This window comes from Podarcis raffonei, chromosome 4, assembly GCF_027172205.1.
Source record: "Podarcis raffonei isolate rPodRaf1 chromosome 4, rPodRaf1.pri, whole genome shotgun sequence".
Lineage (NCBI taxonomy): Eukaryota > Metazoa > Chordata > Lepidosauria > Squamata > Lacertidae > Podarcis > Podarcis raffonei.
This window is the reverse complement of record NC_070605.1, coordinates 39,799,466-39,871,266: the sequence shown is the minus strand read 5'-3', so window position 1 is coordinate 39,871,266 and position 71,801 is coordinate 39,799,466. Positions and strand designations below refer to the sequence as shown.

At 41.7% G+C, this 71,801-nt stretch overlaps 3 protein-coding genes across 10 annotated transcripts; 1 reads left to right on the top strand and 2 right to left on the bottom strand.

Annotated features, from left to right (window-relative positions):
- Nucleotides 1-30,282: 30,282 nt before the first annotated feature.
- On the bottom strand, nucleotides 30,283-36,625 carry C4H3orf38 (chromosome 4 C3orf38 homolog). Its single transcript, XM_053386341.1, has 3 exons — nucleotides 36,415-36,625; nucleotides 32,067-32,287; nucleotides 30,283-30,953 (listed from the first exon to the last, which is right to left on the bottom strand). Exons 1-3 carry the CDS (start codon nucleotides 36,551-36,553, stop codon nucleotides 30,360-30,362), a joined length of 954 nt encoding a protein of 317 aa, XP_053242316.1. The 5' UTR covers nucleotides 36,554-36,625; the 3' UTR covers nucleotides 30,283-30,359.
- Nucleotides 36,626-42,724: 6,099 nt separating this feature from the next.
- ZNF654 (zinc finger protein 654) lies at nucleotides 42,725-60,172 on the bottom strand. 3 transcript variants are annotated; one of them, XM_053386330.1, is made up of 9 exons: nucleotides 59,964-60,172; nucleotides 53,437-53,582; nucleotides 51,187-51,268; nucleotides 50,180-50,315; nucleotides 49,001-49,203; nucleotides 47,336-47,475; nucleotides 46,862-47,003; nucleotides 43,474-45,770; nucleotides 42,725-43,147 (listed from the first exon to the last, which is right to left on the bottom strand). In XM_053386330.1, exons 1-8 carry the CDS (start codon nucleotides 60,093-60,095, stop codon nucleotides 43,482-43,484), a joined length of 3,270 nt encoding a protein of 1,089 aa, XP_053242305.1. In that variant the 5' UTR covers nucleotides 60,096-60,172; the 3' UTR covers nucleotides 42,725-43,147; nucleotides 43,474-43,481. The 3 variants fall into 3 exon arrangements, with proteins under 3 accessions (XP_053242305.1, XP_053242308.1, XP_053242309.1); XM_053386333.1 differs by having other exon boundaries at nucleotides 42,725-43,169; nucleotides 43,493-45,770; XM_053386334.1 differs by lacking the exon at nucleotides 59,964-60,172 and adding an exon at nucleotides 59,650-59,705.
- Nucleotides 60,173-60,729: 557 nt separating this feature from the next.
- Nucleotides 60,730-70,613, top strand: CGGBP1 (CGG triplet repeat binding protein 1). Of its 6 annotated transcripts, none has more exons than XM_053386335.1 (4): nucleotides 60,731-60,892; nucleotides 65,576-65,635; nucleotides 67,838-67,978; nucleotides 68,745-70,613. In XM_053386335.1, exons 3-4 carry the CDS (start codon nucleotides 67,973-67,975, stop codon nucleotides 69,261-69,263), a joined length of 525 nt encoding a protein of 174 aa, XP_053242310.1. In that variant the 5' UTR covers nucleotides 60,731-60,892; nucleotides 65,576-65,635; nucleotides 67,838-67,972; the 3' UTR covers nucleotides 69,264-70,613. The 6 variants fall into 6 exon arrangements, with proteins under 6 accessions (XP_053242313.1, XP_053242314.1, XP_053242310.1 ...); XM_053386336.1 differs by having other exon boundaries at nucleotides 60,801-60,819; XM_053386338.1 differs by lacking the exon at nucleotides 67,838-67,978 and having other exon boundaries at nucleotides 60,730-60,892.
- The last annotated feature ends 1,188 nt before the right edge of the window (nucleotides 70,614-71,801 follow it).

Below are 71,801 nucleotides of genomic sequence, written 5' to 3'. Positions count from 1 at the left end.
GAGGAGGAGTTTGGATTTGATATCCTGCTTTATCACTACCCGAAGGAGTCTCAAAGCGGCTAACATTCTCCTTTCCCTTCCTCCCCCACAACAAACACTCTGTGAGGTGAGTGAGGCTGAGAGACTTCAGAGAAGTGTGACTAGCCCAAGGTCACCCAGCAGCTGCATGTGGAGGAGCAGGGAAGCGAACCCAGTTCACCAGATTACGAGTCCACCGTTCTTAACCACTGCACCAAATTTAAATGGAGGCCAAGGGAGAGCATCTGCAGTGGACCCTGCTTGGGGTATTTGATCCCCAGCAGCTGGCTGCGGAAACTGCCTGGTAGTACTGGGCCTGCTGCCCAGCAGCAGACATTTCAGAAGAAGGTCCATATAGAAGGAAATCTTGTTGGGCCAGGCTGCTTGTTGACGAAGAAGAAAAAACTGACCCCGGAACCAAGCTAGGAACTGCTGATGTAGGGCGCAATTTACTTCCCATTAATCAGATCAAATGCATCAATATTGACTTAGGTTTGCTACTTTTATTACTCTAAAATGCCCTGGAGGCGAAAGGTATTGCATGAGTATAACCCGCTGGTCTTCCAATATCCATCCACATATTAAAGAGCACAATAAACTCAAACAAAAGCCTGATTCCTCGTCACCATTCCAAATCAATTCTATGTAAAGCCAATAAACCTTATCAAGAAAAGCTAATCATTAAATACTTTATAGGGGCTTTCCAGCTAGCTCCCATAGATCATAAAATACTGGAAGCTTTTAATCCAAGTGCTTCATTATCATATTACCATGTATCACTTTTTTTCCTCGAGAATGACATTTATATAGCTGTAACCTTAAACTTTTCAGTCACATATCTTACAGTGTTAAAATAATATTACAGCAACAGATATTGCAGGGGGGTAAGTTAGCCTTTCAGGAAAGGTACCTAACCATCTTAAATCATAATAATGGCTGGCAGGGGGACTTTACTTGGGTACTCCCAGAGATTTTGTGCAGGGTTACTTATTTTAACCTTCCCTTTCCCTTTATTTTTGTCATATTACTTGAGTAACTCAGTTGCTCCCTCAGTAAAACCACATGCTGCTGTCTATTAGAGGCTTTCTATGGCATGTTTACGATATCATATTCTTTTATTACATACTGAAAATTTTGGGATTTTCTGGATGCATATATTTATTTATTACATTTATACCTCACCTTTCCTCTAGGAAGCTCAAAGTGGCATATATGGTTCTCCCCTTCCTAATTTTATCCTCACAGCAATCCTGTGAGGTCAGTCAGGTGGAGACACCTAGTGACCTTCATGGCTACATGAGGATGTAAAAAGGTAAAGGATCCCTGGACAGTTAAGTCCAGTCAAAGGTGACTATGGGGTTGCGACACTCATCTCGCTTTCAGGCCGAGGGAGCCGGCATTTGTCCACAGACAGCTTTCTAGGTCATGTGGCCAGCATGACTAAACCGCTTCTGGTGCAATGGAACACTGTGACAGAAACCAGAGCACACGAAAACACTGTTTACCATCCCGCTGCAGTGGTACCTATTTATCTACTTGCACTGGTGTGCTTTTGAACTGCTAGGTTGGCAGGAGCTGGGACAGAGCAACAGGAGCTCACGCCATCACGGGGATTCAAACTGCCGACCTTCTGATCTGCAAGCCCAAGAGGCTCAGTGGTTTAGACCACAGCGCCACCCGCGTCCTGCTGCCCTGTCCCAGCCTCCCTGCCTGCTGTCTTCCTTACCTACATTTCTAACACCCAAAGAAGACTTGTGTATAGGTATCAACTGTGGATATAATTTCATTTAAAATTCAAATATAAAAATGCAAAAAAGGGAGAAAAATTGCTAGTAGCATGTCATATTGCTCAATCAAGGACGCATGTATATGTATATATATACACACACAAACGTCTCTAACATAGATGTATGTGCTGCTATCTGCCTGTTGAGCAGTAGCTAAATAGTTAACAGGCAATAATTTCTTCCCGATAGCCTTCATCAGCCCATTTATTGTAAGAGCTTCTTAATATTGTGCTGCCAAAATGGATCTCTGGGAACCTCCCTGAATTCGGAAGACATTTATTAACAGATTTGGATTATTTGGAGCTGTAATTATCTGAATATTGTACTGTACTCAAATTCATCACCAGGAGAGTTAGCACCACAGACCTGAAATGTTAGATGAAAGGTCAGCTTGCCAATTACACCGTGCCGTTATTTTGCATTTAACGTTGCTTTACATTTCCATTATTCATATCTTCTCAGGCTTCTTTCCCCCTTTCTCATTGGCAAGCATGTAACTATTAATAGCTCCACACAGGATACTCCCAATTATCAAATCACTGAAAGGTTTGATTGTGGAATGCAGGTCAGCAGACATTTCACTAAAAATGCATTTATCCTATTTAGCTAGCTAATTGAAGCATCTTCCTTTGTGCTGTGTTCTCTCCTGGCAATTACAGATTAAGGGCTCAATTTAGGTGGAGGATGAGGAAACGTCATACATTTAAGTTCATCCCAGAGCTTTAGCACCCTTTCCCAACCATTTTGAAGACCAGGCCTCCATACACCATACTTCCAGACACTCCACTTCAGTAGGAGTTTGTAATCTGGTGGGGTTAAGACACATAAACTCAAGGTTTCCTTTGCTGCATGGAAATAGCTCAGTTGATAGAACATGAGACTCTTAATCTCACAATCAGGGTCCCAGCCCCACGTTGGGCAAAAGAGTCCTGCATTGCAGGGGGCTGGACTAGATGACTCTCATGGTTCCTCCCAACTCTACCATTCTACGATTCTGTGTGTCTTAAAATTACCTCTACTCTGCTTTGGATCTCAGTCTTTCTTTCTACCCAAACTGTTGCAGTTAGCATTTTTGACCCAAAGTTCCTAGATTTACAATGGCGTCATTGCAAAGACTGCTGTGAATTACAGTGGTACCTTGGGTTACAGACGCTTCAGGTTACAGATGCTTCAGGTTACAGACTCCGCTAACCCAGAAATAGTACCTCGGGTTAAGAACTTTGCTTCAGGATGAGAACAGAAATCGTGCTCCGGTGGCGCAGCGGCAGTGGGAGGCCCCGTTAGCTAAAGTGGTGCTTCAGGTTAAGAACAGTTTCAGGTTAAGAACGGACCTCCAGAACGAATTAAGTTCTTAACCCGAGGTACCACTGTACTTGAATATTTTCAGCTTACCTGCGTAATTGTTACATCCCTGTGCGTTTTCCAGATGCAGTTCCCATAGTGTTTATGCTCTGGTTTCCTGACTTAGTCATTCTCGGGATTCATCACTCCATCACTATGGTGCAAAACGTTTCCATACTGCTTAATTTTGACTGCATCAGGCTTTTGCAGGGAAGTTGAAGACTCTGCTCACCAGCAATCCTGATGTTCAAAAGATTGCCGTCCCCATGTGGATATTAGTGGCAATCTCTCAATTTCATCAGGTTCATTAGCAAGTAGAGGTTTTCATCTGACTCCTCTCAGCAATCTTGATGCAGTCCAAATCACTGTTCCTGTACTGGGGGTTGTGTTTCGGGGGAAAGAGGGAGTATTGAGTGTGTGTGTGTGTGTGTGTGTGTGTTCACTTTGTGCATTCACAGCTTTACACAGCACAAGCCGCTGGCATGCAACCCCAGGGCACCCATGCACCACTATCTATGACCCCCAATGACAAAATAGGTTGCTTATCACAGAATTGGAGTGCTGGAAGGGACTCCAAGGGCCATCTAGCCCTACCTGCTGCAATACAGGAATCCTGCCCACAGACATCCCTGCATGGGCTCGAACCACCAACCTTCTGGTTAACAGCCAGATGCACTGACCCATTGTGCCATCTGAGACCAGCTCGCTATTTACGGATCAACAACTGAAATTGAAAGCAGTTCTGCAAAACTCTTGGACATGCAAAAGCCAGCCTTCTTCACATCGCCTCATAGCTCAGTGGTAGAGCACATGCTCTGACTGCAGAAAGCTTCAACCCCTGGCATTCAATCCTCGTGTCTCCACCAAAGACTGACCGAAAGGCTGGGAAACCGCTGCCAATCACTGTAGCCAATGCAGAGCTAGAAAGGCAAGCAGCTTCCTAAGCTCCTATGATATTTACAGCGTCTCCAGGCTCCCCATCTCAAAAAAGGTTATCAAGGAATCAGGCCAGTGGCTCATCCAATCCACCATTCTCTTTTCTCTGTGGCTAACCAGTTGCCTATGGAAAGCCCACAAGCAGGATCTGAGTGCAACAACACACTCCTTTCCTGTAGTTTCCCGCAACTGTTATTCAATAAAGATTCTACCAAAGTGAACAACAAAGCAATCAAGTCATTGATACATCTTCCCTATGAAGAAACACTCAAGTAGCCAACATCCTATGCCATTTTAAAATGTGTTATTTGGGGGGGGGGGGCTATTACATTGTTGTTTTCATTTTTATTATGTATTTTGTGGTTTTAAATCTTGATTTTATTCTAGGAACTGCCCCAAGTTATAGGGCGGTAAGGTACCTCAGGTTAAGAACTTAATTCGTTCTGGAGGTCTGTTCTTAACCTGAAACTGTTCTTAACCTGAAGCACCACTTTAGCTAATGGGGCCTCCCACTGCCGCCGCATTGCCGGAGCACAATTTCTGTTCTCATCCTGAAGCAAAGTTCTTAACCTGAGGTACTATTTCTGGGTTAGCGGAGTATGTAACCTGAAGCGTCTGTAACCCGAGATACCACTGTATATAAATTCAATAAACAAGGACAACAATAACAACAACAACAATATGGTGACTCCCAGAGGGTTTGGTCTCCAATTCCCCACAGCATAATGGGATAATGGGAGTTTCCTTGGGTTGAAACATTTGGGACTTTTCATAGAATCATAGAATCATAGAATCATAGAGTTGGAAGAGACCACAAGGGCCATCGAGTCCAACCCCCTGCCAAGCAGGAAACACCACCAGAGCACTCCTGACATATGGTTGTCAAGCCTCTGCTTAAAGACCTCCAAAGAAGGAGACTCCACCACACTCCTTGGCAGCAAATTCCACTGTCGAACAGCTCTTACTGTCAGGAAGTTCTTCCTAATGTTTAGGTGGAATCTTCTTTCCTGCAGTCTGGATCCATTGCTCCGTGTCCACTTCTCTGGAGCAGCAGAAAACAACCTTTCTCCCTCCTCTATGTGACATCCTTTTATATATTTGAACATGGCTATCATATCACCCCTTAACCTCCTCTTCTCCAGGCTAAACATGCCCAGCTCCCTTAGCCATTCCTCATAAGGCATCGTTTCCAGGCCTTTGACCATTTTGGTTGCCCTCCTCTGGACACGTTCCAGTTTGTCAGTGTCCTTCTTGAACTGTGGCGCCCAGAACTGGACACAGTACTCCAGATGAGGTCTGACCAGAGCAGAATACAGTGGCACTATTACTTCCCTTGATCTAGATGCTATACTCCTATTGATGCAGCCCAGAATTGCATTGGCTTTTTTAGCTGCCGCGTCACACTGTTGGCCCATGTCAAGTCTGTGGTCAACCAAGACTCCTAGATCCTTTTCACATGTACTGCTCTCAAGCCAGGTGTCACCCATCTTGTATTTGTGCCTCTCATTTTTTTTGCCCAAGTGCAATACTTTACATTTTTCCCTGTTAAAATTCATCTTGTTTGTTTTGGCCCAGTTCTCCAATCTGTCAAGGTCGTTTTGAAGTGTGATCCTGTCCTCTGGGGTGTTAGCCACCCCTCCCAGTTTGGTGTCATCTGCAAATTTGATCAGGATGCCCTTGAGTCCATCATCCAAGTCGTTGATAAAGATGTTGAATAAGACCGGGCCCAAGACAGAACCCTGTGGCACCCCACTAGTCACTCTTCTCCAGGATGAAGAGGAACCATTGATGAGCACCCTTTGGGTTCGGTCAGTCAGCCAGTTACAAATCCACTGAGTGGTAGCATAGTCAAGACCGCATTTTACCAGCTTCTTTACAAGAATATCATGGGGCACCTTGTCAAATGCCTTGCTGAAATCAAGGTAGGCTACATCCACTGCGTTCCCTTCATCTACCAGGCTTGTAATTCTGTCAAAAAACGAGATCAGGTTAGTCTGACATGACTTATTTTTCAGAAATCCATGCTGACTATTGGTGATCACAGCATTCCTTTCCAGGTGCTCACAGACTGTTTGCTTAATGATCTGCTCCAGAATCTTCCCTGGTATTGATGTCAGACTGACTGGGCGGTAATTATTTGGGTCCTCTCTTTTCCCCTTTTTGAAAATAGGGACAACATTTGCCCTCCTCCAGTCTGCCGGGACTTCGCCTGTTCTCCAGGAATTCTCAAAGATGACTGCCAGTGGTTCTGAGATCACATCTGCCAGTTCTTTTAATACTCTTGGATGCAGTTCATCTGGCCCTGGAGACTTGAATACATCTAGACTAGCCAAGTATTCTTGTACTATCTCCTTAGTTATTCTGGGCTGTGTTTCCTCTGCTGAATCATTTGCTCCAAATTCTTCAGGTCGGGCATTGTTTTCTTTATCGGAGAAGACTGAGGCAAAGAAGGCATTGAGGAGTTCAGCCCTTTCTGTGTCCCCTGTTTGCATTTCACCATCTTCTCCTCTGAGTGACCCCACTGTTTCTTTGTTCTTCCTTTTGCTACGAACATACCCATAAAAGCCTTTTTTGTTGCTTTTAACCTCTCTAGCAAGCCTGAGTTCATTCTGTGCTTTAGCTTTTCTGACTTTGTGTCTACACGTGCTGGCTATTTCTTTGAATTCCTCTTTGGTGGTTTCCCCCCTTTTCCATTTTTTGTACACATCCTTTTTTAATCTTAACTCAGTTAAAAGTTCTTTAGATAGCCACCCTGGCTTCTTTAGGCACCTTCCATGTTTCCGTCTCATTGATATTGCCTGAAGTTGTGCTTTTACTATCTCCCTCTTAACAAACTCCCAGCCATCATGAACTCCCTTTCCTTTTAGTATTACTGTCCATGGGATCTCACCCAGCACTTCCCTAATATTTATGAAGTCGGCTTTCTTAAAGTCAAGAAATTGAGTCCTAGTATGCTTGGCTGCTCTTTTCCGCTGTATAGTAAACTTCAGAAGAGCATGATCACTCGCGCCTAATGATCCTTCCACTTCTACCCCACTAACCAGGTCATCAACATTGGTTAGGACCAGATCTAAAATGGCTGTTCCTCTTGTTGCTTCTCCCACTTTCTGGACAATGAAGTTGTCTGCAAGGCCAGTGAGGAATCTGTTTGACCTTATGCTCTTGGCTGAGTTTGACCTCCAACAAATATCCGGGTAATTGAAGTCCCCCATTACTACTATCTCCTTTCCTTTTGCATGCTTGGCCATCTGTTCCAGGAAGGCATCATCTATGTCCTCCGTTTGGCTTGGGGATCTATAGTAAACTCCCACAATGAGGTCTCTGTTATTCTTCTCTCCCTTAATTTTGACCCAAATGCTCTCACTTTGGCTTTGAGGTTCTAAATCTTGGATCTCTTCACAGGTATACACATCCCTGACATATAACGCCACTCCTCCCCCTTTCTTGTCTGGTCTGTTTCTCTGAAATAGATCGTATCCCTCCATTATTACATTCCAATCGTGGGACTTATCGCACCAGGTTTCAGTGATGCCTATTATGTCATATTTAGTTTGCTGTACCAAGAGCTCAAGCTCATCTTGTTTATTTCCCATGCTTTGCGCATTAGTGTACAGACATTGAAGTCCATTAATCATTCCCCCGTGTCTTTTATTTAAGGATTTTTTCCTCCCACCACTAGGTCTGCGTGCTGTTTGCTCCATTTGGTCTATGACATTTGGATGATCATCTTCATCAATTGATAGACTCCTACCTTCAGGAGCACTGTCTCCCTCCCCCACATTAGTCAGTTTAAAGCCCTCCTGATGAGGTTTCTGAGATTTTTAGCAAAAACATTCCTCCCAACCGTTGTGAGGTGCAGCCCATCGCTTGCCAGAAGTCCATCTTCAAGAAACTGCAGTCCATGATCTAAGAATCCAAACCGTTCCTGTTTACACCATTTGCGAAGCCAGCTGTTCACTTTCACTATTTTTCACTTCCACTATTTTTTGATTTGCTTTAAAGCACAGATGATTGGGGAAGCATTATGGGAGTTAGCAAAGTTATGAATGTCATGGAGACAATGGTCAGGGACAGCAATTAACACAATACTAGCCTCCATGGTCACTCAGTGAAACTGACAGTAAAATTGGAGGTCACAGGGCGTCATACAGCTCAGAATTAACTTGTAAAAATTGCTGCCAGAAGATGATACGATGGCCTTTTAGATGGCTTTAAAGAAGGTTTGCAAATGGATGGATGATGGATTCATCAACAGCTATTAGACATTAGAGGTTACTAGAACCTCCATGAATAAGGATAGTCTATCTCTGACTGCCATATGCAGAAGGAACAGAAGGAATGTTGTTTCCATGCCCTGTTGTGAGCATCTATAGGCATCTGACTGGTGCTCACTGCTTTGAAACAATGGCCTTAGCCTGGTCCAGCAAGGCAGATACACTTTTCAATAAAATAAGCTTGAAGTTTATTATTTTTTCAGTTTCCCCCATGATCACAGAACCACTTTGTAGCAGTAGTGGGTGGATTTTCAACACACGATGCCAATAAAAAAGCAGCACACCATTCTGCAATAAAGTGTTGTTGCTTTAGATGGCTATTTAATACGGAAGCCATAAACTAAGCTGCACAAGGGGAAAATGACCCTCTTTGTTAAAGTGATATATTTTTCAAGCACATTGGCTTTCTTTTGAAGGAAGAAAACTGCATTGGAGACCAAAAGGCTGTCTATTGTTATTTTTAAAGTGATGTGAAATGTGACATGCTTTACAATCAGAAGAAATGAGTGCAAACTTCCCTCGTTCATTGATGCTGCTCCCCAGGAAGGTTAATATAGTTATACCAAGCCCATTACTTTTGAGGATAGTAATGGGAAATGTCCTATTTAATAAAGTGGGCATCAACAACCTGAAGAGGTTCCACAGCTATCTGTCTTCTATCTTTAATTTTAATTAACAAAACAAATGGACAGTAAACTCAAAGCAAAGAATCAACATTAATCTCTAAATCAAAAGGATTTACATTGAGATTACAATTAATCACATGCATGAAATATCTTATTTAATAGGGTGATGCCCTCGGTTACTTTGTTTAATCACTAAAACAATTCAATTTCCAAAATTAGAATTTGGATCCTTTCCAAACATATCCCATTAAGATGATCAATTCAGCAAGAACAGTGACAGAAACCCTTTGAAAAGAAAACTGCAAAACTTTTTTCTCCTCCGCTGGTGGCATTCATGGAAGTATCCACAGCCACTCACCACGGTTTTTCACATGAACTGAAAGTGGGTCGCAGAGGTTACATGCTAGCTACGTACAAAGGTTGTGGGGGTTTTTTAGCTTTTCTTTTTAGCTACTGAAGAAAATAATCTTGCTACTTAAATCAGGGATGGGAATCTGGACTCCAACTTTCATAATCCCTAACCATTGGCAATGCTAGCTGTAGCTGATGGAGTCCAAAAGCATCTGAAAAGCCATAGGTTCCTCACCCCTGACTTAAATCTCATTTTTCTAATGCACTTTCCATCTATAGACTACATACACACAACATTTTATTCCAGTATCGATGGAGACTGAGTTCTTCTCCACCCCACCCCCCTACAAAATCCACCCACAATCCATATTGGAAGATATGGATTATCTGAATCCATTGCAGTCTGTTTTTGGCACAGAACCTGCCTTGTACACCCTAACAAATGCTCTATGCTAGGAGAAAACCCTGCTGATTGGCCATAGTATCCTAAAATGATAGGCTATCAATATCATTTTTACACTGGTCTGTAAAAAGCATTCAGAAATGTATTACATTGATGAAAATTGTTTGCAAAAATGTGTGTTATAGGCAAATTGCATACAAAAATGTGTGTCTCAGGATACATTTATATTAAAATGCAAACAAATATCCATGAGTTCTTTTTCCCTTTTTCTTCACAAAACAAATTGCAAACTAATGCAGAAATGTGGACAAGTGAACTTAAGACTGGGGAAGAGGAGAGAAACAGAGAGAAGCCATTATTGACAGATTTATCCAGCTCTACTCAAAACACAGGCAGGAGCAGGGAAGTTTTACACAATGTGAAGTTAAAGTTGTCATGTTTAAATTGCTGTGCGATGCAAGATATGCAGCTATATTAGCTAAAACATACACTTAACACTTCTGTGCATCATCATTATTATTATTATTATTATTATTATTATTATTATTATTATTATTATTTACATTAACTAAATTACACAATATGGCACAAATAGAGACTCAAATGTACTATTTGGTGGTGCCATGTGGAAGAACAGCCTCAAAGCAGAGGAAGCTTGTGGGTTAATTTTTTGAGGCCTCAAACGGCCTCAGCAATTGTCTTTCTCTTTTAATGGCCGCTTACCCAATTCAGCAGTGAGCAGCGGTTGCAGCCTGCCATGGCGCCCTCGGAGCCTAGCCCTGTTTTTGTGGCCGCGGCCACTCCTCTCCAGCTGCCAAAGAGCATTGTGCGTACTGCCAGGCCCTCAGTTCAAATTCAGCCAATCCGTGGCGGCCTGGGAGTGGTGCTTGGGGAGCAAATCTGGTGTTGCAGTCTTCACTCAGGTCCGCTCCCCAGGCATAAACAGTAGACTGGCATCAGCTGCATAAACCTGTGTTTTGCGATGGTCTCTTCTTCCCCAATTAGACCCTCTCATGCCGGGGGACTGAGAGGGATACGTGCCCAATGCCCAATGACTATGCCAAAGTTTACCTACACCTGAAATCAGTAAAGCTGTGGCCTTTTAAATCCCAGCCACTTGCCGTGTCCATTCATCTCTCCAGTTAGCCAGACTCCCTGGGGGCGGGGACTCTGCGGCTGGGCATGCAATTCCTTTTCACCTGGCTAGCTAAGGAAAACAATCCAGTAACTTAGAAGGGACAGTTCATCTCTTTCCCACAGCAACATCCTGGTGCTGAAAGATAGTTGAAAAATATACCAAGTCTGGGTGCTAAAATTCAAGCACTTCCTCAGCAAACCAAGCAAGGGGGATGATCTGTCCCTCACAAAGGCCTGACACATGGTGCTGATAGCTCACTGATTCTGTCAACATTTATTAGTTAAAGTTAAAAATCACAACTCTTCTTTAAAGATAGGGGGACCCCAGGTGCTTGCAATTAATATTTCTCTTCCCCACTAGAGATATGTAACTTAATTCCTAATATCTTTACATTAAAGACTTCTTTAAAAATAAAAATAAATACATCACAAATTGTGCCATTAGAAACAGCACTGCTAAGGAGAGGCTCAGGATAATGTATTTTTGTTAGCTGAGGCTAATTGGAGCCAAATGAGTAAAAACAATGCAGCGAGGGCAGACAGGAAAATCCCAGGCCTTTAAGGAACTGAAATAAATTAGGCCAATCAGTGGTGTATGGAGAATACAGTGCATTCAATTAATATAAATAGGATAGCAGTCAACGGCAAAACTCCACTGAGGCACAGATGAGAACTTCGGGGGGTGGCTGGTGGCAGATGTCTTTTTGAGTTGCATAAATGCAAACAGCCTGGTAGAGTAAACCAGGTCAACTAAGAAAAGGTAGGAGAGATGACAGAATTTAGCAGTCCAAGCCATGATGTATCATGGGAAGTTGACCAGTCACTCCCGTGGTGGGATATGGGACACTTCAGAAATTAGGAGCCATCCACACTTTCATTTGGCCTGCCACTTTCCCCCCAAACAACAATTGAGTTTTCCAGGGAAAATAGACAAAACAACTGAGTTTTCCAAGGCAAAACCACTTGAACAAGTGGAAGTGAAGGTGAGCCCTTACCTACCAGTGTTCACATGCTTCATCTGGAAAGACTCTGGCGGATGATATTTGTCAACTGCATTTTGCAGCAGCTTACAGAAATTCTTTATGTTGGCATTCTGCACGTCTTTCAGCATTTGGCATTGTTCACTTCACCTGAACACCAATTTCTGAATAACTTAACCAGCAGCATGCTCTGAAATTCTGGACCCCACAAGGGTCCTGGCCTGAACTGCGCTGGACATTCAGCAGCGGCTGGTGAGCTGGGGGTTGTGAGGATGGTTTTCCTCAAATCCATCTGTAGGAGTGTCCTCTGATCAGACACAAACTGCACTAGATACATGGAGCACAACTTGTCAGTAGGGGAACCATAACTGCACATAGAGAAACCCAGGTTCAATCCTGGCATCTCCAAGTAGGGCTGAGGGAGACTCGGATCTGAAATTCTGAAGAGTCTCTGTGTCATGAACTGGCAGGACAGCTGGGAAGAGGAAGGGGATCCTGGCGAGGGGTGTAGCCAGGACTGGGGCAAGCTGGGGAGAGGCTGGTATGGGAAGTACTCTCAGTGTGACAGAGAGTAGCAGTCAGTGCACAGGAACCAGAGCAGCAGGGGCCCCTGTTTCCATGAACACAGCAGGCTTTGAGGCATAGGGAGCAGTGGGAGTGGTGCTCCAGGAGGCTGAGGCAGGCAAGGGTCCACAGCCCAGCTCCCTAGCTGGCCAGGTGGGGCTTGCTAGCTCTGGGAGGAGGTGTGTGATTCCTCAGCTGGAGCAAGTGAAGGTCACATGCCTCTACAGGCTCAGATGCAAGCCAATCATCATGCAACATATAAAAGGGCAACAGAGCTGAGGGGCTGTCTCTGCTCAACTTCCCACATTGCCCGGACCATAGCTTGGATGTTCCAGGGAGCTCTTTGGGTCTGAGCTTGTGCTGGACTGACCTCTAGGTGCCCTGACCCTTGGATCGGCTGCACAGGCTTTGGTCCACTGCACCTTGGAGCTGTGAGTCTGCCCGACTATGTGCTAGCACAGGCATCCCCAACCTTCGGCCCCCCAGATGTTTTGGACTACAGTTCTCATCATCCCTGACCATCCCTGTTAGCTAGCTTGCTTCCAAGCTACTTGCTTGCTTCCGCACCGCTTCGAGCCAGGAAAAAAACTTAAAGAAAGGAGTAAAAAACAGCCACGGCAGAAAGAAACGAGCCCGAGGACTAGCGATCTAAACCGCAGCAGCTGAACGAAAAGAAAGGGGCGGGCACGGGCTGCCCTGACCTTAAATGCCCCCCACTAAGCCCGCCCCCGCCGCCAGCCGATTAGCTGGTGCAGTGAATGATGCATACTAATTAATCCTGGGATTCCAAAGTCGCACGGGGCTGCAGCCAGCCCCGCGAGGCTGTAGCTGGGGCGTGAGCCCGCAGCCCCCCCTCCTTATGTCGGGAGTGGCTTTCTCATCATCCCTGACCACTGGTCCTGTTAGCTAGGGATCATGGGAGTTGTAGGCCAAAACATCTGGAGGGCCGCAGGTTGGGGATGCCTGTGCTAGCATCTGCAGTAGAATTGTGTACACCAGTGGCACTTGCCGCCAGGTACCCTATGGTTCAGGACTCTCTGCTAGTCACTGTAAACTATACTGAGACCCATGGTCCAATGGTCTCAGTAAGTATAAGGCAGCTATGAATGTTGGACTGTACCGGCCACATCTTCTGCATCACTGCTTCCACCACCTATCATGGCTTTAGCTTCCACGATCCATTGCCTCCCATTTCCTATTTGACCTGGTTTAGTCAGCTAATCTGTTTGTGTTTCCTTAACTTTAGAAAAAGACATCTGCCTCCCTACCCAAACTCCTCTGTCTCTCACTGGAGCTTTGTAGCTGAGCTCCATTATCTTCTGCTGGCAGGAGGCATGGCTCAAAACTGCCACCTGCCCATGCAGGCATTCTGTGGGGGTGGATGATCTGTCCCACCCTCTCTGCTCCCTCTTTTCATCATGTCAGCTTAATTGTTACAGTAACTGCTGCACTCCGTTGATTCCCCCATTTAAGCTTTCATGCCTTTTCTAAAGTATGCAGAAACAACCTTGTCTCTCCACTTCAATCCTTCCCTCATTATATGATCAAGGCTGCTATGATGAGCCTGTCCCACAAGCACTGCCTCCCCTTTGCAAAAGGTACACATGAGGAGGAATGCCTCGTCCATCCATCTGATAAAGAGCATCACTTCCGTATTTCTCCAAAGCAAAATCATACATAGTGTTAGATGCTGGGAAGCATAAACTGAGGAAATTTTTGGTTGCATTGCTTTGCGCAAGAATACACATTTTAGGGTGTCTGCAGACAAACTATTTTGTGGAAGGGATTCAAGCACATAGTTGAAATTAACGTTTGTGCAGTTTAGTGAATTAAAGAACCCTGTTGCCATAGTGCAACAAATTCACATTTAAAACACACACACACAAATGTTTGCAATTGGGAAATTGATAGAGATATGAAAAGTGTGGGGTGAATGATTAATGAGAAGACATGTTGACACCCCACAGAGCAAACAGGATGAATGCTCATTGTCATATAACCACCCCATAAACAAATCAAAACAAATACTTAATAAAGACATTAGATAGTCTATCTACAGAAGAAGCTTTTTGCAAGCAAATCAAGATGAATGCTGATAAACAGGACACTGAAGCTCAAGGAATCCTTACTTTCCTTTTCCATGATTAAGGCCTTGGGTGGACAATTTAAAACAGTTTTTCAGTAATAATTTGGGCATACCTACATTTTTCTCTGACTGGTACCTCTAGAATTCTGCAGTAAAGCGATCTGAGCTTCCTTTTACAGTCATCTGACCTGTGCAGTTTACAGTTTCAGACATCTGTGAATCCGTGTATGTGTCTAGCAGCGTGATGCTATGACATTTGCAATTAGGAGATTTTCACAAACACCTTTTAATCTGAAATGGATCAGTTGTGAATATGTTTGATGTAGAATAGAAAATGGCAGCAAGCCCATTTTAAGCCAAATATACATTCTAGAGGTACAACTGAATGCTGGGAAATACAAAACAAACCCAAGTTATTTATCCTGCACTCCTGGCACATTTACTTGGAAATAAGCCATTTGAACTCACTAGAACTTACTTCTGTGTAAAGAGGCTCTATTAACCATCATTTGAGAAAATGGCTGCCAAATGTGCTGTGCCCCAGTGGGATGGAAGGCTTGAAAATGGGAGACACTGTGTTGTGCGCCATGTTGGCTCTCAACTATCCAAGCTGACATATTAAAATGCATGTGAATGACACTGTGTTGCCTATAAATTGTCTCCTAACCCAGTTAGTGAGGATTTCTAAAAATCTGGTCTGTTTCTTGTACAATTGTGGTGGTGGCCCCAGAGTGTTTGGGAGGGCTTCCTGAGCCTTCAAGAAGGCTTTATGGTGGGGCACAGATGATTGTCCCTGTAAACAAGTGAAAGAAAAACACACATTAAAAACAGAAATAGGGAAGAATCAGGTAACATGAGGTAAAACCTTGACACAAACCTGTGAATTAAAACTGCACAGAAAAGAATCATAATGCCTTGCGCTATAGACACGGCCAAAGTCTATATATGGCTCTCTGAAATGGAAATTAAGAATTCCATTTCCTGCTCATTTTCTTTTGAGTGCAAAGCTGAAAAATCTACCTGCCCATTTTTTGTCCCTGCTCATCTTCCCTCCTCACTAGATAGAGAAGGAAAGAGTGGAATTTAGTCAGTGGTGCAATAGATATCCCTGCTGTTAAGGCCTTTAAGCAGATGCTAGACAAAATCTATTAACTGTTTAACAATCCCCATATTGCATCTGCTCTGTTTCTGTGGTGCATAATTTCTGCTATCTTTCAATCATAATCCAACGATCTACTTCTGTTTTTAAATGGCCTCATAGCTATGCATTGTAAGAGGTACTAATAAATAAAATTATTCAACTATCTGGGGCTTCATTGGCACCACTAAGAAAATTCAGATGGGCAGCAATATTAGTCTGTTACAGCAACAACAAGAAGGAGCCTTGTGGCTCCTTAAAGACAAATACATTAGTTATGGCCTAAGTTTATATAGGACTACAGTCCACTTCATCAGATGCATGAAGCTTTATCATGAATTGCAGTCATATACACATGGTGGTATATGTGTGCATTTGCAAACTGTGAGGCCAGAGGGAGATACTGTGTGATATTGCATCTGACCTCATTTTATTACAATTCTGCTTACCCCTAAAGCTCTACCTGTAGGCTGAGTGAGGTGGCCACCTCAGACAAGCAGATACACAGGAGGCCTGGAGAAGTGGTAAGTGGTTGGACAACAGTTATGTTCCCCACATGGCCTGTTATACATTCCCTAAGCTAGTCTGATGCTCCCAAATGTGGTGGAGCATACTGTTTCATCCCCCATGTTGAAGTAAGATTCAACTACCTGTCCAGTCAGCTTCTGGGCATGGGATGGGGCACCATCTTGTCCTTTGCCACAGGCATCACATTGTTTAGGGCCTGCTGTGATGTGTGTAAAGGTAAAGGTGATGTGTGTATGTTGTTGTTGTTTAGTCGTGTCCAACTCTTCGTGACCCCATGGACCAGAGCACGCCAGACACTCCTGTCTTCCATTGCCTCCCGCAGTTTGGTCAAACTCATGCTGGTAGCTTCAAGAACACTATCCAACCATCTCGTCCTCTGTCGTCCCCTTCTCCTTGTGCCCTCCATCTTTCCCAACATCAGGGTCTTTTCCAGGGAGTCTTCTCTTCTCATGAGGTGGCCAAAGTATTGGAGCCTCAGCTTCACGATCTGTCCTTCAGTGAGCACTCATGGCTGATTTCCTTAAGAATGGAGAGGTTTGATCTTCTTGCAGTCCATGGGACTCTCAAGAGTCTCCTCCAGCACCAGAATTCAAAAGCATCAATTCTTCGGCGATCAGCCTTCTTTATGGTCCAGCTCTCACTTCCATACATCACTACTGGGAAAACCATAGCTTTAACTATACGGACCTTTGTCTGCAAGGTGATGTCTTTGCTTTTATACCTGTAACTCAGAATAACACTTCATGCAACTGATGAGGCAGACTTTTAGTTCACAGAAGCTTATGCCATGATATATGTGTCCTTGAAGTGCCACAAGACTCCATATTGTTTTTCCTAAAAATAGTGCTATCCCTTTTTTGAGCCAATACAATGCCCATCTCTGCCACTGGGGTTACTCCCCAATGCTAGACACAAAGACTCATATGCCACCCCTCACAAGAGCCACGGGGCAAAGTGGGTTGAGGGATTCCTCCCCAACTGTATGACTTTCCCACCTACCAGAGGGACTTTCCCCATATAGGAGCCCCATCTGGCCCTCCTCCGTTGTTTTGAAACTGGACAGACATAGTGACAATGGCGGACCTACATTTTGGGGGCCCTAAAGCGTGAATTGTTAAGGGGGGCCCTTCAGAACCAGCAAAGAGGTCTGGGTAGCTATTGTTACGTTCTTCAGTGGAGTTGTTCCACAACAGACCAGCACACCTTTACAACATCTGTGCTACTGACTCTCAAAACTTTGTGATTGTTGAACTATATACAACCAAAATTTAATCAATCTGAATTGTGTGACTCCATTTGGGTCTACCAGACCCCCCAAATTTTAAGCAACGTGGACTAAAGTCTTTTCTGGGACCCCTCTGGGATTAGGGGCCCTGAAGCTCAAACTTCATTAGTTTCATAGTATATCTGCCCCTGCAAGATGGGCCTGGTAGCCTGTGGTGAGTGTATCAAGTAGCCAGGCTCAAAGTTTGTGGTGGCAATCCTATGCACTTTGCCAGTGATTAGGCCCGTGTGCTGCTCTGGTTCGCCAGTAGCGGCTTAGTCATGCTGGCCACATGACCTGGAAGCTGTACGCCGGCTCCTTCGGCCAGTAAAGCGAAATGAGCGCCGGAACCCCAGAGTTGGCCACAACTGGACCTAATGGTCAGGGTTCCCTTTATCTTTACCTTTAGGCCCCACTGAACTCAGTGAGGTTTGTTTCTGAGGGCGCATGCATAGGTTTATACTGTGACACAGTCACTGCAGCCTTAACTAATCTTAGATGACTTGAGAGGATCTAATGAATCAAAAGCATGGCCATTTCATTTTTATTTATAGAAAAATGCAGCATGTCCCTTTTAGATAAAATATATTGGTGTGTGAACTCATTTTATTTATGCTAAGTGGTAGCTTGGCATAGCTGTCTCCTTAAAAAAAGAAACCATCATGGATGCATTGACTGCCCAGGCCATTTTAGATAGGTATCCAACCTTCCCGTTTCTGGGGAGTCAATGGAAGGCTTGTTAGCAGAGCAATTTAAACCACTTGCGGATGGGACATCTTTCTTGTGATGCTTTTAAGTTCAGCTCAGTTATTAGACGGAGGCGGTGTTAAATAATCGACAACTGAAAGCTGAGAAGGGGAAACACCTTGCTGCTGGTTCTATTAGAGCAATATGACACCCTCCAGATGTTGTGGTCAAAAACTCCCCAAATCCCTGAACATTGGCCATGTTGGCTGTGGCTGATGGGAGTTGTAGTCCAATAACATCTGGAGGGTGTCATGGAGGCTTCTCCTGTATTAGAGTTCTAATACAGGAGGCCTAGGACCTGCCGATCAGAAGGTCGGCAGTTTGAATCCCCGCAACAGGGTGAGCTCTCGTTGCTCGGTCAATGCTCCTGCCAACCTAGCAGTTCGAAATCACGTCCAAGTGCAAGTAGATAAATAGGTACCACTCCAGCGGGAAGGTAAACTGCGTTTCCGTGCGCTGCTCTGGTTCACCAGAAGCAGCTTAGTCATGCTGGCCACATGACCCTAAAGCTGTACGCCGGCTCCCTCGGCCAATAAAGCGAGATGAGCGCTGCAACCCCAGAGTCAGTCATGACTGGACCTAATGGTCAGGGGTCCCTTTACCTTTTTTGGAGACAAAGGAGGGTGGTGGTGGTGGTGTTGCTTTCTTCTTTTTCGGCTTCTGAAATTCCTGTTTTCTTGCATTTTAATTACAGCAATTGCCACAAAAATTTGATTTCAGCAAAGATTCTTGTGACATCTTAAAAGATGAGCAAATCTTTTACTGTGTATCCTTTCGTGGACTACAGTCCACTTCAGAGAGTACAAGGAAAGGCTGCCCTTTATCTGTTGAGTGGCCCCTAGTAATGATGGAGGAAATGCAATTATAATTAGAATAGTAACAATATTATAAATTAACCTCTATATAGATGGCACTGCTAATTTTATGACCCATCCAACAAGATCAAGAAATGGTTGGTTGGTGTTGTTTTTAATCGTTTTAGAAAGCATTTGGTGGGATTTCAGCAGGATACATAATTAATTACAAGAAATCGGGATGGCTTGTCCGAACTTGAATATACAAGAGAACAATAAACTAACAGAAATAATGAGAAACCTACAGATTGAAATGGGGTGGGAGGTGGGGGTTTTGCAGGAGGAAAAGGGGGGGAAGTTCTGTTGCATAAGCAGAAGTCCACTCGCACGACCTCAGATGTCACCCTGTATATACAGGAAAAGGTTTGTTTAGATAGATGTGTGTATGTAAATTGGAAGGCTATAATCATCTTTGGTTTCAGTGCTATCAGATACAACACAATACTAATATTGCCATTCATATTAGCTAGGTGCTTTCACTGTATTGTTTGTGGCTCCTAAGAACTTTTGTGCAGACAAATCTCCCCAGACATGGAATTTTAAGATGGAATTTTATGTTATGTGTGTGTGTTTTAAAACGGCTGATTTTATTTATTTATTGCTAATAATAGCACTTGATTTTATTGATATTGTCTATATTCTATTTTATTGGAATATGTTCTGTTGTTTTATGCAAACCATTTAGAGGTTTGGGTTGATTAAGTGATGTCTATGTCTATGTCTATGTCTATGTCTATGTCTATGTCTATCTTAGCATATTTATTTATGGACAAGTATATGGCACTTGCTGTCCCATGGACTGCAAGAAGATCAAACCTATCCATTCTGAAGGAAATCAGCCCTGAGTGCTCACTGGAAGGACAGATCCTGAAGCTGAGGCTCCAGTGCTTTGGCCACCTCATGAGAAGAGAAGACTCCCTGGAAAAGACCCTATGATGTTGGGAAAGACTGACGGCACAAGGAGAAGGGGATGACAGAGGACAAGATGGTTGGACAGTGTTCTCGAACCTACAAACATGAGTTTGACCAAACTGCGGGAGGCAGTGGAAGACAGGAGTGCCTGGCATACTCTGGTCCATGGGGTCACGAAGAGTCAGACACGACTAAATACTAAACAGCAACAACAATAGCTGGAACCAGCAGCACCCTCTTCTTTCCGGCTGAAAAGCCAGAATGCTTCTATTGCCTACCTGAGTCCTATGTGCCTCAACCCCAACACTTGGAGGCGAGCTTCCCAAGTTCCCATATCCCTGAAGAAGTATGAGGGCTTGCCAAAGTCCAGGAAAACTACTGAGTGGAACTGGCAGCAGTGGCAAGGAAACAATACAGTCATATCTTGGTAGTTGTCAAACAAATTGGCTCCCGAACATTGCAAACTCGGAAGTGAGTGTTCTGGTTTGTGAACATTTTTTGGAAGCCAAACATCCTATGCGGCTTCCAATTGGCTGCAGGAAGCTCCTGCAGCCAATTGAAAGCCACACATTGGTTTTCAAACTGTTTCAGGAGTCAAATGGACTCCCAGAACGAATTAAATTCAAGAACCAAGGTACGACTGTAATAAATAATAAATAATAAATAATAATAATGTCTTTTTTGCAGACCAGGATTCATGGCAACTTACACAAATTAAAAAACACACAGCTAAAATACAGAATATGTTTCATAAAAACCTATGAAAGATAACAGTTAAGAAGTAATAAAACTATAATAGAATGAACGCAATATTAAAAAATCTGTTAATATACAGCTAGGAAAAATAGCACCGCATAATTCAAAAGCCTTTTCCTAAAAAACAACAGCCTGTCTGTAAAATCCTGTCAGAATAAAACTATCTTCAGCTGCTGGTGGAAGGACAGCCAGGAGGAAACCAGTCTAGCTTCTCTAGGGAGGGATTTCCAAAGAGCTGGCTGAGGAAGAGGAGAGGAAAGCAGAGGGTATATCAGTATCCCAATAATATTTGTGAAGGGTCTGCTTGTTCTCACCTTTGTTACATTTTGTTTTATTTGTTGTTGTGTCATGACCATAATGCTGCTTTCTTCCTGGATAGATAGTAAGATCTATCACTTGAACCGCTGCTCTGGATTCTGAATGCAACCTCCACTTACCTGTGCCAGGGAAAAAGCAAAGCAAATAACACTTTGCCTTGATTATAATCAAGAAGGTAAATCCACAACTGAGACAGATATCTGAGTGTCCGCTTGATAGAAAAACAGGGTTGAAATGCATACACGGTAATACTTGCAATCTACCATCACACTTTTTTAAAAAATAAAATAAAAATGATCAATTCTTCGAGGGGTGTGTGAAAAATATGACACCCCATTTACAAAAGTGATAAATACAGACAGCACCCCAACTTGCAAACCGCTATAAATGTAATCCTATGCATGTTTACAAGGAGGCAAGTTCCCTTGGGTTCAGTGCTTACTCCCAGGTAAATGCACCTAACATTGCAGGCCACATGCTGTTTGTAAGAAATTTTGTATCACCAGATATATTGGTTCAATAGGAAGATACAGGCAGAGCTTTTCAGAATATGATACGATAGAATTGGCAGGAAAAGCACTTTGGACAATGACAATTCAACTGAGCCTTGAGCCGTCCGCAATATTCACAGTCTGGATGGGATTATGACGCAACATCTCCACACAGTGGCAACTGTGGGAATACCACGAAATTCCCCAGGACCGGGAAATGTTTCTGTCTCAAGGAAGAGGCAAAGATTTTGTATTTAAGTGCACAGGAGTGGCTGGTCAGAAAAGGTTCTGAATGTAACTGGGTAGACAGACAAATAACATGACCACCGGGCATTAGGAAGTTTCTACATTTGCAACGTAGTTTCATTTTTTACACTTTCACATGAACCATTCATATATACTTGTAGATAATCAAGTGTGTGTGTGTGTGTGTGTGTGTGTGTATGTAAGAGGCTGACCTGTTTGTAAGCTTTTAATAAAGGTCTGATATACAGAAATCAGCAAGTGACTCTTTTCATTACAGAAATAAACATTTATCACCTCCAAAATGCTGATTTAACAGCTAGAGATGGACCATAAGGTTCCCAGGTGGTCTTCCATCCAGGCAGCTTAAAGGACCATAGCTGCTTAGCTTTAGCTATAGGACTACCTCATCAAGTGCCCACAGCCCATTCACTCAATGATGGGTAGCCAAAGGTGCTTTTAGCCGGTGCTAATATCAGAGATGCAATTTAATATCAGCTAACCTAGCCGAGTCACTAACAAGCAATCTAACGTACTGAAATGCAGTGGGCAAGTCTCCCACCTTGGTGGTGGGGAAACGGTAACCATTTTTGAGCATGTGACATAGAACTATGACTGCATTTCTATCAGCTTCTGTATTGACTGTCCACACATCAGATATAAGCCTCAAGGCTGGGGGAAATGCCAGTAGCTGCAGAACTCTCTTCTCCTTCACTCTCCAATCCTGCAGCTCCTCCTGCCTCCGACTCTTGTCTTTCAGCTGTTGCAGGCTCCCCCAGTTCACTGGTCCCTTATTCCAATTCAGTCTCCAACTCCACCTTCTCCCAGTGCCCCCTCCTCAGTATCCAGCCAGTCCCTGTCAATAGACAATACTGGCTAGAGGGACCACTGATCTCAGTGCAAGATAATTTCCTACGCATGTGAAGCCTGCGCACTACCCCACTATGCAGTTTTCAGTCCCATGAAGCATGTTCTTTCTCTCAGTGGTGTCAATGGAATTTCAACATGATTAGCTTTAATTGGTTTGTGTGCTTGACGTTCACCTGAATTAATTTGCCATCTCCCTGTGTAGCATTTCCTTCTTTCCTACTCTGTGGTTGCTCCCCTTCTTCCCCAGCTCCTATTGATTCTCTGGCATCGACGACTGCTAAGATGCGATGAGCAACTGGGTGCTCTGCTGCCCTGTCTCTCTTTTGCCCTCTGCTTTAGAGAACGCCTTCCTTCATCTTCATTTCCACCCGAGATGGTAAGGCTGCAGAGCAAATGTTACTAGGACAGCTAGCATTCATTTAAATAAATACATTTAAAATTATTACTGCATAAAAACCCGTAAGATACAGAGCCATTGTTTGTATTCATAGTGCATATTGATGGTTGCATTTGTTTTCCCTTAATGCAAATCACTTTTTACACTGTTTTAATTAGCTTTAAATGGAAATTCACCATTGTAATCTAATTGTTTTATTGCTATTGAACTGTTTAATTGCCAGACTGCATTGAGTGTGTGGTTAACCTGGGGTGGTTGTTGTTGTTTTTCTTCACCAGCTATAAACAAATAGTGCATTCAGCTGAAATAATTGCCCTCTCATTAGCAGCTTTCCTGTATCTTCCCTTGAAAGAGCGGGAACAAACAGATCATCGGGTGATTATATTTGGAGTTTTAGATGACAGTGACCAAACTCTTTGCATACATCTAAATGGATTCACTATCCTGAACTCAGGGTGAGGGTACGTGCCTTCAGCCTTTGCCAACCTGGTGCCCTTCAACTATTTTGGACAACAACTATCAGCCCCAGTCAGCATGGCCATATTGTCTATACCAGTGTAGCTGCGCTTGCTGGGATTAATGGGAGCTGTAGTCAAAGCAGCCAGAGAGCACCAGGTTACATTAACTGAAAGCATGGATGCTTAAGCAGGCTGAGGATTGTGTTATAATCAATAGCACACATTACCCCACCATGTGGGAATCCCTTGCAGAGACAATCAGGCCATGTATCCACAGCAGCAACTAGAGGAGGAATGACTGCTAAGAGGAGCGCAGAGAGAAATGCCATGGTGCAGCCACATCAGAACAACTGCACTCCTTCACCTGCCCAGCTGCAACAAAACATAGACTCACAGAATTGTAGAGTTGGAAGGGACCTCAAGGCTCATCTAGTCCGACCCCCTGCAATTCAGGAATCTCAACTAAAGCATCCATGACAGGTGGCCATCCAACCTCTGCTTAAAACTTCCAAGAAAGGAGAGTCCACTACCTCCCGAGGGAGACTGTTCCACTGTCAAGCAGCTCTTACTGTCAGAAAGTTCTTCCTGGTGTTTCGTCAGAATTTGCTTTCTTGTAACTTGAATCGTGTCTCTCCCATACTGGAGCTCACGGCCTAAGCAGGTGCTGTAACTCTCCAATAGTTTGACTTCAGCCCTGAAGGTGCACCCTTCCATGGTCTCCCGAGACAAACAGATGCCAACCAACACACTGCCTGATGCAAACTATTCCCTAGCTGAATCCCCAGCACACTACAGTGGTATTTCAGGTTAAGGATTTACGTAATTCGTTCTGGAGGTACGTTCTTAACCTGAAACTGTTCTTAAACTGAGGTACCACTTTAGCTAATGGGGCCTCCTGTTGCCGCCGCCACACAATTTCTGTTCTCATCCTGAAGCAAAGTTCTTAACCTGAGGTACTATTTCTGGGTTAGCGGAGTCTGTAACCTGAAGTGTCTATAACCCGAGGCACTACTGTACTAGATTTGGAAAAGGCCTTTTATTTGAATATTTTATATTAAGTTTTCAGTTTAAACTGTAAACTGAAACTGGAAAAGGCCTTGTCGCCTAGAGGTCACTGGGGTTCTCATTTTCTCTCAGGTTCTCATTTTCTGATCTTCAGTTCTCTACATTTTCACATCAGCTTGTGATTAAAAATAAATTCTCATAAAAATATATCAGCATTTCAGTGTGAACTTCCAATATGTACATTTGTAAGCAATCTTCCTTAAGGTTTGCATTTTGCGAAGCAGTTTCCCATAATCTAAAGCATATTTGTACGCCATGTTCACTAATATGTGCATTATGATGCACATCTTATCTCAGTATATGCATTTTTGGACACAATACTTGGCTAGAGAACTACACTGAAAGATTTGGAGGAATCTGAATGTTGAAGGATGGCTGTGTTTCAGTTTTCTTATTGTTTGGACAATTTGATTTTAGGCAGCTTCTCCTTTCAATGTGAACTGAATCAAATTTCTTCCCCACCCCTATTCAGGAACCCCTATCCAGGGGATCTCAGTTCAGTGATCAGAATCTCATATCAATGATGGCAGAACAGTGAATGCTGCTCACAAGATCAGACTTAAAGAGGCAGAATGGTTCTACTCATATCAGCTACAGACTCGTTATTGTTCTCTATATTTTAATTTAGTAACTACTGGAGAAACTTGATAGCAATTCTCCTTTGGAATTACAGGACTACAGAGACACATGTCAGATAAGTGCCAGACATTATGCTATGACTTGAATATGACCCAAGCCCAAAAGTCGCTTTCTGTGCTGAAGCATTATGAAAACATGAGGAAAAATCAAATGTATTAGAGATCTTAAAGTTCACAGCAATACATCAGTGTTAACCACCGGGACAGGATTTTGTCATCATTCATTTCCACACGACATCTGAGGCATCACGTAGCTATTATGCCAAACCCCATAATTGCTACAAATGATGTCACGTAGGAGCAAGCCATTTCAATAAATAATGCAAATTGCTAAAAGAATGAATACTCTACTAGAAATCTGAACAAGTAATAAATAATGTTGATGAACTACAAGGAGAGAACTTAAAGAAGAAAGTGACACGTATGTTTCACCGTTGTGGTTGACAAGTATGTTGCTTAAAATGATATTCTTGAGAAGCACCATGGGGAAATGAAAAAGAAGGGAATGGGTTTGTTCTTCAAACAAACGAAGGGCTCTGGTCTTTCCAGGAGACACTTTCTGGCTATTGGCCTTCACACTACCAGGCAGGTGAGGCAGAGGGCTCAACCATTTGCCCTCTGGCACAAAGCTTGTTTCTTTCTTACACTATTTAGGGACCATTATGGGCCTTGCCTGGTTAATTCAACAGTGGGATTCTCCATTAGATGTTAGCTCTTGCTGGGTCCAGGAATTAGGAGCTCAGGCATCAAGCAGCCTAAACCCTCACCAAACTTGCAATAACCCCTTTGTTCATGGCTCTGGCTCCATCTACCACAAGCATGTGGCCCCTCAACAGAAAAAAGATTGTCCCTCAAGTATCAGGTTGGCAGTATTGAGGGGCTCATTGACCTTTGCTATAACTTGAAGCCAAACTGACATCTATGGCACACAGTACTTTTTGTCAGTTAAGATTAGTGTCTCAAGTCACATATAATGATTTGGAGCAGACTTTTCAGTACAGCAGCCCCAAGTCTGTGAAACAGTGCTCCTGTTGAGATACTACAGGTGCTCACTATCTACTTTCGGGGGGGGGGGGACTAAGACATTTTTGGATGTAGCCATCCCAAAAAATTCTCCCTGCTGCACTTTCTACAATGGAGACACATACAAAGAAATGTATGCTGCTTCTGTGCAACCCACCTTTAGAAGTTCTGTCACTCCTTTGGTAGCAACTGACATTCCAGCCATCTTCCCGTTGGGTTCCCTGCTTCTGATGTACTTAATGAGCAATCACTTATTAACATGGTGGTGATGAATAAACACTTTTCAGCAGAGGTAATTCACACATTTGGCCAAGTGTCAAGTAATCTGATGATCAAGGGATGTATGTGTATGTGTGAACCTGTTCCAAGTCTGGCGGTAGACTAAATTGAATTACTCTTCAGGAAATATTTCCTGCTACCTTAATGAAATTGATTTGTTACGATTATTGCATCATTCTTTAAGCAGCAGAATAAATAACTTACTTGGAGATGATGTAAAGGCAGAGAGACAGGTGCTGAAAGCAAGCAATTCCTCTTTCAATCTCATTCTCAACATGATTGTTAAGATTTGCAGTCAGGTGAAGAGAGAGCTATTCTTTTGCCAGAACAGTGCTCTATATTCCTTCCTGAGCTCCTAAGCCTACAGGGATCCTGACTCTCAGAAATGTGTTTGTTAACAAGTCAGTTGAAATTCTGTTGCCAGCCAGCCAGCCAACTCTCTCTCTCTCTCTCTCTCTTCCTGACAGCTGTCATGGATAACATTTTCCTGCATGACCCCAGCAACAATACAGGTTTTATTTCCCCCCTTAAAAAAATAAATCACAGCTTGACATTATTGACCAGCTTGAGAGAGGGGCAGATCTTGAAAAAAGCAAGGATGGGTTCAGATCTTTATCAATGGCAGGTTGATCGTCTCCAACTGCTCTATCTGATAGAGGTAATTCAGCCAAAGGAAATATCCAGCCTTTGCGTTACTGATGAGGCATCAAGGAAGTGTGCAGTGGTGAACTTCTGCTTAATCCAAAAATCCCCAGCATATAGCCCATGGGCTAGATCCAACCTCTAGCCATTTTTATCCGGACCTGGCCACCTCTACCAAATTTTAACCATGGTACAATGGTTGCCCCCTGTGTCAATGAAAAAAGAAATCTCTTTAAATAACAAAAAGGAGAGATGTTCAAATCCAACACACACACACACACTTCTAGATGGCACTAAATTCATGATGTCTTGAGCATGCAGTACAGCAAAGTTATATACAATCGGCCCCCACCTCTCACAAGGATTTTGCTTTCTGTTCTGTGGGTGAATTATGCACTGGATTTCACTCTGTACCAGCTGATCTGCAACTCTTTGCACCAACTGGAGGGTGTCTTATATGCCTTGCTGGCAAAACAGGAATTTCAAAATTCTGCAGGAATTTCTAGTGTCAGCTGAGAAAAGCTTGCAGGTGTATTGGCGATTATAGCTGTGTGGTTCTGTTTTCACTTTATTTATTGTTTATTTATACAAATATTTATAGACTGCTGTATCATTAAAAACATATTACAGCAGTTTTTAACAGTATAAAAATGTAAAGCTTATCACTTTACAAGTTAGAAACAAAAGCAAAAATAAATTAAAAATAAATATCAATAGACGATTGTGGTGAATGCACTCTTAATTGTTTGCATAGGTCTGTCCCAAAAGTTTTCAGCCTGTGTTTAAAAGTTGGCACAGAAGATGCTCGGCTGAATCTCTATTGGCAGGATGTTGCATAGGCCTGGGCCGATGGCCCTGAAGGCTTGGTTTCTTGTTGATGTCAAATGAGCCTCACCAACTCAGGAAATGACCAAAGATGATCCTGCAGATGATCTTAGTGATCAAGCTGGATTATAAAGGGTTAAGGCAATCCCTGAGATATATCCTTGACCCAAGTTATTCTGGGCTTTGTAAATCAATACAATAAACTTAAACCTGGATCAGTAGCAGCAAGGGTGATTGGAAAACATGGCGGCCAATGTGACTACCTGCTAACACGACCTGTTGTTAAAGGCAAAGAAGAAGCAACAGCCCATAGAACAGGTGTGGGCAACCTTTGGTTCTTCAGGTGTTGCTGAATTATAACTCCCAACATCCTTGGCCATTGGGCATTCTGGCTAGGGCTGACTGGAGTAGTACTTCAGCAGCATCTGGAGGGACAAAAGTTCCCCACACCTACAGTGAAACATTAATGGAAGCTGACTGCACTGTACTGATATCAAGACAAGACTGCATATTGAATGACCTTACAAAACATTTTCACAAAATGAAACGTCTGTCCTTTTTAACAAACATTTTGTTTTTTATAGTTGTACATACAGGTGGCATTCTGTTTCCAGGATAGCTGTCATGTTTTCTGGTTGTTTGTTTTGCTTGGAAAGGAGCTCCTCCACCTTTTTGCCAAAGGCAAAGTAATACAAAAAAGTCTTTGATGTGTAATTTCAAAAATAGTCCTGAAGATTTCAAGAACTTTAGGATTTTCAAATGCTGCCATTCACTCGTTTTTATATAAAAATAGTACATTTTAAGAAGAATCCAAGTATTAAAGGTGCATTGCAAACTTGAACTCAGAATTGTAACCCCCAATAATTTTCCGTAAAAATTTCAACTAATCTCAGACATACTCAGAGCAGAACCACTTCTGTCCACTGATTTCAATGGGTCTGTTCTACGTATGGCTAATGTCGGATATCATCCAGTTAAGTTTCGGGACTGGAGCTTGTAGTGTATTAAAATAAATAAGTAAATAATGAATGAGAGAAAAAATAGTTTGATATAATTGACCCAAATCAGAACCACATTTTCTGAATTTTATAGCTGCACATCCTTAGTATCTATGCTGCCACACAAAGAATCAGACACAATGAATTGCGAAGTGGGATAGATTTAAAATATTTCACAATTATAGAAAAGTTAAATTAGACTGTTTTTAAGGCTTATCAATGGAAATTTCTTAAACACTGTAGCTATAATTTTAGATGTAAGACTAAGTATAGTTGTACAGTGGTACCTCGCAAGACGAATGCCTCGTAAGACGAAAAACTCGCAAGACGAAAGAGTTTTTCGTTTTTAGAGTTGCTTCGCAAGACGAATTTCCCTATGGGCTTGCTTCGCAAGACGAAAACGTCTTGCGAGTTTGTTTCCTTTTTCTTAAAACCGTTAATACCCAGGGTGCATTGCTTGAAGAGGTGCAGTTCCGTGCTTCGCAAGACGAAAAATTCGCAAGACGAAAAAACTTGCAGAACGAATTAATTTCGTCTTGTGAGGCACCACTGTACTATACAGTTCCTAAATTGTGTCCAGCTTAATCAAGTCTTAAATGTCTGCAAATTAAATAATTAAATACATTGCGCTATACAACCCTGAGATTCGTGAAATTCTTATAAACATTTCTTTAATTAACCTTTTTTATATACCTAGTAAATAGTAATTGCATTGAGATCAACAGCAGCTTTAATTCTAACATTGTTTCTTTTACACAAAAAATATTAAGTGACAAGTGCAAATTACAAAAATAACCCAAGAGAAATGTAATTTTCCAACTAACAGTAGCACACTAATGTTGGCTCCATCATTGTTAGGGCATCTTTAATGTGAAAGGACTACTCTAAGAGAAGACACCTTCACAGATCCAGTGACTGTTAAGTAATCTTTCGCAATATGGTGGTCTTGATCCACACATATCCTTTTACCACCACCACCACCACCCCACTAGCCCAAGGAGGTGAGGAAGCCACAGGCAAACAAGATGATGATGCGTCTTTCCCCGTTTTGCATCCTTCTCATTTGTGCTTGCTTCTTTCTGCTTACTTCCCCATGTCTCACAGTGGGGGAAAGCAAGAGCAGGAGAGAGAAGAGTAGCAGGAGGGAGAGAACGTAAGCATCTGCTCACCATTCCTCCTTTCTCTTCAGGGTGCCAGACTGTAACTTTAGGGAACCTGAGTCAGCCCAACCAGCACTAGGTGTCAACCCAATTAGCACTAGTTGTTTAGGCGGTACTTTGGCTTGTCATCCAACCAGAAAGTCTAACTCAAGAAATAGAAGCAAACAACTTACTTGAATGCTCAAGTATGCTCATGTGTTGTATTTTCTGGGCCCAGAAACTGTTCTACTTCATTCTGCACACAGAATGCTCAGGATTTTTGAGACTCAACCAAGGAAAGATCATTGGAAACATAGAATTCCTGGAGTTCTTCCTGCTCATATTTTATGCAAGGTCTTTCTAAGTGGGTCCCAGGTTCCATGGCATTCTGACCAACAATCTTTAGGTTCACAAACTTGATTTTCCACGTATTCTCCCTAAAGGGGCATCGGATGAGTCCAAAGATTTGTTCAAAGATGCCCAAGCAAGAAGTATTTCTATGAACTGTGCCTGCTACTGCCACCACAACTAACCCATGTCGTGAAACTGTCCACTTCAGCCCACCAGCGTCCAAGTTCGGGTTCAGGAAGAGGTATTCTTCTTTCACCAATGACAGTAAACGAAGGCTAACCAATTCTGCACCCAAGTACTCTTCCATGTTTTGTTCTGAAGTGTTATAGCAAAACTTTAGGATTACATCATCCCAAAAATGTTGTGGTCCCCATTCATCATGTGGTTCTCCAACCAACGGGTTCTGAGAGTTCAGAATTCCAAAGAACCACTGGCAAAACTCCTCTCCCAGACTGTGGCAATCTTTGCTGTGATCTTGCTTGTCTCCTCCTTCCTTCCCTCCCTCTTCAGGGTTCTGAAAAACAAAGTAGGGACTTTTACTTTTAAGCAGTAACAAAATGTACTTATTCCTTTCCACATGGTACTGTTCAGCAAAGCTGAAATGGACCCTACGACTACAACTAACATGGAATGCAACAATTAATGCAGCCATAATTTCTGCTTTGAAAATGTTCAGAACTATGCATACCAAATGAAGGGGCTATCTAAAGATGTGTGGAATAGACAGCTTACTTGGATCCACTTTATTAGGCAGAAAAAACCTCTGTAGATTTCTGTTTTGTGGAAACAGGAACCATTCATTAGTCATGGGTTCTATGAAATGCTGAAGTGGATTTAACACAATAGGACTTCTACTTCCTCTCCTCCCCCATGTTCAAGGCAGCAAAAGAAGTAGGGGGAAATCAGATGTACACATAGTACTCTCCAAACTGAGTGAATGAGCAGGAAAATGGCAAATGCAAATCAATATAAACAAGTGAAAACGGATGCATCTTAATTTCACTTATACACTCATGGGGCCTGAACTGGCAGTGACTACCCAGAACAAAACCTGGGGGTAGTCTGGGTAGTTCAATGAAGATGCTGACCCAGTGTGCGGCAGCTGTGAGAAAGGCAAATTCTTATGCTAAGGATCATTAGGAAGGAACTGAAAATAAAACTGCTGATATAATAATGCCATGATGCTAATCTATGGCATGAGTGCATTTGGAATATTGTTTATGGTTCTGGTTGCCTCACCTTAAAAATATGTAGGAGCTTGCAGAGAATGAAAGGGGTTTGACTCAAACATCTAGATGGTCACAGGTTCCCCATCTCTGCTCTAAAGCACAGTTGTGCTGAATATGGCTTCCAAAATCGGCCTGCTTTCTGAAGGAATCACTCACAGAACCCTCTCTCATTTAGACACCTGTTATTCTACTATCTTCAAAGCATGTGAGGAACAGACAGGAAGGTCCGATGCTTATGTTGCACAAAAACGCTGTCACATGACACACTTCTAACAGAAAGAATATGCCCTCTGCTCCTCCATAGAAGACAAATGTGAACAACTTATTAAAGCATGAACAAGCAACTAATTTCCAAAAAGAATGCTTTGAATTTATAAAACATGTACAATAAACCTCACCTGTACATCAGGCTTAGTATAGATTTCTTCTGAGCCATTATCTTTTAGCTGTTCACACCAGTACTCCTTTGCACGATCAACAAGTTGGTGCTTTTCAGAAGAAGGCGGCACTACGACTCCTTTTGCTGCCAAATACTTGAAGATTACCTCTCGAAATACCTTCTTTCTCTTCAGCAGCTCTTCAGCACTTTGACTGTACAATACGATGGCATTTATGGCTTCTGAAAATAAAATCAGAAACAGGGGTGTTCCTTGAATCCAATTATCATTCTGCAAAAGAAAGCTGGAACTTGAGTGTTGGTCAACATATTTTTCCATACAGGTTCATGGTCCAATGTAATTAAGTCACATGTTGGTCGGCAAGAAAACAAGTTCCATGTGCCATAGGAAGCTAGTTGCCTTATATTGGGTCAGATCATTCCTCCATCTTGCTCAGTATTATTTACACTGACTAGCAGCAGCTCTCCAGGGTTTCAGACTGGGTCTTTCCCTATCCCACCTGGAGATGCTGGGGCCTGAATCTGGGATCTTCTGCATGCAAAGCATCTGCTCTGCTACATAGCGACAACCCTTCAGCTTGCCATTGACAGCCAATAAGAGATCCATTGGAAATGCATGTTTCAATCAAGAATTATTCACCAATCAAAACAGAATAATCCTTATCGTAATTAAGTCTGCCTAAAGATATTCAACTACAAGGATCAATATATGTAACAAGTTCTCCCCCCCCCCATATAGTTATTTACTAGGAATATGCATCAGCTCTCTGTATACCTCAAATAATGATGCATATTGGGGTGATTCAGGAAGACTTTGATGTTTCCAACTTGGACTGCCTGCTTAACATAGTGTATCAAGGGCAAACAGGGAATCACCAAACTTGTAAGTCTGTTGCCTGTGTTTTTCCATAAAATTAAACACACATCCCTCACTTTTCTTTTGAGATACAAATCCAAGCTGAGTGGGGAAATGCCCAGAATTTAAAAGGGTGTGTATGCGCAAAGGAGAGGGGAGGGGAGGTGGAATAATATTTCATTTTGACTGACAGGACTAGCTTTTAATCACAGTAGATAATTTTCTCAGTGTGCTCCAGGCATGTCCAAAGTCCATTTTGAGGGCCTAATCCAGCCCGCTGGTCGATTTGATCCAGCCCCCATGGCAGTATATGTCCTGGGGTAAAATCGTTTTTTAAAAACTCATCAACTTCAATCCTAAACAAAGTTCAACAATTTTAGGGTAAACTTGTAAAAAAAGCTTTGGTTGGCCCTCATGCATGTTCACTTCATCAAATCTCGCCCACTTTGAAAAAAGTTTGGACACCCCTGGTGTACTCCAATCATAGTGATTTGAGAGAGGAATGGTTTTCTTTACGTAGGTCATCATTCTGGATGTGAAAGCAGGGCATAAAAGATGGAGTTAGACTTATTTTCCAACTATTCTTTTTCTAACAATAAAAAAACATAGTGTTCTCTTATTTCACAGAGTGTACTTCTAGGAAGTAGGTGGTGGAGGGGTGGGGAAAAATGCCTTTGCCAGTATAACAAAGATAAAATAAATCGCCTAGCAGGAAAGCTCTCCTTCTCCCAAAGTCGTTGGGTCACCAAAAAACTAGAGAAGAAAATGACAGAGTGGATCCAAAACAGTTTTGAGTTGCTTCCAAATGCTACAAATATAAGGTGCAACTTGTGCTCATAGCAAACCTCTACCATTTACACTTCAAATATTTAATTTATTTAAAGTCTTATAACTTTCTTTAGTTTGGCTTCTTAAATTTTAAACTGAATCAGAGCACCTTCCAAAGGCTATAAGTCCTAAAAGGCGGCTATGTACTCCCCAAATACCTTCTCAGATAAGCACATAAATGTTCTTATTTTAATTCCCACCTCCCACTTGGAGCTATTACTTTACTTCACTGCGTTCCAAAGCAGAGTAGCCCTTCCCCTAGGCACTGATGGAAGATGGGAAGAGATAAAAGTTGGACAATCTAGCCAGATGCTCAGAATAGTAGAATACTGACAAAAAAAATGTTTTTTTTCCAAAAACATAACACACCCCACAATTAAAACACAACATAGGATTCTAGTGTTCTACAAGCATTCTAGTTTATAGGCAGAACAAAGTGCTAAACTTAAATTGAACACCTTCATTGGTATCATCTTTCTGTAGGCTCAGTTCTTTATTATAAATTATTGCTGCAATCACATGTATTTGATCACTGCTGAGTAAGCAAAGAACCCAATGTTGTGGAAGCTGGCTTCTGTTCACACAATGGGACTTCACTTTCTTCTGCTTCCCTACCATAGTCCAGCAACTGCCCTCAAAATCGGAGTTCAGAAGGCCCAACCCTCCAGAGAAATTTAAAAGAACATTCAGGAAGCTTAAAAAAATTAAGTTCTGTTACATAAGCAGAAGTCCACTGGATACAACACTAAGAATTATAGAGGTTTTAAATGCTCCCTGGTTAGAGTGAGTCTTAGAACCATTTCTTCACCAGGTAAAAAAATCATCACTAGATCACTGTATTTTAAATTATGTATGTACACACAGCTGCAATTCCTTTTTATAGTACTGTGACTGCATATGGTATGGTATTAGTTGGGGCATTTGTGTTATGTGGTAGATGTGCAGCTGTATGAAAATATTGGTTATGTAACAATAGGCAGCAACACAAAGAAGCTCCTACACCAAGAATCCACATACGTACAAACTAAATTCAGACAGGGACGGAAGAGGCAAGGGCAGATCAGTTGAACACACTTTCTTTTAGTTGCAAACAATGGGCTGTATCCTACCAATTCTTACTCAGAGTTGACCCACTGAAATTAATGTCCATTGACTTCAATGGATCTACTGTGAGTAGGACTAGTGTTCAATACCACTTGAGGACTGGAGAGGCAGAGCTGCCACTGTCCTGGTGGTCAGAAGACAACCAAGCAGAATGGAAGCTGCCTCTTGACTCACGACACTGAGTCACTAATGCCTCCTTCTCAATGGCAAGAACATGCTTCGAAAACTTTAGAAGCTCCCCTAATTTTTTTCAGTGTCCCACCTGTGGGGCTGCAGAAGCCATGAACACTACTAACTCCACACAGTAACCACATACTTCAATTTCTATCTACCTACAAATAAGCATTACCTTTTATCATATGACACTACTACTCACGCAGCTATATGAAATCATCAGCCAAGTAACAATAGGAAACAACACAAAGCGATTTTCTCATAATGGCTCCCTTATATCTGGACACAGTTAAAATAATAGTAAAAGACCCAAACTGCAAGCTATTTTTAAAGGTATATTAACAATATAAAGTACTTCTTTATTTTGGTCTCATCAAAGACACATGAATTTAATATGCCAGTATCATATTTAACTGGCAAATAGTCTTTAACAAACATATGCTGTCAGAAGATCATAAAAATCCCTATTTTACAAAATAAAACAAAAAATTATAGCTAACATGACAGCATGCATTTTGTCTGGACATATTTTCTGGTCAAACAAATTTATTTCTAACACCCACTAAATGTTAGTGAAAAAGGCTCCTGGAATGGCTTACAAATATAAACCTCTTCAATCAGATCCGGAAGCCGGACGGGTGACAAACTCTGGGCCAAGAGAGCAGACAGGGCTGTTCCTGGCAGCTAGAATCTTCAGATGGATTTGTTAAGGATTAAAAAAGAATACGGATTTCAGTTAATGAAGTTTAAGGACCCCCCCCCCCTTCCAAACACATTCTTTTGCAACTGTGCCCCCTTAAAACAGTGCACAACGACAACACAGCTCCTGAAGTCCAAAGACTTGCTAAATGAACTCTGCCTGCTGCTTTCTCTGCAGTTCTATGAGCCAAAGTGTCAAGTCACACTTGGAGCAGAATATCAGTTTTGTTCCTACAACCCGAAGACCTACTGTGGCAAAACAGCATACAAATATCTGCACTTGTTTTCAAAGCGCTGGCGGTTTTTTTTTAAAAAAAAACACACTGAAAGTTAGGAGGATGTGTGTGTGGAGAGAAATAAAGTAGCTTAAAAACAAATTCCAAAATACTAACCCCATCTTTCATTGTTGTCCTCATCCTCCCCCCCCCCCCTTAGAAATACCAAAATTATGCAGTATTATTATTTTTCCATTCGGTTCGAACATTTCCCCCCGCCTTTTCTCCCTGACAGGGACTCAAGGTCTCCGCCCCGCTTTCGCCCATTTCTGGCCACAGTCTCTGCATTTACTAAGCTAGAAGACCAGAGTCCGCTCCGGAGTGAGAGCCGGAAGGCTCCACTTCTACTCCCCCCCACCCCTCTTGAAGTCCGCAGGCCCCTTCCGCGTACTCCCCGCCCCCCGCCCCAATACCTTGGCGGTCGTCCGCCTGCACGAGGCGGTTAGTCACCGTGTCCGTCAGCGACAGCAGGTCGTCCGTGTGGAGAAGATCCAGGAGCTCCCGGCAGCCGTCCCGCTCGCGCTCGGTCAACCCCGCCCAGGCCGAAGCCATGGTGGTGGTGGCGGCCGGCGGCGGCGGCGTCGCCTCTTGGTGGCGCGAGGTGAGGAGCACAGGCAGAGCCCCCCCCCCGAAGCCGCCAGCGCCCCCCTCTTCTCCCCCCCCCCCCGCCACAGGAAACCTTGGCAACCGACAGGCTCAAGTGACAACGTGCTTCCGCCGCTCGGGTGTTGCTGCGAACAGCCTCTGGCCCCGCCCCTCGACGCTTCGCCCGACGCGAGCGCGGCCTGAACGGGTTCGGCGTGGAACGCGGAGGGAGCTGCATTGGTTCCGTTGTCTTCTGAGGCCTCATCTAATAAGGGGGATCTCCCCAAGCATACCTTAGCCAAGTTTTGGCTGTTGGAAGAGAGTGGCTGCCGCCTGTCTGCTGTAATACGCAACGAAAGGTCGCTGAGGGAAAAGGCTGCTCTCTAGGCCCAGTGCTAGTGCGGCCAGCAAAACACATTTTTTTTTATTCTTATTATTCTTATTATTTCCCAGCCACTCTGGGCGGCTCCCAACGAAATATTAGGAGCATCAAATATAAAAAAACTTCTCTAAACATAAAATCCCGCAAAACAACTCAATATGTGGCAGCATTTAGGGTTCCAGCCATGCCTTTTTCTAGGATCCTTCATTCATCCCCCCCACCCCGTAACTTGCTGAGGCTTCACTGGGCTTTTTTTTTTTTTAGTTTTAGTTTTCCCAGGAGTATCCTGTACTGTACTTCTTAAAAGGTTGGGCTCCTCCAAACCTACGAAAACCTCTCCCTCTTCTGCCTAGATGGTGCCACTTCGGTAGTACAAAGCGGGGTTTGGCAGGCTTCAGGATTGCTGGGTCCACTTTACTAGAACCCCAAAATCTCCCACCCAGAGCAAGGTGGAAAAATGCAGATAACAATCAAAATAGAATGTATCTGAGGCACTTGTCTTTACTTGAACTGAAATCACACTAAAGTCCACACATTGTTAACCATCTTCATTTTAGCTACTGTTGTTAAATATTTGGGAGTCAGAAACCTTAGCTGATCTGCAAAGATGTTGGTAGTGGCAGAAAAGCAGCCATCACAAACATGGGTGGCTCTGTGGGTAAATATTTAAATAGGAATCGTAGAATATAAAAAAGGTTAACTATTTGCATGCCCTGTTACTTTAATATTTCCCCATGCTTTTGAGTCTATTGCCAAGGGAGTTTTCAAACCTGGCCAAACCCTGATCAACTAAGAAAAGCCAGCTTAACTCTGCAATGTTTCAACCTTGTCACTGTGTTCCATTGCCACTTGGCATATTAGACCATATTTACTTTAGCAGTATCATTTGCTTGATGGCCTTAATCATTTGCTTTGTATGGCTGCTATACAAAATGCAATGTTGTGTAGTCTAGAAGTTGTAAAGCAATGATGTATCTACTTGTCAAATATTTCCTAGGTAGAATCCCAGACACCATAAAAATCATCTTTAATAACAGACAGTATTTTATTGAACAGTTCTATTTACAATACAAAAAGTTTAAAATGGAAACACTACTGTTGATTTATTGCAGTTTGATGGCTCAGTTTTAATTTGTATTCATATAAAATGCAAAATAAAATAATTTAACATTCAAGAAGGAAGCACAAATTTCCTTTCTTGGTGAATCTGTAATAGCTTTTACAAAGTAAGAGTCTCAAAATGCACACACTGCATTTAATCAAAGTGTTATACAGTACAAAATAAATAAAAAAACACCCCTTTTAAGTGTTTCATCTTACCCCTTGGTGTTAAACAAAGAGTATTGCCGAACCTTCTTGTTATACATGATCCGAACTATACAATTTATAGATGTTTAACAAATATGGCTAAATAACCAAAGTACCAGTGACCTTTCCCACAGATATCCTATTTCCAACTTTTTCTAGAAAACTGGTTGTAGAGGAAGGTTACCCAGAAAATAATACAATTAGATTTTTACATATTCTTTAAAATGAACCAAATTTATATAGTAACAAACCTGTGAACATCCTTTTTAAGTGTCTTTCAAATCCTAAAGAAACTGATCTGGAAAACACAGCCAACAGTTGGGTAGTTTAGAACCCTTTTAGGCACTAAGGGTTATTCTAAAAAATAAAGAACAACTGATAATCAGATATGTAACTGAGGGTCAGAATAAACAGAAATGCTTGAAAATAATAGTGTTTTCCCATATGATAGCAGTTAGATATTGGGCAGTCAATTAGAAAACATGGTCAGCCATGAAATCTGTATTTGTCACCCTAATTGGGGCAAGCAGAGATTGCCAATATTGCCACCAAGCTGGTGAAACATAGAACACACGGCACTGTGTTGTTTTCTAGCCTTTAAATCTTAAGACAAGATAGTCATGAGTTCAGTAACACTTCCATGGCTGTGGGCATTCTTTTTCTCTTGACATTAGGGTAAGGAAGAGATGGAAAGGGACTAACACCTGTCACAGCACATTTCTCTGGGTAAACCCTTCACAACAACTATCTATTGTGCTGTCCCTTTTGGAGGTGGGGGGGGGGGGCATAAACAGCTGGAGAAATACAGTCCTGCAGACAGATAGATGGAACACCATCCATTAATAATTGTTCAATGGTAGAATTTAGAATGTAGACTATCCATATATAACAGCTTTAAGCACACGAAGTTCAAATATTTGCCCTAAGGTGTTTGCATCGCAATAAATGTATCACTGTGTTATCTGACTTAGCAAATCTCCACTATCCAGCAATCCTTGGGCCAAAAATCTGAAACAAGGAAGACTGAACAGGATCACGGGGGGGGGGGGGAATCCTCCCCATATGGTCCCGGCAGCTTCAGTCTTTGTACATCTAAAGCTGGTTCTATGTCAATAAGAAAAGGGATCCCAATTATTTCCCAGAACAACCAAGAAGTTACACCAGGGGCATGCAGGTGGTTGGTTGGTTGAAGTTTCCCATTCCCTGTATCCCTGTATTGAGTTTAACAGTGGCAGCCTAAAACAGCCCAAACCTAAGATTGGGTTTTGTAACCTGAGCCCTAAATCAGAAAGTTATCCTGAGCTCTCTTGCTCTCTCAGCATTTTGCAGTTAGTGGGTTTGCTAGATTCTGGCCACTGTTTACAGTAAACTTATTCTTTAAAAGCCACACAGATTGGGTTTGCAATCTTGATTTTTAAGCATTCCTGTTTTAAGGTGCTTGAAATCCCAAATATTCAGATACCTGCCAGCAGACCCGTCCTTTTTGCAATGCAATGGCATGCTGTCCTAGTACTAAAACATATCCAAAGCATTTGTGTGGTGGCATAGCAAAGAGATCAGATAATAACAGAAAAATAATGGTATATTCATTTTAAAAATTTCTTTTTAAAATGGTTTGATACAACAGGCAAAGTAAACTGAAAAGTAAACATTTAAGAGAAGGGTAATTTTTCTTTTTTACAAAATGTTTCCTACAGCTATTTTGACTGATTTTCTACACTTTAGAAAATAATTCATCAACTTCAAAAAGGAAATCATTCCTGAGGAAGCCAAATTTTGAATACCCAATATATGGTGATATACAGAAAATAAACAATTTCAAACTAAAGAGGTGTCCAAGATTGTTGTCCATATCCAACAAAACAAAACAAAACAGCAGAGCAGATAAAGTATCACAGCTACAATATCCACATAAACTGGAGAGGGAAAGCACTGCAAAACCCAGTTGTCTTTTAAAGCAACTTGATTATATAGTGCATAATAATTTAATTTTTTTTAAGATACTCAGTGTGATGCCAATCAAGCAGGTTTTTGAACAGCGCTAATACTCTTCCATTCAAATTTAGCAATGTAACTAGAAATAAATAAAAAAGCCAATACACACAAATCTAGGACTACCTGAATATGAATACTATTGAAAACTGAAAGTGTCATGGCCACTAGTCATGATGGCTATATACCACGTCCAGAATCAAAGGCAACATGCTTCTGAATTACCAGCTGTTGAAAAACAACCTCTTGTGGACTCTTGCTATGTTCCTTGGTCATTATCTTCATTTTGACAGAAATCCACTGAATTAAATGCCATTTATGAGAACTTCCACTTTTAATATTCCAATGATAGGAAAAAATATTTACTAATCTAGTCATGGTATCAAGCAGATTCCAGCTAAATCACAGTTAAATTCCAAAATTTGTTAATGACTCCCATTTAATGTAAACTACTAAACATTTACGGGTGCCAGGGTACACAGAAACAAAACAAAAAATGTTATATTGGATCTCAAGTGGTAAAAAGCAGAGAACCCAGGTATGGCATTTGTGTAATGTGCTATGAGAGTTATTTCCATGCAAAGTAATATTTTATAATTTATACATAACAGAAATCTGCTATTATAATCTGGATTATATTGGGATTGAATTTTGCTATTTTAGTATATTCTAGAGCAGCTTTGACAGTGGGCAGAATACAAACTAAGCCTTCTGCAAAACAGTTCCTTCAAAGACCTCTGATCCAGAGTTCCCACTGGCAGAAGGAAAAGTAGGCAATTGCTGCCAAGTTCAAGGTGTTGGTATTGACATACAAGTCCCTATACAGCTCAGGACCAGGTTACTTGAGAAACTGCCTTATCTTACATACAGCCAGTAGATCAGAGTTCCTCCTACAAGTTCCAAGGATTTCAGAAGCCTGCTCCACATTAACTCAGAGCAGAGCTCTTATTGTGGCTGCCTCTTCTGTGAAATAGCATTCCTGTTGAGATATGACAGGTGGCCACTATCTGCACTTACCAGAAATTGCTGAAGCCATTTTTGTTCCAGCAGGCTCTCCCAGCTGGGGCTTTGCTATGAGGGTCCACTTGTTAGGGTTTTAGTATTGTCTTAACTCTATTTTCTGTTTTTGTGTTTTTAACTGCTTTAAATTATTCTGTGTAAACCACTGAGATGGTGGTTTAGAAGGCAATTAATAAGTGTAGATTAAGTAATACCTATGGCTCAACAAAAATCTGGATCCAAGTCAATAACCTCAAATGCATGCAAAGGTTAAACACATACTTTGGTGTCCAATACACTAAATGATAGTTTTAGTGTACAAGCATGTTTGTGTGAGATCATAATTCCATCCTTTCCCCCCCGTTTGGCTAGATTTGATTATGGAACTTTTGTTTTTAACACTGAAATACGCTTGTTTTATGGATGAGAAGAGGTAACAACGTGAACCTGATCAACAAGTTGAAATGCCTAAAATTGTGATGATAACTCACACACCATCATTCAATGCTTTGAAACATACACTCCACCCAAATAAATGTCTCCAAAATATCTGTGGTTAGCAAAGTCTCTTGACATGTGACCTTTCATGAAATGAAAATTTGCATATTGATTTATTCAAGAAAATATTTGTTTGGATCTTATTTTGAATCTGAATGCTCTGTCTTTACATATACTATGTTATGAATGAGGTTGGTTAAAGCTTCACCTCTCAAGGCACAGTGCGAATTGTCCTTACAGGCATTCAGTTAGCTAAAGAAACAGTGAGTCCTAAAAATTTTACCACAAATTTTGTAATGAAATACATTTCAATAATCTTTCAGAAAAAAGCAACTGTTTCATAAAGATAATTATATATTCTTATACTGATTACAATATGGGTATGTTCGTTTAATTCCCTGCTCTTTCACCAAGAATGAAGTTATTTTGCCAAGTGCTTTTATTCCTAGGACTGACAATCTACTTTGAATCTTGTGGGACTCTAGAAAAGTTGGAAATGTATCTTTTTAAAAAACAACCACCAAGTAGCTCACTTTATAGAGGAAACTGGTCTTTCAAGATATCAACTGTACCAACATAATAACTATACTTTGAATAAAAAAATCATTTTATATTCCAGGTCAAGTTCAGCTGCCTTCAATAGCATATGCATTTACTTTTAAGCCTCAAACTGCATGTATCCAACACTGTACTTAAAAATTTTTCACTTCACCTGCATTCTTTATAGAGGTCATCTATGGGTCAGGTATTGAAAAAAAAAAGGAAAGTTGGTGCATTTGAAAGAAGTTTAATTGCTTGTGTTTTGAAATATTAGATTGAGACATGCTTCCATGTTTTGTATGCCTTAACATTTTTACCAGGATATGGCCATGTTCTGATCTTCTGTTACATTCACAAGTTCTCTTTCCAAAGTACAGTACAATATAAGCCAAATGCCAATGCTAAGAATAATCAACCTCTACAAACAGATGAACTTTTAATTGACTGGGTTTTATGCATACGGACATTTAATAGAATGACTCAAAATAGTTGTTATAATATAGACAGGCTTCCTTTGACTGTGCACATCTGAAAGAGGCATGTACCACTTGTGTTTCTCCCTAGTTCCCACTCAGTATGTTACTGCACTTTGAACTTACTTACACTGGAACTTCATGTAGGACCTTGTGGCTTCTAGATTACTGGTACTTTGGGGGCTTTAACACAGTTTTTCTGGACTCAAATTCTGCAGTTCCTACAGTCACTTAGATCTGACCCAAGCGAGCAAGATCATGATTTTCTTTAGTAACTTCAGACTTCTTATAATTAAGGCCAACAAGGGAAAGACAACTGATGCAGAATATTGTAGTGCTCCACCACATCACTCTTCACTGAGAAATCTTCTCACAACATTTGATCAGGCACCTGTGAACAAATATTACATTATTATGTTTACAGTATACACAATGAGGTATTCTCTATTCTTGTTTTATACTGGAATTCAGCTACTTAACAAGTACGGAATACTGTCTTTAAAAAAGCACTCAAACTAACTAGCTTGCCTATATTCTAAATCTGACAGCTAATATTCAATTGTTTCTTGCATCTATCTACCCTAACATTTTGGATTCATTTCTCCTTAAATGTACCGCACTCATTTTCAATATTTGTCTGGCACATGCTTGTTTCCACTGTATCTTGTCTAATGCTTTTACAACTATACATGGACCTAGTATTTCAAAACTTACTTTCATCATCTGAATCGAATCCAAAGAGTGTCCGACATTTCTTTTGTGCAAGGTGAAGCTCAAGTGCTTCAGAGTTACAGTAGGTGGTCAGGCATTTGCTGCATCTTAACCTTTCCGATTTGCTACTAGTTTTATCTTGTTCTGAATGGGTATCTACTTTCTCAGTCAAAGTTTTTCTACGTTTTGGCATGCTAATGTATCGCTCATCCAGGTAACTTGGTGGCAATGGTCTAACAAAAGGCTTTGTTAAAATTAAGCCATATGAAGTATTTTCTGTTATCAGATTTGGTTTGGAAGGCAACTGAGCAACACTGTTTGGTGGTGTATCAGGAGAGTTCTGTAAAACAGGCAGAACGGATCCATTTTCTGTCCTTGTTTTGTCAATCACACTTTCTGAATCAGTATCTAGGGATGCTGAAGAAGTCTGTTCCAGTTCACCATACCCATTGACTAGTTGGTCAGTAACATTACAGTTCTCTGAATTTGGCTCTACCGCAGGTATCTTTTGGTCTATCAAGTTCACCACTGTAGCAGTACCTTCACATGCATTTTCATTCCCATTCGGAATTACACTATTAATTTTCTTCTCACTCTGAATGTAAGTCTTTGGTTCTGTAGAATCTTTCCTCGCTTTCCATGTTGGAACTGGCAAGTCTATTACAGTCTCCTTTTTACTATTACTACTTTCTTTTTCCTGGATGCTACACTGGGATTCCAAAGTAGTATCTGAAAAAATGTTTTCATCAGCTTCTTCCAAAGGACCAGTTTTGTTGGAATAATGCTGAGCTTCATGCTCATACAGCAACAAAAGATCTTCAAAAAGTTTACCGCACTGTGCAAAGTTACACTGAGCTTTAAACTCACTGTGGCTTTTTATATGCTCCGCAAGTTCTGTGGATAGCTTAAATCTCTGATTGCAGTTAAAGTGTAAACAAAAATAAACATTTGGATAAACATGCTGCTTTAGATGATCAATAAAATGTTGAGAATCAAAAAACTTTCTCTGACAGAAGCGACATTTTCCTTTATTAGACTTCATTATGTGTTCTTGCACCTTCAAATCAGAGGGGTGAGCTTTCCGGGCATGTTTATTCAGAAATCTTATCTTTTTAAAGACTCTAATACAGCCATTAGCAGGGCACTTGAAGTTACCTGCTTGGTCCATAATGTCAAAGTCATTCTGAGGGCACAACACCCCATTTACTTTATGAAGTACAGGCAACTCTTTATTTAGGTTGCTATCACTTTCTGGAAATCCTCCCATGGTTTCTGGTTCAGGAGTATTATTTGAACAGCTATCACAACTACCATTTTCAATAATGGTACCCTGGCAACTATCATGATTTTCAGTTATATCAAATAGGAGTTCAGAATTCTGCATCTCCTGATTTGTATCCGGTATGATGACAACCTCTACTTTGCTGTCTTTGCAGCTTTCCGACTTCCCATTTTCAGTTGTGACACCTGTATCGGCACAGTTTATTTCATTTACATTAGGGGTCTCCTGATCATGACAAGTAACAGCAAGGTGACGCCTTGTCATTTTCTTGATGTGATTCTTTAAGTGCTTGAGCATTATTCCTTTTTGCCTGAATTTCCTGCGACACATTACACAGGAAAAACTGCCTTTTTTCTGATGAGCTTGTGCATGCCTCACAATGTGACCACCAAGAAATTCCCTGTTACATAATACACAACGGTGCCTTGGTACATTGTGATCGACTTTAGATGAACTGAGAGTTATGTGGTTTTTCTTGGAATTATCATGTGCTCCAGAAGGGCTATCATGCTGTAGTTCTGTATTGTTTACATCCGCTATACAGGCTTGATCACCACGCAATCCTCGACGTGTCTTTGAAACATGTGTGGAAGAATGCCCTGGCGTAGTTTTATTCAAATCAACTGATGCTTTCTCCTTTAGCAGTGCTAAACAGTTCTGCTTTATCATCAAGAAATTCCAGAACTCGGGATCAAAGAACAACCCCTTTTTCAAAATTGGAAGCAGCTCAAATCGCACACGATTCTGAACAGAACTGGTTTGATCGTTGTACTCTTCATCCGCACATTTATACAGATGTTCAACTGTGCTATATGATTCCAAGGTGCGCTCAAGGAAAAAGACAGAAAGAGCACATATTCTGACAATCTCCAAGTCATTTGGCAAAAAGTGAGCAATGGTTTTATATATCAGACACTTCATTTTTGGATCATCACGGAGATCCAACTGGAGAGCACTTCCACATATCTCAACACAAATCTGCAGGCCTTCTTTGCCAACCTATGGAAAAGAAATGAGACAATATAACTTACCAATGTTTTCAAAACCTAGAACACAAAGACAATCCAATTTACTGGGATCCTTCTACATCTCATAATATTCTACAGCTATTTACAGATTATAATATACTGAATGGAGCAGGCATGAACATCCCTGCCAATTATGTTGTTTAAAAAAAAGTTTCTGTTTAGCCCCAAAGTATTATTTTTGCCATGTTACATTCTTAATCAACAGTTATTGTTTTCTATTACACCATGACTATTATACCAAGCCTTCAATTGGAGTATTACATCAGGGGAAGGGCCACTGAAGTTGTCTTCCTTGATATGAGCTAGACTGATGGCCTGAGGCTACAGCAGCCTCCCATATCCTCACACAACTGTTACAGATTTATAAAGGAGACCTCTGAAAGCACCAAGTTGCACCTCTGTATGTTAGAAGGAAGTAATACTTCTGGTTGTACTTTCATGGTGATGTAAAAGTGAGGAAAATACATATTTCCCTTATGGTGCAACACACAATCTTCAGATGCACATATAATGTATGCATCTTATTGAAGTATGCCATTGCACATTATAGTGCAATGAAATGAGTAATAAAGTTATTGAATTAATACTTGATGGCATAAGTAACAATGGCAATATAGACAAGTAACACTGGAAGATTATTATTTTTTAAATGCATTTTTCTCAAATAAATTTACAGAATGCAAAAAACTAACAAGCTAGATGCAATAAAAACAATCTTCAAAGTTTCTGTTTAAACACCACTTGATCTTATGTCCCTATACAGACAAAGAACTACAAGTTTCAATAGTGGCACTGTGTACATTTCTGCTGCAAACTAAACCATGATTTCACTGTATGTTTTGGATCTTAACCAGGATTAAAATAGTGGTTAGCATTAATTATGATTAAGAGTTATGTCTGCAATGCTCCTATCTCAGATGCAGCATCTATAAACAATTTCCTGACATTTAAACTAAAAGTTCTATTATGCAACTGTACTCTGTGTACAATAATTATTCATAGCCGTGGTGGAATCTAGTATTTTTTTAAAAAAAAAGAAGTTTGCAAGAAACAATAACTTACTTCATCCCTAATAACTTTCATGAAAGGGAATATAACTCTTATGTTTGTAGCTATCCTTAGGAGGTGGTAGCATTGCTCTACAAATACTTGTTTTGATGGATTAGATTTAAGCTGCAGTTTACTCCAAATAAAGATCAGCTCCCTATAAAACAGAAAGTGGTTTGTTAGCAAGAAGCTCAAACAGCAATTCTGTAAGTGAAATATTTATAAAAGAGTAATTATGCTACTAAGAACACAGTAATTTACATATAACTCAGGATTATAAACGCAGGCGCGCGCAGAGAGAGAGAGAATATGCAGTATATCCCATGCTGTACGGGTATCTTCAACAGCAATTCAGAAAAGTGAAATCTTGACTATGTATTAGTTACAACTATAAGTTATACTTCTACTAGTCTTTAGTAGCAATATGAATCTACAACCTGCAGATACTATGTTACCATAACAGAATATTATGAGAGATAAAGTATTTACCATATGCAATACATCTCTCCCTTTTTGAGCTGTGGAATAAGGAATGATTCACAAAGGTACAAGGCTAAGGCAGTCTTCCCTTCCTTTGCAATGTTGCAGATGATTTCAGTGCCATTCTTGCAATCAGTCCTCAGCAAGTGCTATACAATCAAAATGAGATCCATTTGAGTAAGTCTAGTAACATTAATGCTCACCATTTAACAGTAATTGGAATCCTCAAACTGCTGCTACTAGAGCAATTGCTGTCAAATATGAATGCCAATTTTATTTTGGGTTAGGATTGGGAATGTTTCCTAGATTTTTATTTTAGAATGGAAGTATATTAAGGCAGTTTCTATGCAACATATATTTGACCCTTGTAAGCAGCTAGTTTGGCAATTTGATTTCAGTAAAATGCATCCCAAAAACGCTCAGTAACAACGTTAAAAGGGATAAAAAAAATAACTTCATAATATTAACACATACAGAAACTTGTGATGGAAGTTTAGCAGTAAACTATAACTTGCTGTAAATTGATGTATTTTTATTCAACCCTATGTAAAACTATAGATTGTAACAGAGTAAAAATTGCTACCTTATTAGTTTTGTAGCAGAGTGACTGAGAAAGATAGTATCAAGTATTATTTTTATTCCAGAAAAAATGACTAATGTATGCATGCCATCTGTGTATAAGATGACTATTTAGAGAATTGGAGACCATGTTTTAGATTCATCACTGCCTGCGGCATACATTTTTTCTGCATCAACACTGTTTCTGAACAAGGTCTAAACCACTGAGCCTCTTGGGATTGCCAATCGGAAGGTTGGCAGTTTGAATCCGCGCGAGGGGTGAACTCCTGTTGTTCTGTCCCAGCTTCTGCCAACCTAGCAGTTCAAAAACATAGCAGTACGAGTAGATAAATAGGTACTACTGTGGTGGGAAGGTAAATGGCATTTCCAAGCACTCTGGCACTCATCATGGTGTCCTGTTGCACCAGAAGCAGTTTAGTCATGCTGGCCACATAACCCGGAAAGCTGTCCGCAGACAAACACCGGCTTCCTCAGCCCAAAGTGAGATGAGGGCAGCACCCCATAGTTGCATTTGACTGGACTTAACCATCCAGGGGTCTTTTACCTTTAACCTTACATACAGCATTTCAATAACTCGCAAGCAAAAGAAGACACTAGCTTTCAGCAGCATGGTTGTCAGTGTTGCAGGGATTCTATTGAGAAGACTAACAATTAATACTGTTCCAGCCTAAAATGTTTTAAAACTGTTTTATGTTTTAAAGAACATTAATTAACACTATAAACCGTTAAAATGCAATGCATTTTCTCTCACTCCCCCCCCCCCACGCCACGAGAAAACATGGATCTCATCAGGAACTGCTTGCAATTTGGTCCCATCAATTTCACCTCTCCATTTACTTCTATATGGCCCCCATCACACCAACTATGGACATCCAGTTCTGAAGTAGGGGTAGTGCAATGCTAGCATTAGGATGGAAACAGCTTCTATTGCTCTTCAGAAATTATATTATGTACAAAGTTTGATATTTAGTGCAGGAATTTGATTTTAAAACATCCTTGTTTTACCATTTGTCTATTTTGCTGTAATAGGAATTTTACAATTATCATCAAAACATTAAGCTATATTGTTAAGCACAAAAATGTGTTGAACAGTACCTCCTGAAAAAGCTGGTCTTCCAGTGGTGACATATAAAGACACATGAAAAATGCTTGATGGAAGTAAAGGTCTTTACTAATATCTGGATGATTCATGCAAGATTTGATGAGAGCCATTGCCTCTGGGATGCGTTCACAGGCAATAAGGTATCTGGCACGCAATTCAAAGAACAGTGGGTTTTCAGAGCTTAAATATTTGTTAACTGGTAAAAACAAATGAAAAAAACAGTTAGATTACAAAAATCTTAAATTGCAACATAGGTTAAACAAAAAGTTGTTTTATAAAGATGTAAGGTAAGAGCTTCTGTTAAAGTTAACAAATTATGCTAGGTCAACCTCCCAACAAATTGCTTTGGATATTTATGAATTGCATATGTTGTTGTGTAAATCTGGTTATATTATACTGTATTTTTATCTGTACTAAGTATGTTGGAGGCCTTTTTCTGTAACAAACTAACAAATTTAATAAAAAAAATTGGTAAAATATCTAGATTAATTATAGAATGAGGCCAGTTAGGTGTCAGCTACTTTAGAAATCAGTATAAAAATTATTACATTAACAGGAAATAACATATCACCTCCACTGCCACATGCCTCTTTCATATTAACTCAGCCCCAGTGACTGTAAGCCTTTTATTACAATATTCTTCATTACAATTGCATTTCAAACTCCTATACAAGCAAATGTTTCACAATTGACTGAGGGGAAGATTTGTATAGACAATTGGGGAAAATGCATGGAATTGTTCTTTGAACTCTTTGCTCATCAGGAGCAATACACAGAAATTGAAAGCTCCACATGTATAAGTGGCCAATAGGGCAAGACTAGTGTGCTCATATTAAGAATAACACAGGGCACTTATTCCACCCGTGTCTTTTAATTTCCATGGCAATTCATTTTATTCTGTTAATGTGATTTTATGGGGTGTTCTTTTTTCTTTCTTTTCCATAACTGTCAGCTGCCCTGGGAATAATGATACAGCAGGAAGGAAGAGAAGTTCCGTTTTGGGGGGGAAATTAATGAAATTATAAATGTCAATTCTACCCCGCTATCCCCAGTATAAAATGAGTGACAGACAACCTGCAAATGAAGTTACATAAAATTATAAGCAGATATCATGATTTAGGATATTTCTTTGTGGTACTACTTTGGTCTATTTATGGAAAAAAGCTTAGTACCCAACTCCTGAGAAACTGGCTTTGCTTTAAGGACAGCTTGTAATACAGGATCTTCCCAAGGCCCTCCATCTCTGATAATTCGAGTCACCAACTCCAAGTTAACGCTTCCGTATCTGCTCAAGAGGTTCTGACATTCCTAAAATGGATACAAATATTTCTTTAATACGTCAAGTGGACTGAGCTTTGTTTGTCTTTTCATAAATAAATTGCATAATTTAATATAATTCCATATACACACAGGGTAAAATACATTCAAAGCATTAATTCTCGTTTAGCTTATGTCACGAGTTAAGGACAACCTTTTCCGTTGTTTACATTTGTATTTTCAAAATTTAAAATAAAATTTTTAAAAATGAAGATAACTGAGAGATATCTTGACTAGGTGGGAGGGAAGTCAGAGTGCTGGCCAGTAATGCGTTCAGGTTACCCTTCTCAATGCACCTTGACTAGCTCTCTCAAGCTTTCCTTCCCCAACACCTCCAGCAGCACACAAATATATCACAGAGACTTCTGCAACATTCTCTCATTGCGTCACAGGGTGAAGGCTAAGATGGCAGTGGCAATGCTGGGAGGCAAGCCCAAAGTGCTCAGTGTTCTTGGTGAGTGAAAAGGCTACAAGAAAGACATCAGAGAATGGTATTGGCCTGACACAAAGCTGTGCGACTCTCAGGCTTATTTCCAATTGACAGCTCCCTGTAAGCACCTTGTCATTTAGCACTAAAAAATTGTTTTCTACTGTACTTTCCCAGTGTGCATGTGAGGACACGACACTGTAACTGTGGGATCCAAAGTCACAGGCTGAAAAAAGTTGGCCATCCTTGTCCTAGGGAAGTTTAGCATAAAAAACTAATCTTACTGATCATAGCATAAAATATTTACCAGTGATCTCATTTCTCAATTTTAAGATTTTTCAAAGCAGGAGGCTACTTTTTGCTTACTGAGTCTCTGTCACATACTCTGAAAACTGTAATAATAGCCTTTCCTCAAACATATGAACAATAAATTACCTGGATTGAGCCCAGCATATCTTTTAAAGGATCTTCATAGAATTCATCCTTTCCAAAGAACAGCAGCAATTCAAAAAAACTCCTAAAAATCAAAGCAATTAGGAATCAAAAACGAGGCAAAAAATGAAGACATATTTATTTCACAGGTTTTAAGCGCAGAATTTTAAACTAAGCACCAATGTGACACTAGCCCCTGTGGGCTTTATATCAAAGCAGCACCCTGAATTGCATCAGAACACATGAGGAAGCCACTGAAGATACTAGAGCACTAGCATATGTTCTCACTTATGTATCACAAAGATGAAACTTGTGTGACTGAGATAGGAAGGGACTGGGAACCTGTGGCTGTCCAGAAGCTCCTGAATTCCAACTCCTGCCAGCAAGAATGTTCAGTGGTTGGGGATGACAATAATTGTAGTTCAGCAGCATCTGGACGGCCACAGAATCCCCATTTCTGCTATGAAGTCAGCATTAATTCTGACTATCCCTTCCCTCGTATTGCACATGGCTTGCCAGTCAGTATTAATTCAGTCCTATCAGTATTCAACTTCATAATGGCTACGCAGTGGGCAATCCTCAAGACTGCGGAACCTAAGAGGAGAGAGAGCCAGTCAACTCCAGCTTCCTGGATAATCTAACCTAATGATCCCAAATGCATGTGGTATTATGAGAAGCAACCCTTATAGGAATCTGCAAGGGAAGTTCTGGCCTTCCTGCCAAAAATACAAGTAACTTCTTTTACAAGCCGCTGCAAGGCATTCGTGACACAAACAGTACCTCAAACAAAAGTGCTGATTATTTTAGTTCACAGGCAAAATTTAAAGGCATAAATGAACACATCTGGAAGCCAAAATTCTTCCTCAAAACCAGGCACAAGCAAACTCAGCCCTCCAGATGTTTTGGGACTATAACTCCCACCATCCCTAGCTAACAGGACCAGTGGTCAAGGATGATGGGAATTGTAAGCCCAAAACATTTGGAGGGCTGAGTTTGCCTATGCCTGCTCAAAACCTTCAAGCTGGAGATTTCTGTGTAAATGCCAGGGTTATCTCTATCCCTATGCCGCTTCAAAGTTGGGAGGAAGGCTGGCAGCTTGCTACATTCTTCAGAGAGCGATGTCATACTTGCAGTGTTGAACAAAAGTACTGAAGCATCATTGTAAAAATACGGAAATCTAGTTAAGGTATAGAACACTTAAAGAAACTACATCAATATTGACCAACTACAGATTTGAGCTTTTTAATGTGCAGTGCCAAGGAAGAGAATGGTAATTCCAGCCAGCAACTAGCCAAGTGTCTCCTAGTCTTCACCAGCCAAGGAAAACCCACACCCAGTACATACTCTGCACTGGCAGCTGATACTGGCTAATATGTATCAAAAAGAGACAAGATTGAGCTTTCAGTATTTCAAAACAAAGACTGTACAGGAACTTGTGACTCACAAGTGAAACTGAACACAACTATTATTTACAGAGGTGGCAGACGTGAGGCAGACAGGGGATTAAAAATAAAAGGTATTTCAATCTGATCACAGATTATTTTCATCATCATTTTTAAAAAAATGCTCAAAGCAGGTTTATCAATTGCTTGAGCTGGTTTCCAATTTAAAATAAGCAAACATCCTAATATGGCATATCAACAATTAAGTTTCTTTTAAAAATAGTAATAACACCATCCCATCTAAAACTAGCTTTTCTATGAAATGTTCAGCTCTGTTTCATGTCTTAAATTCACAAGGGAAAATCCACACACCCCCAAATCTATCATAGAGCTAGATTAATTAACATGTGAAAAATGAGAACTATCACCCAATAATATATATAGGCCAATCCCAGCCTTACATGTGAACACACAGGAGGATATTGTTAGTTACAAACTGAAACTTGTGAAATGGTTATGACAGCAACCGTTGATTTTTGCATGGGGGGGGGGAATGAGAGATTAATCTTCTTCACAACACTTAACTCAGAAAATACACAGAGTTGTCATTGACTATGCGTTTCTCAAGTGATGAATTATCCAGAAAATTAGGACAGAAATAGGAGAAACAAATATTTTGCTTTGACATGTTCTGCTGAAGTTGTTCTGTTTCTATTTTCCCAGGCATTTTTATTAACCAGTTGTACAGGTTTGCTGAGGCCTCAAATTATTCTTTATGGTTTGATTATATATTTTATGATATAGTTTAGCACTTTTACTTGTTCACAACGTTGGAATCTTACAGGATGAAGAGTGAAATAATAATACTTACAAGGCTAAACTACTCAGCACATACTGCACGTGCTCACAATCAGTTGGGAATGATACACAAGCAGATGTGAAACAACAGAGCGCTGTCTGAAGCACTTGAAGCTGTGGCAGAGGAACCTGCCATCTTCCAGCATAGTCTTCCACAACCTATTGGCAGGGGAAAAGGGGGGAAAGAGTACAAATTAAATATGGTCAAAATTAGAACAAAGAGGAATCCTAACAAGTTGCAAAGCCATGGGGATCTCTTTTGTAATACAGTGGTACCTCGGGTTACATACGCTTCAGGTTACAGACTCCGCTAACCCAGAAATAGTACCTCAGGTTAAGAACTTTGCTTCAAGATGAGAACAGAAATCGGGCTCCAGTGGCGCAGCGGCAGTGGGAGGCCCCATTAGCTAAAGTGGTGCTTCAGGTTAAGAACAGTTTCAGGTTAAGAACGGACCTCCAGAACAAATTAAGTACGTAACCAGAGGTACCACTGTATTTGGCAAATGGGCAGTCCACTGTCAGGGTCAATAAAATTGCTACCAAAAATTACAACAATTTGAGACAGGACAGGAACTCTGATAAAGAACTAGATCTGGATGAAACTGAAGACTGCTAACACAGGCACAATATAAACAAGTGTGCCTACATACACAGAAAAACTACTGGGGCTAGGGGCCCAACAACTATTTGTCCTGACTTTTTTTTACTTTTGGAATGTTTCATTACCCATCTCAGTGATGGGCTGGAATTCTTTCACCAAATAGAATTACTGTATTTATTGTTTAAATATGTATTTGATATATACACACCACCTCATTGCATCCATCCTCTCCATAACATTCAGAAAGAGCTAACAAGCAAGATATAGCAAAGAAATAGAAAATAAAGGGTAGTCTGAAGAGAAAACAAAGCAAAAGAAGGAACGAAGAGTGAAAGGCAGACCACCAACAACCTAATGGATATGCGTGGGCTTCAATGCTGATCAAATATCATATTAACAAATTATCTTTTGAAAAACTGCACTTAGAAATCTCATTTTACCTGTCGGCACCAATAAGGCCAAGTCTGAGGAAGGAATGCTTATTTGGGGCTCTTTGTTTTGAGCAAGCTAGTGTGTGCTCTTGCCAGGGAGGGGGAACAAAGGTGCTTGCAGGCGTTTAGTAACAAGCAGTTCTTCCACACATCCTCCAACAAGACTGATGGACTAATAAAGACAGGAGGGGTGGTTGGAGGGGGGATGAGAATGAATACTTGAAGGGAGGGCAGTGGGGTGGCCTGCTAGAGATCATCAACATGAAGTGACCATTGCATAAGGCAACTCCTCCCATTCAGTTTTTACCGCTTTGAATATTTTGCTACCAAGTCTTGTGATGAGGAGGGTATTCAGCATCATGTATGTATTGCAGAAGCTGCACAACTTGTTCAAATAATATTTAAAGCAGTATTTTAATGAATATGTTGAGTGTGCCTTGCATTTGTAAACACAATGGAATAGGCAACATATGAACTACAGAGGGGACAGAATCTGTGTTTGCATGTAGATTATGAGGTTGAATCAACTGTGTTCATTTATTTTAATAAAAACATTAAATATGCTTGGCGGCATAGAAAAGTCCGTGTTGCGTCCTGCGGCAACCAGGAAGTATCAGAATGGGTTACTTCCGGGTTTTGCCGCTCGCATATGCAAAGAAGCACTAAATAGTACAGTGGTACGTCTGGTTACAAACTTAAACCATTCTGGAGGTCCGTTTGCAACCCAAAACCATTCTTAACATGAGACGCACTTTCACTAATGGCACCTCCTGCTGCTGCTGCGCTGCCAGCGTGCGACTTCCGCTTGCATCCTGGGGTAAAGTTCACAACCAGGAGCATCTACTTCTGGGTTAGCGGAAGCATTCGTAAGGAGGGTGGTATGTAACACAAGCTTCCACTGTATAAGTGAGCTGGCATCAGATACATATATACATAATTTTATTTGTATACTGCCTTTCCATAGTTAAAACCATGCTCACGGCGGCTTACAACATAAAAAAACATAAAAGTACACAGATTAAACCATTTCCACATAAATCATAATATGATCTAAAATAAAGTACAAAAAATATATTAAAAACTACAGCAACCCCACCCCCAACAAAACCCCTAAACCAGGCATGGCTAAACTTGGCCCTCCAGATGTTTTGGGACAACAACTCCCATCATCCCTAGCTAATAGGACCAGTAGTCAGGGATGATGGGGATTGTAGTCTCAAAACATCTGGAGGGCCAAGTTTGGCCATGTGTGCCCTAAACAACACCCCAACCCAAGAGTCTGCTTAGTAGCCTCAGGGCCCTGCCCTCCCAGGCTAGGTGGGAAAAGGCCAGCAAGGCAGAGAGCAGGTCTTCTAGGACTCGCAGCCAAGAAGGTCCAGCTGTTAAAGAACTAGCTGTTTTACTTGTAGCACATTATCTAAATATCAGCACCCAAAACCAGCTACACTTCAACTGCACATCTTGAAGTAGTCCTTTGGTCACACCTGCCTGTAAAGAGCTGAAGGCTACCCTGTGACATTTCTAGCATAGTATACTATTTTAAAAAAGCTTAATGTTTTCTCTTTTATATTTCCTCACTCAGTCTAGAATAGGCTAGATTTACTATGAGATAAAATTTGCAATTCAAAGTTACTCTATTGCATATACACATAATTATATGCTATGGAGAAAATGTAAAAATACAAGCTATTTTGAACCAACAACTATAAGCAAGAGCAAAGATATTAAAGTTATGCTCTTACAGATTATGAGCCAGTTAAACAATGTATGAAGAAGTAGAAGAAATGTTTACAGCTAAGATGGGGAACGTGTGGGCTTCCAGATGTGGCTGGAATCCAAATCCTACAAACCCGAGCTGGAATGGCCAATAGGGATGGTAGGATCTGTAGTCCCGTAACATCTGCAGAACTACTTGTTTTATGATTTACAAGTTTAACAATCATGAATGCACCTTTCACTATGAAAGCAAAGAACACATTGTAGCACTATTTAAAAGTCAAGGAACACAGGAAGAAGCCAGTAGCCTGGTCCCATGATAGCTGCAGAGCAAGGGAAGCCCCTTTCTCTATGATCAGCACGGGAACACAAGATACTAACTAGCTTTTTATCAGTTATGCTAGTTGAAAGACTTCTTTTTCTCCTCAGACAACATGGAAACCAAATAAGACTGGCTGAGGGGGAACAAAATTACATACACACCTTCCTGGTGAGTTATTAAACACAAAGCTGTTTAAAATGCCCTTTTAACTCTTGGTCTTCAGAAGTTATTTAAAAGACTCAGCATCTACTGAGAAATGAGACAAACAGTGCAATTCTACCAAATCCCACTGTGTTCAGTAGGACTGGCTTGTTGATAAGTATGCACAGGATTCCAGCCAGAATCTTGTATATGAAAACAGGATAGTATTGCTAAGATGCTGCAAAAATATAGTCAGCTGTAGCCAAAGGGAGTAGTTGATGAAAATAAGAAATCCTGTAAGTAGCAGCTAAGTTCACTATTCCTATAAAGGCCTACCTCAAATTTCAGAACTCAGAGCTTGCAAGGTAAATGAGCACCTGCCATAAAGTACTTACCATCAAGGAAATATTTTAGTAGAATAATATTAATCAGATTATGTTCATGTAAACTAAAATGCCCAAAGACTAAAAACCAGGTCCAAACTTGGATCCCGAAATGTGTTATGCATATCCTCTACCTACAAACATTACTAACTGAACAGGTGTGTTACTCAACATCAAATTGCAAAATCAATGTCAAAGTTAGGAACACCCGTTGCTTACGCATAAGCTAGTTATGACAACTAAATCCTCCAGTCCCATATGATAAGACTAAATCCTCCAGTCCCATATGATAAGGAATAGGAATTGTAGCCATGAAAAGGCACAGCTTCCTTTAGCTCTGTTTCACTATTGCTTTCTTGTAATAACACTGTCTCCTTCTTCCAGTTTAAGGCATCATTTTTCTTAAGTTTTTTTTTATATATATATAAAAACTTGACTGCAAGGTACTGCTTGTCAATACACATATATGACAGTCAGACTCACGCAAATTAATAGCCACACACTTTTCCATATCAAGCACACAGCAATGTATGTGTTATTGGAATTTATTAAAATTGTCATTTTATACCAACTACTTTACCCTGAGCATCCAATTGTGGAAATTTATGGTAATAATTCAGTAACTTTGTATATCATTTTAAAACTACTCTACACCAGTCAGGAACATATTCACAGGGTTGTACACAATGAGTGCACAAGCGAGTCTGCAACACTGCCTGGCCGAAGCAGCTAGCAAGCCTTCCATACCTAAGCCTCCTCACACCAGAGACAGAGAAAAATACACCTTACAAGACAAGACAGCTCTTGTATGAGAAAAGAGCCAAGGAAACAGTGACAGTGAAAAGGCACAACACTGCCTGCTTTAAACAGAAAATGGAGGATATGAAGCCAATAAAAAATAGAAAGGCAGGTTAAGTAGATTTCCATTCCAGCCCTAAACACACTGATTTGGAAGTCTAAATGTTTATCAATGAAGACTGCTTAAAACTGCAAGTTTTACCATGCCAACCAGATTTTTCACCAACATACATAGCACTGTACGTGTGGAATAGATGAAGTCTCAGTGCATAGAATCTATGTGTTTGAAAGAATGGGGAATGAGAGAGAAACAAATACTGGGCTATTCACAGTCCTATTAAATCTAGTTTTTAAAAATCAAAAGCTACGAAGAAAGGATTACAGAAACGATTCTTTAAAGGGTATCAGCACACAAGATGTAGCTAGCTAAAGATTTGCAAGTTAGTTTCTATCAGCAGTCTTACACCAAAGCATAGCATTTTATACACTGGCATTTTTTTCTGTCTGCATGCTATTAGGGAAGGGGAGAGAAGCACCTAGTGTATAGTTACAGTTGTGAGCTTCTGCCTGTTCTTGTCACTACACCACAATCAAAAGTGCCTAACACAGGTTACAAAGCTATGGTGTTTACAATAATCTACTAGTCAAGCATTTGATATACTATTTATATAAAATGCATGGCCAGCGTGAAATAAAAGCTATCTTCTGATTACCTTTGCATTAACAACCCAATATGAACATGTCTAGTCAGAATTAAAACTCAATGAGTTCACTTACTTCCAAGTAAGCGGGTAACAGGAGTCCATCCTAAATAATTTAAATACAAAATAAGAATAGCAAAAATTGTTTTTTATTTGGCCACCAAGTCAATACATTGCCATCCAGTCAATTTTGAATCGCTGTTGCCTTATATACAAGCAACCTACAAAAATGCCAACAATGTAGCAATGACATTTAGCTGTCATTTATCATCTTTAGGCTCTTGAAACTGCTTTAAAAATGTTCCAAACCTGGTAAATAGTTGAACAGCAAGTGTTTCAAAATTAAGCAAAGAATTCATTAGAACAATCGACTCCAGGAAAAAAAAAAACCTGATTGATTCCAATGAGCATACACACCTGAAAGTTTCGTTAAATAAGGTGAACTTCACCTCAAGCATGCATTGCACAGGGCTGTTCGTGTCATAAGATACCTTGTAGAAATAGCAGCCGAGCGATGTTTCAAATAATACGAACCAAGCAGTTGATTAATAAAACAAGACCACTCAACCAACCATGGTCCTCCTCTTCCTCAGGGAACAAAAGCCTTCAGGGACAGCTACCCCTCCTAACAAACAGTACCAGCAACGCAAACTAGGTTGCCACCAGCCATTTTCCTCGGAGCGCATTTTTCTTTCTCCCGTGGCAAGGAAGCCTTATTATTATTATTATTATTATTATTATTATTATTATTATTTAAAGATAGGAAGGACAGACCAGGAAAGACTTTCTCCGGAGAACAAACCTATCTGTCTCCTCCTGCTCCTTTTTGCCTCACCACTTGCAAACAACTCGCACCCCCTCCGCCAAGCTTTGACCTCACGGGGACTCCCGCGCGCCACCCGGGCAACTAACTAACTGCCCGACGGGCGGGCGGAGAGGGCGGGGAGAGAAGCTCCCTCCCTCCCTCCCAGCACCCCCACCGCCACACCGCCAAGAAGGGGGGTGGAATGAAAAGGTCAGGCCGAGCTCCACTGTTGACACCCCACACAAATCACTGTTCCCTCTCACAATAAAAGAAGGGAGGGCCAACCACGAGCTCGTGAACCTCGCTATTCCCCAGGGGAGAAACTGACCTGAGGGGAGACTAGAGGAATGGGAGAGAAAATGAAGGAGCTTCCCAAGCGCCCGGTCGTCGCCCGTGAGGGGTGGGGGGAGCGAACAGGGGCCCAGAGAACGGCGCCTCGCTTTGGCCGAGAAAGGGGCCCTCAGCGTCGCCCCCTCCGGCGGTTGGTCCGCCCCCGCGAAGCGCCTCCAAGAGAACCACCCGCAGGGGACCCGTCGCCGAGCAGCTTTTCCTCCCCGGCCGCCCCTGTCCTTCTGTCCGCCTCCCCAGCCCACCCCCACCCCGCAAGGTGTCAGCCTCCAGGGGGCGGGGCCAGCGCCTCACCTGGCAGAAGCGGTAGCAATAATACTGGCTGCTCAAGGCCGGGGACAAGCCGGTGGGAAGCCGCGGCCCGGCAATGGCCTCGAGTTCCTCGCCGAGCCTCTCTGACTCCTGATCGCTCTCGTCTTCCGCCATGCTGCTCCGGCCGCCCTGCGCGTACCGAGCTCCTCCAGCTCCCCTCCCCTGTGCTCCCGATCCGCCGGATGGCCCGCCCCCTGTCGCGGCGTTCCTCAATTCCGGCACCACCCCCCACGGGCCGTCCTTACTGGCGAGCTCGCTTGTCAATCAGCCGCCACGGGCCCCCGCAACCTCCGACCCTCCGGCCGTTTAATTTCGGCACAGCTACGGCTCTCCGGCTCCTGATTGGGAAATGCGCCTCCCTATCCGCGGCTGAACTTTCAGACCCACATGTTGATTGGCGGGAGGCCCTATCGATCAACCCCCTCCCCCTTCCTAAGCTCCTCCTATGCCCTCGGCGATTGGGCCCGTATTTCATCCTTCAAAGTAAACAATCTCCGCCTCCTCCCTTGTGAGTGGGCCGCGGCCTCCCCCCTCGACTTCCGCCTTCTCTCCTCAGCGACTGGCGCGAGCCCCTGCCACTCTCCTCGTCGCGAGGCGCACAGAACGCCTTTCGCTCCTCCCTCCTCTCGCATGGGCTTTCTCGCTTTTTCCGACGCCGTGATTGGCGGCGGTGTTGCTAGGGGGGGTAAGTCCCGCCCCCTTGGGCTGAGCCGTAGAGAGGAAGCAACTCTGTCCAACCGCCCTCACCGCCCCCCTCCCTCCCTCCTCCTCCGGTCTGTCTATCTGTCTGGTAGGCGGCTCCGCCAAGTCTGCTCCGCGCTGTCGCGGGACCTGGAAGGTGAGCGCGGAGCAGCAGGTCGAAGCTGAGCCCCGGACCCCCCCGGGGACAGAACAGGCGGCTGTCAAGAGCTGTAAGAAGGAGGTTGGGCGGCGGCGGGGGGGGGAGGGAAATGGTCCCCCCTCCCCACCTGGGTGGGGAGACATAGCATTGGGTTACATGGAGAAAGGGGTGGCTAAGATGGGGGTGTTGGGAAATGGCGGGTCAGGGGGCGCAGGAAATTCTGTCGAGGGAGAAAGAACCCCTGAGATTTGGAAGCGCGAGTAGACTACTAAAGGGGGGGGGCTAGGAAGGAGGTGTGTTGGGGGGCACACGTTGGGGCTCTTCGTTAAAACGAAGCCATTGTGGAGCATAAATGTTGTATTTGATGTAGAAAAATCTGCACAGGGAAATGTGGGAACCTCTAAAGAGCCACCGAGAAAGAGTTCGGCACTGTAGTAGCGTAAAATTCACCGAAGAACAAAAAAACATGTTCCTGGTGAGGTATCATAATGGAGCGTTTATTGGTGGGTCCAGTTCTGGAAACGTTTGCATGAGGTCCTTGCCCACTGACTGGTTTGATGATTCAGGTGTTAGTGTCCTATGTGTATAGTACTAATGCATGGCGTAAGCCCTGTTGAGCGTAGTTGAATTACTTCAAAGTAAACAGTAACATGCCTAAATTTGAACTGTAAAGCGGTAATCCGATATACACTTTTCTGGGAGTTCAGGTGTAGGAAACTTAGTGGGGCTTCTGCACTATGTATACTATATTTTGCCTCCTGAGAGCTCAGGGAAGTATTTGTTCTTGCACAGTCTCTGTGAGATACGTTAGTCTGGATTATAGTTTTTCCCCCAGGGCAGCTTTCAGTTTTATTGATGTCCACTTAGTTTTGGCTTATCTTGGAGACTTCAGTACTATTATGGTTCCAGGCTTTTCACAATCGTTAAGGCATTGTCTGGCCTAGATTCTGTGCATTTTGTTTTAATCTAGTTCTCATAACAATATTGATAATAGGAAAATGTGTGAATTGTATTTTACCTGAAAAGCTGATTCTTTCACTAACCCTTTCATAGTATTTACCAGCTGGTGTGAAGAGGACAATAATCTTTTAAATTTCAAAATTATGGCTATTTTTACAGACGAACACTCAAATGAATCTGGTAACAGCTCACATTTTGACCCAAGATTATGCCATGAAATAATATCTCCAGCCCCTCATGCTTTAGAAATAGAAATCTCACATATGGATTCTCATGAATCCATACTATTTTTATAGCTGGATCTGTAAAACCCACCATTTATTATAGTTCACTCCTATACTGACAAGCTGTACAATTAAAGGAACCCTCTCCCACACATGCACACATGAAAATCTAGCATTTTATGACAAAGCTGTGGCACAAAAATGCAGGTCCAGGGCATGGTTGCATGTCTGAGACAAGATTGCTTTTTGGCTTAAATTCAGACTCTCTCAAACCTGCACTGTCCCATTCATCATCAAGGCATAACTGAGAGTACAGCATAAGAAATAGTTCACCTAATGCTCTACACTACAGCAGCATCATTCTGGAAAATGCAGTTTAAGACATAGATCCAAGTGATTTCTACTAGAATCACAAAAATACACTGCCTCATCGTAGCTCACAGATTACGATGTTAAAAAAAAGCATAAATTCAACATATTGTGGCATTCCCATGGTGCAAAACAAAAAACCAACAATAATAACAAGGAATGGATAAGAGATTCTCAGTTTTTATAGGTACTTATCCTATAGCTGCTGCCCAGTTGCAACTCGCATCAGTATCCACCATCAAAAAACAAACACCTTTATACCCAGCTTTGTGGTATCATTATAGCACAAACACCTTGATCACACATGGTTCAGCCACAGAATGTGTGGACTAAATTCATACAGCAAACAACAGTTTGCCCTTGCTGTTAAGTAACCACAAGCTCCCTCAAATATCCAGGAGTTGGGACAGGGCTTTCAAATCAGAAAATATGGCTTCCAGGCACACATGAGGAGGAACTGTTCCACAAATGTGCACTTGCTAAATCTGGGAATGGATGCCTCAGATAAGAATAATGAGGACATTCTATGACATTTGCTTTAACCCAGGAACCAGTGACTAGACTGTAGTCCCTCATTAGATAAAGTTCTCCTACCATTTGCAGCTTTTTCTTTTTTCAGTTCACCATTCTTATTACATCTGGACTATTATGTCTGCACAAAATTGCACCCACCAGATTAATTCATATAGAGTAATTTCCCAGTTTTGTACTCACACAGATTAAAATTCTCACTCCACTCATAAGCAGACATTGAAAGAGGTGAAATAATTCTTTGTAGCCACTGTAATTATGACATGATGTAGATGCATTGTTAATCTGTGTTAAGTGACCTTGAGTGACCACATTTAGGGCATGCACAGGCAACTGATGAAGTGATCTACTGAGTACTTCTTCTGAGCTCTTCTGGCAAATGAGCAAGAGAGATTGAAAAAGCTCATGTGCGGCAGAGGATAGGGCATGATGTTAGGATAATTCCTTCTGACTTGGGGCAGGTCGCCACTGCTCTTCATAAATTTCTTTTAACCAACCGCAAAACCATGCATGTGTTGTCAGCATCAGTTGGAAATTGTCCATCTCTTGTGATTTTAAGTTTAGCCATAAAGGTAAGCAGCAGTGCTTCTCTTCTTACATGGTGAAGCTGTGGGCATCACTCTCCCCGCCCCCATGTTGTTCAATTCACATATGAAGTTGCTGTTCTAGATTGATGGGTGTACACATGTGCTTCTTCTGGGGGAGAGAGAATCTGTGTCCATTGGGATTCATGCAACTAGGTATTGGTGTGGAGCAGCCACTTCATAAGGGAAGTATCTGTCAATGGTAGCTAAGGGGCACCATACTGAATGAACTAGGGCTCAGAATTAGAGCAATGTGCTGAAAGTCTGAGTGTATACCAGATAATACCCTACAAGTGGCAAGGCAAGGGCCCGAGATTATTGATATTGGGGAAAGCACTCCTTTAGGTACTTGAGTCCCAACCCACATCTGCCTTGGTATGCTAGTACTAACACCTTGGATTGGTGGTACATGGTGCCATTGAACTGCCCCATTGACCAACCTGGCAGCCAAATTCTGCACTAGCTTCAGCCTCCAGCATCCTATATTACAGCAGTGCATTACAGTAGTCCAGACATGAGGGCCCCAAAGCATAGGCAACTGAGACCAGGCTATCGTGGGCCAGGGATGACTTGAGCTTGCAAACTGGCCTAAGCTGGTCTTAAACACTCTTAGCCACAGACAGATTCCAGTGACAGATCCGAATCCAGGAGTACTGTATTTCCAGACTACAAATCTACAAATTTCTTCAAGGGGAATGCGACCCTGCCCAGAGCCAGGTTTCCAGACACAGGAACTGCTCACCTACAGCACCTCTCAGTTTTGTGACTCCCACCTACCCCATCACTGCTTTCAGATACGTTCAGCACCTTCGCAGTCTTCCCTGATTCAGATGAAATGGAGAGATGGAACTGCATGTCACCAACATAATGTGCTTTCGAACTGCTAGGTTGGCAGGAGGTTCCCTGTTTGTCGAATGCCCTCTCTAGTGAGGTGCATCTGTCTCCATTACTTTTAACTTTTAGAAGGAATTTGAAAACATTCCTCATTACCCAGGCATTTAGTGACTAAAGAGTACTGGATGAAATACTGTTTTTAATTGAAATTTGCTTTTAGATGTTTTCAGTTGTAATAGTTTTTGGAATGTTTTGACAGTGTTGTTTTTGAATTGTGGATGTGTTTGCCACCCAGGGCTCCTTCTGGAGAAAAGCTGGGATAGAAATTCAATAATTAATTAATCAATCAGTAATTTGGCAATAGGATGGTGAGAGACAGCTTTGTGAAATTGTTTAGGATGTGAGAAGGAGTGAATTAGGTATCTACAAATGTAAGCTTGTTTGGGGCAGGAGCAGATCCTAGAGTATATCTTAAATTTTTAGTTGCCTTGTGAATCTCATGATGTCCTTATATACATAAGATAATCCTAGATTTGAGAACCTGAGATAGGGAAGCCTCCCCCTCCCCATTAGCTGAATGCAAGTGACTGTAAAAAGTGCATTTGGAATTTGTTAAAATAGATCGTCTGCATAAGTTTTGGAAAGATCTATTAGTAAGTGGTTTCTTTCAAAGACAGAGTAAGTAAGTAGTGCTGTTGAGCAGAGGTTGGAACAGACATCCCACTTCAGCTTGAATCCACTTTTATTTTTCTATGAAAAATCATTATCAAAACAACAACTGAATATTCCAATTTGCTACTTCTGTGTAGCAAGTGGAATTTCCGCAGCTACCACTGCCGGACTTGACAATGGCCTTTTCTTATAATAGGGAACTTGATAGAATTCAACCACTAGGTGTCACCCTTTACCATTCAATGAGGGATACAGCTTCTTTGCCTGATAAACTTGTGATTTGTCAGTTCATTTTGCTTGTTAGTTTGTTACCAATGAGCAATATCAGTTCATCCCATCTGCTCAAAATAATATATTGCTTCCTCAGTTCAAGGAAATAAGTGATTTTAAAAAATAAATATAAAAAATTGTGACAATTCCACCCCCCTTTTCTGGCTCATTCAACATTTAATCTTATTAAACATTTTCTGGTTGTGGGGATGGGACGAGGGATAGCAAGAGAACCAAGATTAGGAGACTACTCTAAGGTAGCTTACCTTACTTTTCCATAGATAACGGGAGGACAATTTTTACTTTCAGATCAATCCTTCTTTACTCAGTAAAGTAAGACCTATTGCATCCATTGGAGCTTATTTCCAGGTAAGTGTATGTAGGATTGCAGCTGAGTAACTAGGATTTCCTTCTGCATATACCTGCATCAAATTGTACTGACTGTGATAATATAAATCCAAAATGCAAGTTGTATAATTGATCATAATTGGGAATTTTTGCAATATTCATTTAGTACCGTATTTTTCGCCCTATTGGACGCACCGGCCCATAAGACGCACCTAGTTTTCAGGGGGGGAAGTCAAGGAAAAAAATATGATTCCCCCCCCCCGCAGCTCTGGGAGCAGCGGACAGGCTGCACGCAGCCTGTGCGCTACTCCAAGACCTTCTCCCTGCTTTTGCGGGAGGTGGCGGAATTCCCCCACCTCCCGCAAAAGCCCACAGGAGCCGTGCGCGACTCCTACGGGCTTTTCGACCAGGAGGGAGAAGGGACTGAAACAGCCAGTCAGTCCCTTCTCCCTCCTCAGGGAAAAGCCCCCAAGAGCGGCGTGCTCTTCAAAGGGTGCGCGGCTCCTGCGGGCTTTTCTACGAGGTGGGGGAATTCCCCCACCTCCTAGAAAAGCCAGCAGAAGCCGCGGAGCCCCTTTAAAGAGCGCGCGGCTTTTGCGGGAGGTGGGGGAATTCCCCCATCTCCCGCAAAAGCCCACAGGAGGGAGAAGGGACGGACTCGGCCAGTCAGTCCCTTCTCCCTCCTCGGGGAAAAGCCCCCAAGAGCGGCGCACTCTTCAAAGGCTGCGCGGCTCCTACGGGCTTTTGTACGAGGTGGGGGAATTCCCCCACCTCCTAGAAAAGCCAGCAGAAGCCGCGGAGCCCCTTTAAAGAGCGCACGGCTTTTGCCTTCTTTTGCGGGAGGTGGGGGAATTCCCCCATCTCCCGCAAAAACCCACAGGAGGGTTGGAGAGTAGCGGGAAGGCGTCGCTCGCCTTCCCACTGGCCCCCAATCTCTGGGGCTGGCGATGGGGGAAGTGCTGCTTTCCCCACTGCCAGCCTCAAACCCGGGTTGGAGAGTAGCGGGAAGGCGTCGCGCGCCTTCCCGCTGCCCCCCAATCTCTGGGGCTGGCCATGGGGGAAGCGCTTCTTTCCCCACTGCCAGCCTCAAAGCTGGGTCGGAGAGTAGCCGGAAGGCGTTGCGTGCCTTCCCGCTGCCCCCCCCCTCCTCTGGGGCTGGCGATGGAGGAGGCGCTGCTTTCCCCCACCGCCAGCCTCAAAGAGCAGACTCTCCTGGCATCAGCGGAAGCAACGCAAAGCCTCCAGAGCGCAGGCTTCGGAGGCTTCGCGTTGCTATCGCTGAAGCCAAGGAGCCTGCATTCGCCCCATAAGACGCACACATTTTTGGAGGGGAAAAAGTGCATCTTATAGGGCGAAAAATACGGTAATTGTTCATACTGGAGAAATGTGTTTCTGCTTAGCAGCAGTACTGCTTTTCTGAAATCATAGCAAAAATAAGGTTGGGTTTTCAGAGCACTGTAGTAATGTCCCTAAATACTGAAAATGTCTGTCTACTTTATGGTGCTGTGAGTTGAATTCTAATCCACCTGAAATGGGCTGGATGTTATGCTTTGATTCTGCCCACTATCACCATGCTTTAAGGCATTTCTGCATTTCCTTCCCTTAAGACTCAAAATAAAAATAAAAATGGGGAGAGATAGTGAATGCAAGAATAAACCACAAAGAAGAGCGCCAAAAATATTCCATTGTTGTCTGAGGTGTTTTGGAAACAAGAAGTTCAATCATCAGGGCAATCTACAAATATATAAAAACATATCTAAGTAATATTTCGAAACTAAATCTATTTAGTTTTATCTGAATAAATCTTTTCCCACTCAGTTTTGCATTGGAACAAGCAGTGAGGCTTTATACTTCACTGTAAATATTACCTTAATATATCTCACAAACATTTACCTGTATAAAATCAAGCATTATTTGTATCATGTACAAACCATATATCATAAAAATAATAAGATCTGGTTGAAGCACACATGTTTGCCATGAAGGTGGTTATTGTTGGTATTCCACATTTCAGCTGGGAAGATTCTTAGGATGGTATATCCAAATATACAAATCAATACAACAACCATAAGGCCAGCAATGTTAAAAAAAAAAGTTTGAACTGTGACCATAAGTGTTAGAGATATCTAAAAGTGTCATGCTGTGGAAGTAAAATGCTATGCAAGCCATTTCATTCAAATGTTTTAAAGTACTGTGACGTGCCCTTTTCTTTCTCAACTGCAGATGGAAGCAGGAGTTGGATTTAAGCTTCTTCAGTTAGTTTAGGTTCCCAGTTATAATTCTGTGAAAGTTAGCCTCTCCGTAACAAACCTGAGCCGTGTGTGGAACTGGAGCACCTGATAGAGCAGTGATAACACCATGGAAGTACGTTTTTCACTGGGAATTGCAGCTGATGTTCATAACTTTAGCTACAAATAATGGAAGTATGCATCATATTCATGGACAAGATAGCTGCAAATTACTGTACATTGCAGTAATGTTTGTTCCAAAAAATTATAATTTATATGCTTTTAATTTATATGCTACATCTCCCAAGCCTATTTAAAAAAATCATGAAAACTCTATTTTAACAAGAACCTTGGGCCAGTCATCAGTGCCAGGGGCCAACATGTGACTTACACATGTCTGTCTCTAACATAAACATAGGGCAGTATCCAGCTAAATAGGCCCTTTAGTGCAAGACGTCTGGCTGTGCAATGTAACTTCTCTGCCCTCTCCTCTTCCTGTTCACCCTATAATTCTGCTCCGGAGGGTTGGAAAACCTGAAACAGATTTAGGAGGAGCACAGGGAGAGGAGACTGGGAAGTTCTGTTGTGTAGCTAAAAGTCAGTGCGCTAGTGGAACTATTTAGATGCATACAGCCCATTTTCTTTAAAACAACTTTCCCATAATAATTTTGCTGTTGTTCACAAATGTCACAGCATGGTATAATCATCTTGTACAGAGTACATTTTTGCCTGCAGTCAACTAGTAGAGAAATCGGCATTTGTATCTCTTGGTGTAGGAACGTTTTGGTGACTGAACATTCTGGTATTCAGCTATACCCAAGTAAACAAATCCCGCTGTTTACTGGAGACTGCACAGAGTGAACATAAATGTAATACTCTATCTTGGTTTTTTTTGTTTTAAGATCAGTTTACTGAAGACTGCAATGGAACGATTTGACGTGAAGCCACCTCCCTCCCGGAGCCGTTCTAAAACCGCTTTGTATGTGACTCCTCAGGATCGCGTTACTGAATTTGGCAGCGAACTGTATGAAGACGGGGGGAAACTGTACTGCACGTTCTGCAATGTGGTCCTGAATCATGTTCGCAAGTCGGCCATCAATGACCATCTCAAATCCAAAACGCACACCAAACGCAAGGGGGAGTTTGAGGAGCAAACTGTCAGGAAGAAACCACGAACTCTGACTGCCTCTTTGCAGTGCAACAGCGCAGCCCCGCCAGAGAAGCCCGGTGTCGTCCAGGACTTTGTAAAAATGTTTCTGGAAGCTAGCATTCCCCTCGAGAAGGCTGATCACCCAGCTGTGCGAGCTTTCCTCTCTCGCCACGTGAAGAATGGGAACTCCATACCCAAGGCAGACCAGCTAAGAAAAACCTACTTGCCTGATGGGTATTCACACCAGCTTCTCAAGTCTGAAGACCACTGAGTGGAGGAGGCCACTTGGTTCTAAGTGTGGAGTATTAACAGTTGCATAGCAGTGACGTGGTTTATTTTTATATTCATGCACATGCAATGTTACGTAATGGTTTTTGTATTGTAAAATGACAATCTATTGCAAAACGCAACGGCGTGCAACAAATTGTTGGTGGCTCTAGTATTACAAGAGTTTGGATCTAAAATGTTGTTGAGCTCCTTGAGTGGGGGGAAATGGCAGAAAGGTGCCATGTTGCTGAGTTTGTACAGTCCAGTGCTAAATCATTATTGTAGAAAAATTCCTTTGCTCGCTTTTCATCCTCCTGCATTACCTGATAATTGCAAATGATCAAATTAGGCATGGTCAAACTCAGTAGTCTAATTTCTGGCTTTAACATGTATTCATATATGCCCAATATGCATGCCCCGTATTTTCAGCATAAATTTATCTCCAGCATAGCTATACTTAGGGATGCCAAAGCAATCCTGCAGGCTTGATTTCCAATGCTACTGTTTCCGTTTTTCTGGTTTGCGCTATTATCCTGAACCCACTTTCTGTCTCATTCTATGTGATTTACATTCTGTTGGATGGAGAAGTTTTAACTGGTGGCTGGATGTGCAAACTTGCATAGCTATTGAGGGTTGAAAGGATGTAGATGCACATCCCATTGAAAGCCAAGGGTAGCATCTACTGTTGGATGCTCATTCTGCTGAGCATCCCTTTCGTACACAGTCCTGAAAGCAAGAGTATATGACATACTCCACAGAATTAAAGGAGCAATTTTCCCACATCCCTAATTATACTACAGATCAGAGGAAAGCTGCAGGACTGTAAGAGTAGTTACACAGTCAGCTGCCTGTAGATGGCAATGTTTTGCAAATAATGGATATAAGGAGAAGTTGTCTAATGTGCATTTCCATTGCTCCCTGTTTAATTTCAAAGCTGGCTCAAATAGGTGGTTGGGTTTTTTTAAAATCTATGTGAATATCTCATGTTTTTGAACTTTGCACAGTTTAGGGCTATGTAAGACGAATTCCTAGAGTTACTGATACCTTTTGCTTCACTGTCTGTTGTCTTTTTCTTTATGAAATGTTTTCCAAGGAGCAAAGCATTATTAGGAATTTGTAATTCATGACTAAAATATTTCTTCATGCATTAGCTAACAGCAATTCCTGATCCTACCACAGTTAAGCACTTTTGGTTCCCATTGATTAGAATGGGAGAGTTTACCATAACTGTCTTTTCTATTGATTGAGTTTTTAAATGCATAACTTTTAAAAGCATCATGCCCCAGACATTTTAGTTTTTCTTGGTGGAATTGCAAAGGAAGCAAAGTAGCTTCTTATTTCTGGCCGGTTTTTTTATTATTATTATTATTATTTAATTAATTAACATCCAAAGCCCAAATCAAATAGAAAAGAATAGGAAACTTCACCATAGACATCTGGTTGGAGTCAGATGATGGGTCCATTTCTTTCCCCACACTTTCCCCTCTTTTCTTGGACTAAAACAGATAAGAGAGCAGAATAAGCAGTTTAAGGAACATGCAGATTCACTGGAAGGTTTTGACGCAGTCACACAGGCAATATTGCATTAAAAAGTTACATAGGGTTTGAGGAAGCGGGTGATCACCAAGGTAGACCCATTGAAATCAATGGACCTAAGTTACTCTAGTAGGTATATACTCTTTATGTTGGAGATTATTCAAAATCTGCAATGCCACGTTGAGCTTCGCATTGGTAAATGTAGCCCAGGATACAAAAAACAGTATATTTCATATTTAAACCTTTTTTTTGCTCTCATATTTGTATGAAATTGCATAGGTGGCATCTATTATAGGTTTCCATATATTTGGGGAGGAGCTTCTGTGTGTCCCCCACCCCACCTGCCTTTTCCCTTTTCTGTTTTTTTTCCTGCCACTGCAGTTGTTGCCAAAGTACTCTGATTTTTTGTTTAAAGAATCCAATAGAACCCCATGTATTGCTCCTAATGTTACATCTGCAGCATGGAGGAAAATATTGGGGTTTTCTTTCTTGGGCTGAACCTAATCAGCCCTAAGCTTAATTAACTCGTAGCTGAACAAAGGATCACAGCCTTAATATTCAGTTCCAGAATGAAAAACAGTTACTGGCACACAGAATGTGTGTTCCAGTATAGACTTCCTGCACAATAGTTCTCAAGTGCAGAGATGCAGTACTCCAGTGCAGCATTAAAAAGAAATGTGTTACTCTATTGGACTGGGTGACACTGGTGCATCAGTTTCATAGGGAGGCCATTGTCAAGTTTTAAGATTAGATCAGCTTTCTTACCTATGAAGAAAGCTCATAATAATGAATTGGAAGTAGAAAAATGCCCTGTTTGGGTCCATAGCAGATATTCTGTTGAAAATTTATCTCATTTAATTTCAGATACCTTATATTTTTAAAAAAATAAACATTAAACAGTAATCTACCTTTGTCAGAGAGGAATGCTGGAGCAAGTGGGTAGTTCCCTACAAAAAAACCACCTGTTTTTATTTCATTTTATTTTGCTTATCTACTAATTCTAGTG

Excerpts from the sequence above, each read along its gene's own strand:
- C4H3orf38 (XM_053386341.1), bottom strand. The coding sequence starts at position 36,553 with ATGGCTTCGGCCTGGGCGGGGTTGACCGAGCGCGAGCGGGACGGCTGC. Across the intron at positions 32,288-36,414 it reads GCAGGCGGACGACCGCCAAG|AAGCCATAAATGCCATCGTA; the intron begins GTATTGGGGCGG and ends TTTTATTTTCAG. Across the intron at positions 30,954-32,066 it reads ATACTAAGCCTGATGTACAG|AACCCTGAAGAGGGAGGGAA; the intron begins GTGAGGTTTATT and ends TTTGTTTTTCAG.
- ZNF654 (XM_053386330.1), bottom strand. The coding sequence starts at position 60,095 with ATGGCGGAAGACGAGAGCGATCAGGAGTCAGAGAGGCTCGGCGAGGAA. Across the intron at positions 51,269-53,436 it reads GTGCTGAGTAGTTTAGCCTT|GAGTTTTTTTGAATTGCTGC; the intron begins GTAAGTATTATT and ends TTTGATTTTTAG. Across the intron at positions 47,004-47,335 it reads GGAGAGATGTATTGCATATG|GGAGCTGATCTTTATTTGGA; the intron begins GTAAATACTTTA and ends TCTGTTTTATAG.